The sequence below is a fragment of the Tasmannia lanceolata genome, unplaced genomic scaffold (assembly GCF_043159265.1).
Source record: "Tasmannia lanceolata isolate RefF3 unplaced genomic scaffold, GAP_Taslan_0.1 ptg000013l, whole genome shotgun sequence".
Lineage (NCBI taxonomy): Eukaryota > Viridiplantae > Streptophyta > Magnoliopsida > Canellales > Winteraceae > Tasmannia > Tasmannia lanceolata.
In genome coordinates, this window is record NW_027518690.1 from 31,073,177 (window position 1) to 31,145,265 (window position 72,089).

The 72,089-nt window shown below is 39.1% G+C and overlaps 2 protein-coding genes across 5 annotated transcripts; one reads left to right on the plus strand and one right to left on the minus strand.

Moving 5' to 3' along the window:
• The first annotated feature begins 9,127 nt into the window (after positions 1 to 9,127).
• Positions 9,128 to 34,066, plus strand: LOC143890008 (putative membrane protein At3g27390). Of its 4 annotated transcripts, none has more exons than XM_077394485.1 (11): positions 9,130 to 9,146; positions 13,374 to 13,524; positions 14,311 to 14,419; positions 14,522 to 14,714; positions 14,799 to 14,935; positions 30,028 to 30,316; positions 31,102 to 31,208; positions 31,288 to 31,435; positions 32,949 to 33,147; positions 33,267 to 33,510; positions 33,581 to 34,066. In XM_077394485.1, exons 2-11 carry the CDS (start codon positions 13,431 to 13,433, stop codon positions 33,822 to 33,824), a joined length of 1,764 nt encoding a protein of 587 aa, XP_077250600.1. In that variant the 5' UTR covers positions 9,130 to 9,146; positions 13,374 to 13,430; the 3' UTR covers positions 33,825 to 34,066. The 4 variants fall into 4 exon arrangements, with proteins under 4 accessions (XP_077250601.1, XP_077250602.1, XP_077250600.1 ...); XM_077394484.1 differs by lacking the exon at positions 9,130 to 9,146 and adding an exon at positions 13,051 to 13,121; XM_077394486.1 differs by lacking the exon at positions 13,374 to 13,524 and having other exon boundaries at positions 9,128 to 9,146.
• A 16,510-nt stretch (positions 34,067 to 50,576) lies between these two features.
• LOC143891163 (uncharacterized) lies at positions 50,577 to 51,206 on the minus strand. Its single transcript, XM_077395799.1, has one exon. The coding sequence runs from the start codon at positions 51,204 to 51,206 to the stop codon at positions 50,577 to 50,579; it is 630 nt and encodes a 209-aa protein (XP_077251914.1).
• Between the last annotated feature and the right edge of the window lie 20,883 nt (positions 51,207 to 72,089).

Below are 72,089 nucleotides of genomic sequence, written 5' to 3' on the forward strand. Positions count from 1 at the left end.
ATTACGGACCATAAGAATATTATTTTGTGCATCTTCATGCACTCAAAAAGAAGAACTTTGTCAAAAAAGTTTTTACCCATGAGAGAAACCTAAGGATCTAGGCTCATAACCAACGGAGAGTCAGTAACGACTTCGTCGGCCTTGGGAGCACAAAAGGAACACCCAGAAATTGTAGCCTTTTTAAAGGTATCGTAGAGTGTGTTCTCTTTCCAAAAAGCCCCAAGTGAGGAAGCTTTATTCCGACCTTTTAAGGCCAGGAATCACAGAGCTTGGCCTCATCTCCAGATTCTCTATATAAACTCCACCCAACTCAACTTATAAGTAAGCCGAGGAAGAGAGTTTAAAATTCGCCAAGGGACGAAGCACGATTTCATCCTCCTATGGTTGAAGCTCGAAAGCTCAAAATTGTCTCGGCATTCTCCAGAACACATCCAACCTTCTTACTCTTAAGTAAGTTGAGGAACCAGTATATTCAAGAATTCACTAATTTAAGAAGCTTGGACATGCTAAGGGTAGACTCCATGCTTCTGAACTTCATGTTGCCGAACTTCTGTAAGCTCGGTCAAGCATCTAAAAGCCGCCTCATTAAAGGTCAATACCGAAAGATCTTGAAAGATCTCCAAAGCCAAGAGCTACTTACTCAACATGTGGCATAATTATATTTGCCACAAACACGACGTACGGCGCCCATTATGAAGGGGTTCCTTCCTGTCACGTCATTACAAACCGTCATTTCAAATATTGAAAATGATGCGATGGTTCTTTATGATATGCATCGAGAAATTAGAAAATTAATGAAGCCCGTATTTGGGAAACTCGGTCTCATCATATGGAACCGACCGAATATGAAAGGTCGGAACGTTTACCATGAAAAATAGTCCGTACAACCATCGGTACCAAACTAACTCCCTACAGAACAGAAGAATCCCCAAACTACTTATTCGACCCAAAGATGGCTCGAGAAAGTGGGGGGCAATATGTTGGGGGTAAAATCGGCACTTACCGTGGATGAATGACACATGGCACTTTCAACTAATTAGGAACCAACCTACAGGATAAGGGAATGAGATATTATCCTCTCCTTAAATAGCAACATCCATAATTGGAAAACCGTTCCTCAAAGAGGCAATATGCTCTGAGGCAGTGATCTTCCAAACATAGGAGTCCCATTCAACTTACTTGTACATGGAAATAAGATATCTATTAAAAATAGATATAAACTTATCTTCCGGGGAGGTCGACCAATAAGGAAAGACTCCTGAAACAGTAAGATTCTAATCATCATGGAATCTATTCTCTATAAAAAGGGACCCTCACCTTCATAATGGAACTACGTTAAACTTGATCCCCAAAAAGAAGGGGTACGTAGGCAGCTTGGGAAGACCAAGTTTTGACCCAATCCTTCTCCATCAAACATCGTTGGTAACACTTCTGAACTTCATCTCCTTCCCTTCAATTTACCTGTGATTCCGATTTCTAGCTAAATATTGTAATATCATAACTCTGGTACTCTTAATACCTTTCTGCGAGTACAGGTTGCTTACAGGAACAACTCTATCACCGCTAGATCGTATAGAGCGGATTTCGGCATCATCAGGACCTGCCTTAATTAGCACAAGAATAATTCTTCCTAGCTTTTAACTTGGTGAGAAGTGATGGCAAACCAAGGTAGTGCTTTAGCTACTTGAAGGAGTTTTGGCACTCCTCGTTCCATTGAAACTCCTTCACATTCCTTAGGGCCTTGAAGAACAGTAGTCACTTCTCAACCAATTTCGACATGAACCAACATAGTGCAGGAATCCGCCCTGTGAATTTTTGCACTCCCTTGATTGGCTAAGGCGATGACATATCCAAAATGTCTTTGATCTTTTTGGGATTTACCTCTATTCCTCTTTGGTTGGCCATGAATTCGAGGAATTTCACAGTGGTAACCCCAAAGGTGCAGCTAGCTAAATTTAACTTCATCTTGTACCTTTGCAAAATTCCAAAGGCTTCTTCCAGGTCAGCTACGTGTAGGTCGGCCTTCATGATTCTGACCAAAATGTCGTGGACGTAGAATTCCATGTTTCTACCTAGATGGTCCCTGAATAGTTTGTTTACTAGTCTTTGGTAAGTCGCCCCTACATTCTTTAGGCCAAATGGCATAACTCAATAGCAGTACGGACCCTTGTCCGTGATGATTGCTGTTTTAGGTACATTGGTCTCATGCATCATGATCTGATTGTAGCCCAAAAATATGTCCATGAAGCTTAAGAGCTCACACTCGAAGGTTGGATTGAGCAGAAGGCTAATTCACGGCAGAGGGTATGAGTCTTTCAGACAAGCCTTGTTGAGCTCCGTGAAGTCGATAAAGATTCGTAACTTCCCGTTAGACTTTTTCACCATTACCACATTGGCGATCTACTCCTGGTAGTGGATTTCTTCGATGAAACCAACTTAGAGAAGTTTCTCTACCTCCTCAATTGTTTGCTGCCTTTTAGGTGTAAAGTTTCTCTTTTTCTATTTGACCAATTTTCGGCTCAGATCGACATTGAGCTTGTGGGTGCTCACCATGGGATCAATCCCTGGAATGTCCTCTGTTAACCAGGCGAACACATTGTATTGGTCCGTAGGAAGTGGACAATACTTGCTTTGATCTCCCCTTGTAGCAATGAACTGATCTGGACTACCCGGTCAGTGTCTCCTTTGGATAGAGGTACTTGGGTCAAGTGTTTCATTGGCTCACCTCTTGCAACCTAAGCTTCATCTCTAAAGTCCAAGGTTTCAATAGGAAGGGACTCTTTGGACTTAGACTTTCATTTTAGCGCAGAAGCATAGCAGGTACGCGCTGCTTGGACTTTCCCCACTCCATTACTAGTCGGGAATTTCATCTTCAAGTGGCCGGTGGAGACAATGGATTTTAGTGCATTCTGTCTAGGTCGGCCCAAGATGCCATTGTACGCTGATGGTGCCTTGATGATGAGGAAGTTCACTATTATTGTTGTTTGGAGAGGTGTTTTTTTCCCCGTTTTAACCGGTAGCTCGATGGATCCTTCGACTTTCACTGCGTCCTTGAAGAATCTGCACAGAGGTAAATCCACAAGCTCCAGCCAATCAGCCCTCAATAGCATCTTATTGAAGGCCTCGTATTAGAGGATATCTATTGAGTTTCCATTATCAATGAGGATCCTCCTCACCTCAAAGTTTGCTATCCGTATCACCACGAAAACCACATCGTCGTGCGATTTTTTTATACCGTCAAGGTCTTATCAATGAGGATCCTCCTCACCTCGAAGTTGATATGGTTGATCTTCACCCTCTTGCTTGGGCCGTGAGTGGACCTGACCTTCCATGCGTAGGCTTTCCTTTCAGAGGATGCCGTGCCTTCTGCTATTAGGCTACTCAGGATGGTGTGTATGAGCCCAGTACTAGGTTGTTGATGGTTGTCTCTCTACTGCCTCCGTCGTTCCTTGTGTCTCAGACGGCATCGTTCCTCGTCAAACCTTTCAAGTAAGGATTTTTGGATCATGCATTTTATTTCCTCATTGAGGTATGTTCAATCATCGGTGTCATGCCTGTGGTCCTGATGGAATCTACAATACTTGCTTTTATCTCACTTATTGTTGTTGGTCTTCAACTTTCTGAGGCCATCTGACGTAGCTGTGGTCTCAAATCTCCACCAGGATATGACTCCTCACAGTATTGAGAGGAGTGAAGTTCTCAAATCTCTGAGGAAGACTCCTATTATGAGTAGAAGACCTTTCTTCTCGTTGGGGCTGCTTACTTGGACCTGCTCTAGACCTCATATCCTTCCGGCATTTGCTTTTGCTGTTGGGTTAGCCCTCATTTTTTTCCTCCGAGCCAACATTATCTCTTCAGCATTGATGTACTTCTCTGCTCGGGTCAGTAACTCGATGAGAGTTTGGTGCAACCTTTTTGGACAATGAGAAGCTGAACCTCGAAGCATTCATTTTGTTCATTAGCGTCACCTAAGCTACTGATTGGTCCAAGTTTTGAACTTTTAGGGTTTCAATGTTGAAGCTGTTAATGCAGTCTTTGAGGGACCCATCCTTTCTCTACTTGATCACCATTAGTTCGTCCAAGGTCTTCTGATGACATAAGCTACTATTGAAGTGGCTGAAAAACTATTGACTGAGCTAGTCCTATGACTTGATAGAGCCTTGGCAGAGGTTCGAGTACCAGACTCTTGCGGCCTTCTTTATTATGTCCAGAAAAGCTCTGCACATGACTACACTCGGCGCTCTGTGCAACAAAATCATAGCCTTGAAGATCTACAGATGATCAATGATGCCTATCATGACGTCGTATTGGTCAATTTGGAGAATTTGAAATCCTTGAGGTTAAAGAGTCGCTATGATTTTCTTTATGAACGTCAGCTTGTTCGCTAGTTGTAGTTCGTATGTCACATTTTATCCTTCAACATCATGCCAATATTCTGATTTATTTCTTCAATTCTCTTGTAGACGTTAGTTTTATTTGATCTTGGCTCTTTAGTACGGTTGGGCTAGGCAAAATGGCTGAGACTTGAGGCAAAGTCCGACCTGCTGTATGCATTCCTCTTGGAGCCACTAGTAGTACCAGTTCTGCGATGAATCTTTCTGTCCTAGAGGTTGGAAGTTTTCCTTCTCTGTTAGCCTTTTGACCATGTCGGCTAGAGTCACGACTTGCTGGGCTAACTTGTTGACTTGGTACGTTATTGTTGCAGGCTCCGGATGCTAGGATGCATGGGAGGCTGCAGGGTGGACATCAGTAGGCTGAAGAGGGTTTTGAGAATCGTGCATGGTCTGGATCACACCTGCTCATAGTGCGCGTCTTGATGGGGGTTGCAGTTACTCTTCCTCAATGCCATGCTCAGATCTTCTTTTCTTCGTCTCCCATGGACGACGTCAATCTGTTACCACTGAAATCTGGATTGGCTTTCGAAAGGCAAGCTATGTTGAGCTGGCTCCCAGAAAGATGATATGTGACCTCCGTACATAGAAGAGAATAAGAAAGAGGACTAGAATCAAACTTCCCTAGGGGAGCACTCTCTGATGCCTAAGTTAGACGCAACAACAGTAAGAGCTGAGCTCTTTGAGAAATCAGGATTATGAAAATGCGATGTTTATTCCTACCTTTTTGCTGTTGTCAAAAGGGGGAGAATTTTGGGAATTGATTACGTAGTCCAATTGTATATGCACCATATGCTTTGCAGTAATTAATTTTATTTGTGCATATAGTGAGGGGGAGCTATGCTTTATTGTGTATATCATATCATGCATATTCATCTATTTGGTTGATATCTCCATCATCCCTAATCAATTTGTTTGCCATCATCTAAAAGGGGGAGAATGTAAGCCTAAGGGTTCCCATGGGTTAATCATTCACCTTACCTTCTTGTTTTGATGCTAGTAAACTAAATTGATTAGCTTTTATGTAGAGTAGTCTTTAGCCTTTTAAGAATCTTGCTTTTCTTGGACTTTTTCCTGATTATGATGGTTTTCCGGAATATTGGATTCCGAGTTTATCTTGCTGAGGCGGGGTAGGGTTTCTACATTCTAGAAGCACGGTGAAGTTACTCTTTTATCCTCGGTACCTTTGGGTTCCTGTGTTCCACGTGTAAGCTCATCATTGAGTGGCAAATTTTACCCCGACACAAAATAAAAGGAGGAGAATCTTGGGATGTTTGAATCTATGGAAAAGAAAATTATGGAAAATAATTTTTCCTATAAGCTTTTTTGTATGCTTTTTTGGACTTTATTTCTACAATTTGGTTCCTATCGTCAATCTTTTGGAAATTTTAAGCCAATTGTTTAGTTCTGTACCGTTCTCTTCTACTTACGGGGAGGCAGTCCATTTACATAATGCCAATTACTTCGAAAATGTCTTTACTATAACCCGTAGACACACTGTTGAAGTACGTCTGACCGTCGTGGCTGTGGTCACCAACAATGAGGACGGATGTTGTGGGGCCATCTTGGTAAGTTGCTCTTCAATTGGATGTCGATGAGGAACGTGATTTCTTGGACATCAATAGTTGTAGATCTTTCCTAGTTCGGTACATTCGATGAAGGCTGGGAGATTTTGATGAAATGTCCGAGACGACAATTCATTGAAAGCCACTCTCGGAGCAATCACATTTGAAATCAATTATGGGCCAACCAAATGGTTTTTTGGAATGACATGCCATTGGTTATACTGAGAAAGAGAAGGATTAAAGGAGTATGTTCTTTCTTCACTGGTTAGGATTACGGTTTATGATTAGGGCTTGTCTTCTTTGGCTTGGTTGTTCAAGGTTACAGGATGTTTGTGATAGTCCTGATAAATTAGAGTTTTACTTTCTTGGAAAAGAAGAAAACATGTATAAGAGGGTTTTCTACTTGGGATTTGTTAGCATCCATCGCAAATAGCATTTCGCGGATCGTCTGTTGCATGTGAGAGCAGCCACCTCATGAATGAAGACAAAATCTCTGCGGAAAAGTGAGCCTGTGTGGCTGCTCTCACATGCAACCGACCAACCGCGAAATGCCTTTTGCGATGGATGCTAACAAATCCCATTCTACCTTTCTTATTTTCGGTATAAAGTTTTATCCTAGAATTTTAAAATCTACATTAAAGTAATTAACTAAACATGAGATTTTCAAAAAAAAAATCCAAAGAATATTATCACTAGATCCAAGCATGCATGCCCAACCGAACAAATCTAAAGCAGATGGAAGTCTTAGTCACTTGGATAGTATGGCAAGGGAAAAGAATGTAGACACTGAAAGAAGGGTTGGCTAGGCATTGAAAAATTCATCTAAAATCTATGTAAGATGTTCGATTGACTTCTCGGTGGCCGGCCAACCTCCTTTTTCTAATCGGACTCTCCTTAGGCTCCGCGTAAGTTGGGTGCTCGAGTCAGCTTTGGCCTTTTTGGGTCATCCTAGTAGGCCATAGAGATTATCATATTGCGCAACAAAAATACCAAAAAAGGATAGTTTTGTCTCCTGGGCATGTTTTTTCTTTTTTATTACTGAAAGACATATACATTTCCTCTTTCAAAAGCTTCTCATTACATAAGAAGTGGTAAGAATATGGAAGCTCGCTTCTTGCTTAGAATGCTACTGATATTGGGGCTGCCATGTTTGAATAGTTGCACAAACTCAGCTTGTCTTTTCTATTTTAATTGGCTTGGAGAGATTTTTGGGAACGTAATAACTTTTGATAGATGTTTAAATAATAAAAGACAAGATGAATCAGTGCAATTATCAAAATATATCAAAATATGGTAGCGCCAAAAACAGTGGCCTCTTAGAATTGTTCCAAGTAGGCCTTACAATATTGCAATGAGTGGTTAAAATAGGTATTATTTTATGGTGAGTAGGCATGAAGATGATCCAAACCATTCATTTATTGGGCCACAACGTAATAGGCCGTACAACGTAGATCATTTCCATAATATGATCCTAACCTTCCATTTAGTAGAGGGATTGCAGATAATAGAAACCTCTACAGATTGGAGAGTTAGGATCATCCTATGGAGATGATCCCAGTGTACGGCCTACTTACGTTGTTGCCCAACAAATGAACCGTTTGGGTCATACTTTGAAAAGGCCCCTGTACTTTTCAAAAATACTGGACTTCACGCGTGCACATCATATAATTTAAAAAGTGGGATTGAGCCTGTAGTTCAATGGTCAGGGCTTTGTTCTTCAACCTTAGAGATGGGAAGTTTAAAGCCAGCTTAACTACAAAAAAAAAACCTTAAAATAGCTTTATCATTTTATTAATAACACCTGGGTACATTTGTTACTTAAGAATGGCCATTGATGTTTTGTGGGGTTTGCTAGCGTCCATTGCGAAAGGCATTTCATGGATGGGCAGTTGCATGTGAGAGCAGCCACACTGGCACACTTTTCAGCAGATCTTGTCTTCTTTCATGAGGTTATGTGAGAGCAGCCACACTGGTACACTTTTCAGCAGATCTTGTCTTCTTTCATGAGGTGGCTGCTCTCACATGCAACCATCCACCCGCGAAATGCCTTCTGCCATGAAGGCTAGCAAATCCCATGTTTTGTTTGGTGGCATAATAGGGAGAGTGCTGTCAGTAAGCTTTCTGACTCGCGTGTCTGCCTAGCAGCTTGCCGTATAGGCATTTGCTAGGGACCATCGCAGAAGCCATCTCATGGAGCATTTGTTGCATCAGAGAGCAGCCACATAGGCTCACTTTTTGTCTTATTCATTTATTCATCCTATGTGGCATAATTGGTTTTCAGTTGCTTTTACGTTAATTATACCACCGGAAAAGTAGCAGATTTGCATGTGCCACTTCTAATAACGGTTATTTCCCGTTTATAACAAAAAAACAAAGAAAAAAAAAAGCAGCATAAGAGGAAATATCAAGGCCTCTGATTTTGGCACTATCATGTTTTGATAATTGCAGAAACCAACTTTGTCTTTTATTATTTAACCAGGGTAGTGCCAATATCAGTAGCCAAAATCAAATGAACTCGTTATTTGAAAGATGTTATTAATTTAACTTTAATCTTTTTCCACCAACGATACTTCCTTTTGGACTTTTCTTTATCAAATATTAGTGAACTCATTAAACAAAATATGTTATTAATTGAACTTTAATCATTTAGTCGAAGGATACTTCCTTTTGGACTTTTATATTTTTATTGGTGACTGATATTGGCACCAGAACCATGTTTGAATAGTTACACTAACTCATCTTGTATTTTACCATTTAAACAGATGTTGAAGGTGATTATAGTTCCTAAAAAGCTCTAAGAAGCCAATTAAAACAGAAAAGACAAGTTGAATTTGTGCAATTATTAAAAAAAGTAGTGCCAATATCAGTAGAATTTTATTTATATATTCACTTTTCTCCTTCTTTGGTTTTTGATTGGTTTGGCTGTTGCTTTACTCTTGTGATGGAATATATCTCTCTTTCTTCTTCTGTAGTCTATGTTAGACTGTTAGGTAGTGTTTACTAACTTCAAAATGGTGTCCAATCAATTTCTATCTCTTTTGATTATTTCAGACGGCTATTTTAACTGTCTATGATGACCCACCAAATGAAATTTCAAATATCAAACAAATTACCCACTGATTTTTCTCTCTTTCATGGATTTCTTGTGCTCAGAGGAAAGAGGAAATCATAGATTCTGGCTTTGTTTAAGGTGGGTTTTTTGTCATTGGTCTGCAATTCACTAAAATTTCTTAGCAACAGATGGGTTTTGGAAATTTTGGCATGGGTTTTAAGTGATTGGAGATCTGGTGATGAGAAATGGCGCCTCCAAAGGGGATTTTGGCTTCTTCTTGTAGCTTTTTCTACTTTTTGCCCTTGTTTCTTTGGCTACTTCTTCTGGGTATTATTAAAGGTTAGTTTTTTTTAAGGGAGCTGATATTTCCGCTCCACTTTTAGACTAATCCACTCCAACTTGGAGTGGATTGGTCTAAAGATGGAGTGGAAATATCCAAAGCATAGGGGAGTTGATATTTCCGCTCCCCTTTTAGACCAATCCACTCCAACTTGGAGTGGATTGGTCTAAAAGGGGAGCGGAAATATCAACTCCCTTTTTGAAAACATAGTTTTTTTTTTTTGTCATTTAAGACTGAAAAAATTTGAAAATTAATTAAAGTAGAAAATAGATAAGAGAAATAATGTTGTGAACCCCCACTCAATTTGCATAGATTATCAAATGTTCACTTGCATGTACGTAAGAAATAGTTGGGTGCCAAATCTATTTAGGTAGACACATAGCGAGAGTAAAAATTGAAGGTTCTTAAGAGATAATAAGGTTATTAACAGCATTACCTTCGATTCAACTATAAACATATATCCATCCCACCCCAAAAACCTAAACAACAAAAATGAAGTTCCGTAATCCCAAAAAAGATGGCCTAATTCAAAATTTGTTCTACAATACTGAGATGGTGTAAGCTTGGAGGAGTGGGTGATTTCATAAGTCTTCTTCAAGTCATTTAAGAAATTTCAGGTTACATGAACACAATCAAATTCACTGGTTCGACGAAGTTTTTGATATAGCTGAACATCGGTGATTCCTTTCGTTGTTTACATTTCACTCCCTGCTTCAGATGAATTAGTAGAAAAATGTTAGTTAATGGTTCCGTTTATTAGGATTTAAAAATTTTGAATATACTAAAGCTGCATGGTTTAAAATCAGACACTGTTTTAAATGGCACTTCATTTCTAATATCATTTCTGATCTTCTTCTTTTTTTGTTTTTTTTTCATTTTCCTTATCGGCGGATAGTATTATTTGCAATAAGTTACCTATATGCAGAGTTTCTATTTGTTGGGAGAAATATTTACATGGATTGAGTCCTGCTAAGGTGAACGACAGTGGGTTAGGTGTTTTGAATATGTTTTTGGAATATAGAGAATGTGGGGTGTTTTGTTTTTAGAAATCGGACCCCTTTTTTGCAACATTAGATGTTTATATTAATGCATCATTGGAAGAACAATCCTGTTTATTTTGTTAACATATATCTCTTTGATTTTCTTTCAGTTTCTTTATAAATTTACAATTGCTTTCACCGGTGCGAGTGTTTTCCCATTTGAATTTTAAAACTCATTCTCAATTGTGCAAATCTGCATTCAATTCTTTCTTCTTCTTTTTTAAACTAATGTATCTTCCTTATGAATAAAAAAAAATTTTAATGTATTTTTTTCTCTCGGTGTCCCACTACTGTTTAATAGTTGCACAAACTCAGTTTGTCTTGTCGGTTTTAATTGGCTTGGAGAGATTTTTGGGAACGTAATAACTTTTGATAGATGTTTAAATAAGAAAAGACAAGATGAGTTAGTGCAACTATCAAAATATGGTAGCGCCAAAATTAGTATGATCCTAACCTTCCATTTAGTAGAGGGATTGCAGATTATAGAAACCTCTACAAATTGAAGGGTTAGGAACGTCCTATGGAGATGATCTATAGTGTACGGCCTATTTGCGTTGTGGTCCAACAAATGAATGGTTTGAGGCATCCTTTGAAGTGGCCCCAGTGTACTTTTCAAAAATATTGTACTTCACACGCGCACATCAAGGCTTTGAAGTTTAAACCCAGTTTACCTACCAAAAAATACCTTATAATAGACTTATCACTTTGCTCTCTAAAATCACACTAAAGGATGTTTCTAGGTACAAATATCTTAAAGATGACTCCTAAAGTTTGTTCAAATCTTATTGTAATGGGAGAGTCTCCCCAAGTCTCACTTCTGTTTATTTTGGTTGTCTGTCTTTGTTGTCCTTGTGGCTCTCCCTTGTAATCCTTTTCTTTTGGTTCTCCCTAACCCCATCTTACCTAGCAAAAAAAAAAAAGGTTTTAAATTTTGACCGAAAGACCGAAATTTCGGATTTCAGTGGAGAGCGAAACCCACCGAAACCTGGAATTTTGATCGAAATTTTGTTTTCCCCGAAATTTTAGTAAAATCCCAAAAAATCAGGAATTTTAATATCATTTAATATCCTCCCGAAAATTCAGGTGAAATTTTGGCTGAATTTTTAGGACGAGATTAAATATCACTTATTTGGTTTTGTGTGATTTCGCCGGAAATTTCAATTTCGTTGAGGACCGAAACGCATTTCGAAACAGAAATTTAAAACCTTGTTAAGAACATGGGTACACTTGTTATTTTGGAATTGCTAGCGTCCATCGTAAAAGGCATTTCGCGGCTGGTCTATCGCACGTCAGACCAGCCACCATGTGAATGGAGACAAAAGCTGTTGTTTTCATTCAAGAGGTGGCTGCAATGAAATGTGACAGACCAGCCACGAAAATGCCTTTTGCAATGGACCCTAGCAAATCCCTATTTATTTAAGTATGACCATTAATGTTTTGTGGGGTTTGCTAGCATCCATCCCAAAAGGCATTTCGCGGATGGGCTGTTTTGCATGTGAGAGCAGCCACCGGCTCACTTTTCAGCAGATTTTGTCTTCATTCACGAGGTGGCTGCTCTCACATGCAACCGCCCATCCGCGAAATGCCTTCTGCCATGAATGCTAGCAAATCCCATGTTTTGTATGGTGGCATAATTGGGAGAGTGCTGTCAGTAAGCTTTCTGACTCGCGTGTCTGCCTAGCAGATCGCCATATAGGGATTTGTTAGGGACTATCATAGAAGCCATCTCACAGAGCATCTGTTGCATCAAAGAGCAGCTACATAGGCTCACTTTTTATCTTATTCATTTATTCATCCTATGTGATTGCTCGCTGACCCAAAAGATGCCCCGCGATATGCCTTCTTCAATGGTCCCTAGCAATTCCCATGAGGTGTAAAGGTAATCCCTCTAATTTTCTTTATTCCATTTTTTATTTCACAGATTTCGACTCACAAATAAGAAATCGGTTTTCAGTTGCTTTTACGTTAATTATACCACCGGAAAAGTAGTAGATTTGCATGTGCCACTTCTAATAACGGTTATTTCCTGTTTATAACAAAAGAACAGAGAAAAAAACAAGCAGCATAAGTGGAAATATCAAGGCCGCTGATTTTGGCACCATCATGTTTTGATAATTGCAGAAACCAACTTCGTCTTTTATTATTTAACCAGCTGTCAAAAGTTATTACAATTCCCAAAAGATCTCAGAAGGGAATCAAACGAGTTTGTGCAAGTATCAAAAACAGGGTAGTGCCAATATCAGTACACAAAATCAAATGAACTCAGTTATTTGAAGATGTTATTAATTTTACTTTAATCATTTTCCACGAACGATACTTCCTTGACTTTTCTTTATCAAATATTAGTGAACTCATTAAACAAAATATGTTATTAATTTAACTTTAATCATTTACTCAAAGGTCCTTTTGGACTTTTATATTTTTATTATATTGGTGACTGATATTGGCACCACTACCATGTTTGAATAGTTGCACTAACTCATCTTGTATTTTACTGTTTAAACAGCTATTGAAGGTTATTACAGTTCCCAAAAAGCTGTAAGAAGCCAATTAAAAAAGAAAAGACAAGATGAATTTGTGCAATTATTAAAACAAAGTAGTGCCAATATCAGTGGAGTTTTATTTATATATTCACTTTTCTCTTTCTTTGGTTTTTTATTGGTTTGGCTGTTGCTTTACTCTTCTTATGGCATATATCTCTCTTTCTTCCTCTGATGTCTGTTAGATTGCTAGGTAGGTAGTGTTTACTAACTTCAAAATGGTGTGCAATCAATTTCTATCTCTTTTGATTATTTCAGACGGTTATTTTAACTGTCTATGATGACCCACCAAATGAAATTTCAAAAATCAAACATGTACCCACTGATTTTCTCTCTTTCATGGCTTTCTTGTGCTGAGAGGAAAGAGGAAATCATAGATTCTGGCTTTGTTTAAGGTGGGTTTTTTGTCATTGGTCTGCAATTCACTAAAATTTCTTAGCAACAGATGGATTTTGGAAATTTTGACGTGGGTTTAAAGTGACTGGAGATCTGGTGAAGATAAATGGAGCCTCCAAAGGGGATTTTGGCTTCTTCTTGTAGCTTTTTCTACTTTTTGCCGTTCTTTCTTGGGCTACTTCTTCTGGGTACTATTAAAGGTTAGTTTTTTTTTTTGGTCTCATTCTGATTTGTGGGGTGGTTGTTGTCTTCCTAAATCATTGTGTAGATTTTGCTTTTATTTTGATGATTTTGGATAAAAAGATAAAAAGGTACCTTATTTTTTGTTAGAAATAATTGGAATATGATCCTTTTAGTATTTTTGTGTCATGTACAGTTAAATGACCTTTTAGTATTTTTGTGTCATGGACAATTGAAACTCAAATGGCACTAGGATATTTTAGATCTATTTATTTTTATTTACTTTAAATGTTGTTGTATTTATATTTGGCTGCATAACATTCATGTATCGTCTAATTTTCGCTTCTGTACATACATGACATTTATGAGTTGATGATCAATACATTCAATATATGTGTGCATAATATTTTCTTTGAATCTATCTGTGTCTCTTGCCAAGTAGAACTTGAAGGCCGGACTCACTTTTGTCTGAAATAACAGATACAAATGTTAAGGGAAATGATATCAGCACAACCATGATTTAATAATTGCACAAACCTAGCTGGTCTTTTCGTTTTCTAATTGGCTTGTGATAGCTTTTAGGGCACTGTAATAACCTTTGACAGCTCTTTAAATACTAAAAAGACAAGATGGGTCAGTGCAAATATCAAAAAATTGTTGTGCTGATATCACTTCCCAAATGTTATTATTACATTATATATTGGAATTTATTGGAAAGTTTGATTCTGGCTAACAATTGATACTATGGTAGATGTCAATTTATTTTCTCTCTGTTTCTTTGTTAATTTGCGTTTTTTTCCACTCAGGCATACTTTTCTGCCCATTGGTATGTCTTATCATAACGATTGGAAATTCTGCGGTCATTCTGGGTCTTTGGCCGGCACATGCAATATGGACATATTACTGTATAGCAAGGTATTTAGTAGAGCTTTATGATGTATCTGTTTTTTGTTCAGTTTATTTTTCATTTTTTTCAAATGACATGTTACTCATAATATTTGATTTCTTTTAAGACAGGGCCAAACAACTAGGGCCTGTTCTGAAGCTTGTGCTTTGTATCTGTGTCTCTGTTCTGTTGGTTTTGTGGCCTTTAGTTGGCATCACGGGGAGTATCCTAATGGGCGCGGGATATGGCCTACTAGCACCATTGAGTGCCACCTTCGACGCGGTTGGAGAAGGGAAGACCAATGAATTCATCCATTGTATTGTGGTATGCTATAAAATTGTATTTGGAGACATTGATTCTGATAATTTCATAATGTTTCCTATTTGAGAGATTTTCTTCTATACGCAGGATGGAACTTGGACCACAATCCTTAGAAGCTGTACTGTGGTCAGGGACTTTACAGATGTTTCCTTCCATTCATATTTTTCAGTTATGGATGACCTTCGTCTTCAAGAACCTCCCAATGGGAAACAACTTGAGATCAGGTTTGCTGTTTTTCTATTGCATCTGATTCTTACTAACTATCTTGTTGGCTAATTTTATATATAAGTTTTCTGCTCGTTATAGTACCCATGTGATGTGGTGAATGATTAATGTAGCTCTTTATTATAAGATAGAGTCTACAGAAAGAGTTGCATTAATCTTCTAAGTATTCAGACGATTGTGTAAACCTTGTGTAGACTCACATTAGCATTCAATGAAATAAATGTTCACATATGCCCCTCAAGCAGACAACGCCTACATGGCAAAAATGGAATATCAACTTTCCCATATATATATAATGGGGCAATTAATGTCACATTCACACCTCAGTCAAGGTTATACCTTTTCATCTAATATGTTTCCTTTTGTGCAGTCCTTTAATAAGTGCATCATGTTCCAACTTTGTGACATGAAGTCACTGACTCACTGTGGGGACTTCACAGTCTAATGGCTTTGACTTGTTGGGTTACCATATTCCATATATAAATGGTCTTCATTGAACAGGGAGAGTGTGCAGAGTTAGACGACCTTTCACTATTCAATTCCAATCATCTATTGATGATAAAGGACCGATTCCCGACCTTTCAAGTATTTAGGTCACAGCTCTTCAAATATATGAGCATAAATTTCATCAGCTTGATTTTTATGGGCTTAGCTCGTAGGTGGTTTGAACTTGAGTATTGAGACTTGAAGTCCAAAAATGATGATAGCTGACATCAGTTATCAGACACCTTTCTTTGATTATTCACACTGAAGAAAGGCTACAAGCTGTAAGTGGTTCATGTTATCTGTTTGGGGAACCTAGCAGGCTTTTTTCACCTAGGATGAGCTACTTTTGGAAACTCAGACAGTCACCTTAGAAAGGTTCCAACTAGAGGCACATGAAAGCCAATGTCATATCCTCGGTGCAAGAGGAGAGGAAACACATTACAGAATTATCATAAAAGCTTTCAATATTCTACGAGAATTGCTGTCGATGCCAAGACTCAATCTTTTAGAGTTCTTTACCCTTGAGGTGCATATCCACATGAGATTAGTTACAGTCCATCCGCTTGATTAATAGTGAGTGGAGGCAAATGGAATGAGTGGACTAAGCCAGCCAGTTTATCACAGTGAAGAGACTAGCTATGGCCCATCCTCTGCGACCTTGGGTGTGCCATATTTGCCAACTTGGCCAAAATCTCCGGCCAAATGAAAATGGCATCTGCTACCATTACTAGTTGAGGAGGAGGAATACAGGATATGGTTATCCTAAAATTTTTTGGATATCTCAATGAAATTCTAAACAATACCCTGGCACCAAACTGTGTTCTGTGGGTATTTCGTCATTTGTTATCTTCAAAATACTTACAAAGTGAGGGTTCTAGGTCTAAGGGAGCTCCATCTCCCTCCACATCAACTCAGACTCATTGTGAACTGGTTATGATATAAAGATCATAGCTGGAAGCTATTCTATAGGTTGGACTATCAAGCATTAAGATTTTGGAAAAATAAGGCATACAGCCACACACTTGGGGACCACACATCAGATTGTCTGGGCTATCCTTCTCTGAGAGGGACATCCCAGTAAAATGCTCCTTTGTCTAAGTTGAAGGCTTTTCCTATGAAATATGGTAGGCAATATGGTATTGTCATTTTCCTCAAGGCATGTTTATCAGCAACCTTATCCACGAAGAAGGTAGACAATGATCCACCTACCAAAGCGTGTTACTCACTTTTCTGCAGTTTGATGTTCAAGAAGGTCCTGCTGAACATGTTTCCCAATATATGACAGCAGCTTGTTCTTATACAGCTTTGAACATGCTGTTGAAACAATTTTATGAACCATTAATGTGAGCAGCTTTTTCATGCTATTCAAAACTCACACTAGGTTCTATTTCAAATGGGGAAGGCATAGATGCCACTCCCTATGCCAGAGATGGTTACTCAGAGCATGAATTTTTTGTGATACCTTGAGATCCAGAGCCTTGGTGGTACTGTGACGTGACATATTCAGAGGTTAAACTTGTTCCCGTGTATGTAGAAGGTTTGGAGTTTGGAGCCGATAATGAAGGGGATTCGATCAACTACTATGGGCCTGTGGCCATTACTTCCATTCCACTGAACTGACCAAAGCCTCTACCTTATGGGAAGATGCAATCTTTCTCCTTTACAAGTTGTAACCTGCAAGAATTTCAAAGCTCCTTTTTTTGAATGGTAGAAATTTTATTCAAAAAAGTGAAAGCCCATGACCTTGATGGTCAAAGAAAAGACAGTCATAGTTTGTAAAATAATGAGCAATAACAAGAAAGATACAAACACTAAAGTGGTCAAATTTGAATATCTCCTCTCTGTTGACACCCGATTGGGCAAGGGCATCCGCATCCGAATTGGGGGACTTCCATTCATGCGTATCTCAGGATCATGGCCATCTACTCTGCCAAGTATCTCAAAGCATCTCTGAACCCCCATGCAACAGAGTCTTGATCTATCAACCATCTCAAACATTGAGGGAGTCCCCCTCAATAATAATCCTCTCTATCTAGACGTCATCAAGTAATCTTACTCCCTGGCGTAACACCTGAACCTCAGCCTTGTAGGAACCCCTCTCTCATTTGGGCCCTGAGAATGCCCAATGCACTTCACTAGCATCATTGCTCAAAAGTCCCCCGATGCCAGCTGGGTCGAGGTTGCCTAAATTCGACCCGTCAAAGTTCAGATTTAACCTTTTAGGAGAGAGGGGAACCCACCTAAGTCGAGGACCTGCGAATGCACGCTGCTCTGTCTGGTCTCCTCCCACAACTTGTAAAAGAACACCGAAATGCCTCTAAACTCGTCAAGGCAAGATGCTACTGAACCGCCATAGAAAAGATTTTTCTTTGAATAGTCCTCACAGCTTTGGATACTCCTTTGAAAACTCTCATGTTTCTTTCCTTCCACACAGCCAAAGTGTGGCGGTTGAGAATATATTCCACAATATTCTTCCTCTAGAACTCCAAGGAGCATATCTCAACAACTCAAAGTGTCCAATAATCGACTAGGGAGAACCTAGCGGACCCCGAAGAAACCTGACACGAATTACCAGAGATTAAAAGTGAAGCTGCAATGTCAGATTAGGTGGTCAACTGACTCAGCATCAGATAAACAAAATTCATAATGGTTAAGAATCAATTTATGTATGTTGTGAGTGTGATTAATCGTGAGGATCCCATCAAGGCAAGCAGTCCAACAAAGGCATTGACTCTCAAAGGGGATTTAGAATAACACACATCTAGCAGGAGTCAAATAGGATGGTAGGAGCAACACAGTCCAAATCCAAACCCTTCTATCACTTCCCTGTCCCTTCAAATAGATGGAGTTGATTCTGGCGAGGAAAGAAGCCACCACATCCAGCTCCCAATCCACCAGATTCCAGCTCTCAATCTGTTACTCCCTCCCTTCCACTAAAGGACTCCGCTACACATCTCTTTGTATTAAGACAGATTGTTGACTGAATGGAAATCATCTTTTAGTGATCCGCTCCCACACCAGATGTCACTCCAAAAGTTGATCTTCTCCATGTCTCCCACTCTAAACCAAATTCATTTTTGGAAGAGGGTTGACAATTTCAAAATATCGAGAATTTATCTTTCATGGAAAACGCACGCTAGGACCTGAAAATACTTTCCTTGAAGTCCATGATGTCAAATTTGATCCAATCCCAACATACATGATAAAAGGCCATACAAAATCCGTCAAGCCTGGGTACTTTATCTTTCTTCATGGAAAAGATTGCATTCTTGAATTCTCTTCCGAGAGAGTCCTTTCTAGCCCCACTCAAGAATCCTCATCTACTTTTTCAAAGTCTACTCCTTCTGGGTTGGGTAAAACCTGTCCCTCCGTAGTGTACAAAGTACAAACACTGGAAGTATGAGACAATTTTAGTCGTAATAGCTCCATGTTCCTCGATTTTTGCTCCATTTACCACCCAAGAATGAATTCTATTGTTGTGTCTTCTAATGCAGGCAATGCTGTGAAAATACTAGGTATTTTTGTTGCCATCTTTGAACCATTTGGCTCAGGATCTCTGCTTCCATTTCAGCTCCTGAATGATGACACGGTTATAATCTTTATGGAGTTTGGACCTTTCTAAGGATTCAGATTCATTGAGCTTCCTCTCTTCACAGAAGCAGTCAAATACATTTATTTTTCTCAAGGATCTCTGCTTTTCTCAGGGTCAACTCTCTAAACACCTCCTTAGCCCAAATTTTTAGTTTTGTATTGACAAATCTTAATTTTTTGCCAAGTCTCACATCAGCAGGCCCCGGCCCAACAGCTTCCTGCCACCACTCCTTGAGTTTATTTGGTAGTTGGCGCTCCTCCAGCCATGCCAATTCAAATTGAAATGGGGAAGAGCCCCATGACCCTAGCTTAGGATCTAAGAGTAGGGGTCTGGTCCGGGTTTGGTCTTGGTCTTGGGAGGGCAATCTTAATAGTGCTAGGAAAGGCCTCCCTCCATTGGGGACAAACGAGGAAACGATTGATACGAATTTTACTTTCGTTCATTTCCCACGTGTAACGAGCTCTGGTCAATGATAAGTCAATCAATGCATTCCTTCCAATGAACTCCAAAAATCTTTTCAAAGCTTGAGAGATCCTGGATCCCCAACCCTATCCTCCATTAAGTGGGTGATGTTAAAACACCCCCAATGCACCACGGGACAGGCAATCTGCAGCAAATTTGATCCGGCTCATCCCACAAGCAAACCTTAGGGGCCAGGCAGTCGGCTCATATACCACAGAGAATGCCCAAAATGTATTATCTTCAATCCTTTTCATAGCTGTCCTCAATCCTATGTTGCATAGGCATGGATACGAATTTTGGAATCCAACCCGCATTTGACCAATGATAAAACAGGACAAGGATTCAACGAATTTTTTTATTAATTTTTTAAAATATGTATTTTTAATAACAAGGTTATACTAGGGTATAAAATGGAAATATAATGTTATGTATTATTTTCCATATAAAAGCTTTCTCTTGAGATGGCTACTACGGTAAACATTGTGTGTAATTCAAAAAATGATGAAAATGTAAATCTGAAAGTGTTCCACATGAATATTTAACGTGTTGCACATAATTCTTGGTGGTTGCATTACCACATATCCATTGCCTGGCTTCGCTGGTCGTTCGCATGCATTAACATGACAAAGAAGTCCTTTTCTTTTAAAATTAAACTGATTACTCTGGTGTATGCTCTTTGAGATGAAATGTCCTTCAATTCTTATTTTGCTCCTGCCTCTACTCTTTTCAAGAGATACCATTCAATTATTTAGCAACGAGGCAGTTTGATGCCTTTTAAGAATTGCGGCGATACCTGATGAATGAAGATCATGGGACCCATCATATATAAAATTTCTCAGTTCTGAAAATGGCCAAGATCAATTGATAAAAAGGGACCTGACGGATGATGAAATTAGAAGTGGGCCCTGTCCAAGTCCTTTCGGGCTAAAACTTTACAATCATGTCATTATTATTTAAGAGGATTTTAGATAACTTTAATTGAACTGGTCAAGGAAGGAACCAGGGATGACAAGGCGTAACTACTTTGGTCATCACCAGGCGGATCACCAAGTGCCCCCTTCTTTGGAATCTCTAGTAGTAGGGGCTATTGTACTTGTGGGTTTGGAATAGAGGGTCTAAAGGACGTATATCTAGATTTTATCGATGCTGGATACTCAGTTCTAGATGCCCTTCAAGCGTTACAACTGCAGAAGGATTGCTGTAGGAAAAGTCTCTTACTAATTGGAAAATGACAAAGCATTATCGTATCACCTCAAACTTCGCCGCGGCGCATCCATGGGTTTGGAAGGGCAGATCTTGCACGAATCACTCCAACAGGCAATCAAAGAGCTACTGATAGAAGGTATGAAGAAACCAGAAGGACTATCCCAAACCGCAATTGGCGTTGCGCTGTCTGTGAATATTACAACTTTGGACAACTCCAATGTTGCTGAAAGTGTAATTTGAGCAAAATATAGGACCCCCAGAAATGGGTGGTTCTCTGGACCTTAGTTGGGAGGAGGAACCCCGAGGCACCGGAATCTTTAGCAGATTTCCGAAAATTCATATCCCCTCAGCTGTGGCAGAGGAACATATGATTGTCCTAAAGAGATGTTTAGTGGGTCGTATGAAAGGCAAATCATGGAACCTTTATGTGGTCTGGGAATGGGCTAAAAAATGTTGGGGATCCCAGACCTTCCAAAACCCTTCAAGATCAACTCAGTGGAGGCCCTATTCTGTTTCGAATTGGAAACCCAAGCATCTCGCGTCGTGCGTCTAGGTGGAGATGCTTTTGGGGGTCATGTCTCATCCCTCCAAACCTGAAATCCAGCTCTCAATTTAGGAGCGAAGTCGATTTGGATCAGATTTTATGACGTTCCTTTACATGCCTGGACATCTCCATCAATCGAAGCCATGGGAAAAATACTTTGGCCAGGTTCTACAAGTTAAATTATCAGGGGACCATGATCACTGCTTGGCATAAGCATTCGTAAAAGTCCTCACTAAAGACTGGAAGAATCTGCCACCATTCATTACCTTGAAGATAGATGGTAAAACTTTTTTAGTGGAGGTTAAGATTGCACCTGAGGATAATGGCATTAATGAATCCTCGGATATTAATTCCACTATGGCCAACGAGAGCATTCAAGGCAACGAAGGCCAGAGGTGTTCTGATGAGAAGCAACCTGAGGAAAACCCTCTCCAAGAAAAGGAAAGGGAGGGAAAATTAATTCTCTTGTACGTCCAGGAAAAAGAATTCCGACCGTTGCACCAGGCCAAATTCAAAATTAAACAGAGGCTCGACCAGCCTGAGACGTCATTGGCTGGTATATTATGGTCTCCAGTAGAAAAGGAAGGCCGGGTACTTAATACGAATAAGCATTTTGCTTTTAATGCAAGGACACATGTTAACACCAGAATGGATTTCCAATACCGAGGAGGAGGAAGATATGACGGTAAATCGCCTGCTTTCTCGAAAGGGAGAAAGGAATTAATTAGCTTAAAAAAAACCGCCTTGGAATTCGAATAGGAGAAATCTGGAGAGAAGATTTTTTATAGGAAATGTGTCGATAATAATAAGAAGATGAAAATTTTCTGTAAAGATAAAGGAAACCCCATGCACAGCCACTGGCAATATCGAAATCATTATAACAGGCTCACAACCCTAGATTCTACTAAAGGTGGCTTCCCTCTCTATAAGAGGTTTTCGGCAGGGCGTTCTATTACCAGAAGAGAAAAGAAAAGGAGAGACATACTAGCTAGAATCCAATCGATAATGGATGAAATTGAGCAAAGTGGGGAATCGTCTCCCTCAAATGAAGGTGGTAAAACTGATTACAATGGGAAAAGAAAAGTTGGTTGCTTGGGGGTGGAGAAAAAAGGGACCTTCAAAAAGAGTGGATATGAAAAGAACATGGCAAATACTTGATCGACAATGAAAAGTGAGATTGCCATGGAATATTTAAAATGCCAATGGAACAAATTCGAAGAGGAGGCAAAAGGAAAAGAAGAAGAATTATTTCAATTGACAGGAAAAAGGTAGATTGAAGAGGTGTGTATTCCGGTGTACAAATTGCTGTTTTTTCAAAAGCGATTGGAGGATGAGCGAAAGGTGCTCCTAGAGGCCGGTGGTATGGAGAGGAACGCCAAGAAGAGGAAGGATCTGCTAACCTGAGAGATTCATTGGACATGGACCTAAGTGGGAAAGTCAAGAATTGTCTTACAAGGGTGGAGCAACATCCTGAAGAGGAAGGGGAAGAAGTCTCTGGAGATGTAGAGGTCACCACACAAGAGGATGTGGTTCAAACTCAATTGGAATCAGATGAAAGAAGGATTATTCTGGAGGAAGAGGAGCAAGCTTGTTCCGAATAATTTGAGGAGATGGCCAAGATGGGAGAAGTGCTGGGTATAGGATATAAGGAGGACATTGAGGAGACGAAGAGAATGTTCTTTGAAATTGAAAAAAGAGACGTGGAAGAGAAAAAAGGGCAAGACCCCTAGCCATGGGAGTAGAGAGCTTAAAGCTTTCAGGAAATGAAGAGGGGTCCGTTTGTAAATATGCTGTTTTGGTTTTTTGGGGAATGGGGTCTGAGTTCGGTTATGTTTAGCGTAGGCGGTGGTATCTGCTTGTTGATGGAAGGTTAATTGTGTTAGGGGCTGAAGCCCAGGTCAAAAATTTCTTTTTGAAAGATTTAGGGGTTGTTTGATTTCATGTTAGCTTTTCCAAGATAAAAGTAAACCCCAAATAAATAGTTATTAAGCATTTGCTGGGCACTTGTCCTGGATCTAAGGAATCCTAACCAATCCATTTATCCCCAAAAATAAGGGCAACTGAATATGCTCGATACAATTTTCAACGTTCTGAGAGAAAAATAAGCTCTGCTCTATCCCGTTTGAAGCGCTCGGTAAAAGCCCTTTGAAATCTCCTCATCCTGTTGGTAGTGATCGGATAGAAAGCCTCAATCCCACACTGAATCGAAGAAACGAAGAGTGTTAAGTTGCGATTTTCGAAGCAGTGGAATAAATCTTCACGCCATCTAGGGCATCGGTTCTTTAAACAATTCCTGAAATTTTCTTCCTCCGATTGCTTCTGGTTCTTGCCTTGTATGTGCCCATGATGTTGATTCAAGCAACCAAACTTCCTTAGAGAGGAGAGGAGAGGACTGGATGCAGGCTTTCAACTGAAAAGATTTTTTTTATCTCATGAATTGCTGATTTCGAGGGGGATACATTTTCACGAAGAATCCTTCAATTGGTGAGAGAATTAAAACGAAAGATACCCTTTGATGGATGAGCTTGTGAGAATAAATTCTTGAATAATACAACACTTAGCAAACAGTGGATAGAAAAAATTCTGGGTTAGAAAACAATGCCAACAAACTGAAGATAAAGCCAACTCAGTATAAGCTATTATTGACAACATCAATTCCGGACAAAAGCTTATTCATGAGAAAACCTATCCTTAAATCAAACATGAGAAAACCTATCCTCAAATCCAACAGGCCCTTAAGGAAGTGTAGGTTGTCACGCCCCAAACCGAGTTTCCGGTCTAGGCACACAACAGCACCACATATTCATCAACCACGAATATGTAAGGCATTCACACTGAAACCATGCAATAAACAAAGCTACTAAAATTAACCAATTAATTAACTATCAGAGTAATCAATGCGGAAACTAAATATCTTTGTCCAATGGACTACATCAATTTAAACCAAATTCAATAACTAGATGTTCATTCTAAGTAAAGCTACTGTCTGAATAACTGAAAATAATAAATCCTAAATTGTCGCCCTTGCTCACTCCCAAGCCCGCGAAATCAAGCATCTACTGTTCTCCACCTGTAACATAGAATGCGTGGAATGAGCTAATGCCCAGTGAAATAAACATGTCTACACTAATAACATAATACTAATTAATAAAAACAGAATAATTGGCAATATATGTAACTGGCATAGTAGCCTAGCTAGCAAAACTATATAACTGGCATAAACATGCATAACTGTATCTGTAACTGTAACTGTGCCTGATGCCTAGTGTAGTGAGACTAGTACTGTTAGACTACGTAGTCAGCGGAACCTGCTTACTAACTTGTAGGAAGCCGAATCCCAACGATCTTGTACAGGATTTCACCCTCGAAATTACCGCAAAAGGTGATACTGCGGCTTGATCCTTGACTTTACTTCGACGGTCTAGAAAAAGTCTCATACACTAGTAATCAAGCCTAACACTTCGTCTCAAAGGACGTTGACTGTTGCATCCTCACTCGGACAACACCATGTCCTGATGCAAATCTGTGACTATAAAAGTCTAAATGGCACATACGTGCGTGTGGTAGATCCAAACTAGGAGTCGATACCATACTATGAATATTGACCCTCGTGTACACTATCACAGTCAATATCAATCAAAACATGTATAAACTTTGCGTAATGAATCATATTCAACAAGTAGAATAACTGTGGTAGAACAAGTCTACTCACCTGTGGTCATAGTTTTAAATTTCGTTTCGGTGGTCATTTCGTTTCGTTTTGGCCACCGAAACGAAATTTCGGAAAATTTCGGACAATTTCGTTCGAAACTTTTCGGTAAATTTCGTCAAATTTCTGTAAATTCTAGTCATTTCCGGTCAATTTCGGTTGGATTTCGGTCAATTTCGGTCGATTTCGGCCGAAATCCGAAACGAAATGAAATTTTCGTCATTTCGTTCCAGTTTTCGGCCGAAACCGAAACGTTTCGTCCATTTAGGACGAAACGAAACAAAATTTACAACTGTGCCTGTGGTACTTGCTTGATTTGTCTCCCACGAAGTAACTCCTTCGATCACTGTGTAGTATCCCCTACAGTCCATATTAACCTTTAATTAATACTTTGGACCAATATTTATGTCCTCCGGGGCAGATCAGTGCCCTAAAAACTTATTGGAAAAATCTCCAAAAATCAACCCTTCCTGGTGTGTTCAGGCGTCCAAAGCACCCTTTCGGGCGCGTCTGAGATTTTTCTCCTCTCGGATACCTCTCAGGTATTCGCATTCGGGCACCTGACTCTTGCCCTTCGGGCGTCCGAACCTTGCGATTTGGGTTTTTCTAAAACCCGCTAGAACACAAGTTTTTTTTTTTCCGGACTTTCTACCCGAAAACCCTTCTTTCTTATTCATCTTAAACACGTTAAATACCTTAACAAGTTATTTATTAATCTCTTTAATTGATTAAGGCATCTAACATGAAAGAACGCTAAGATCTTCGAGGAAAAACTAATTCTCCTCCACCCTAATCATTGGTTCTTCAATCGAAGAACACAAGGCTTGGTTTAATCACCATAAATATACTATAATCTTTGTTCTCGAGAGATTTGAATCTCTTTATAGAGTAAAATAAAGCATAATCATATTTTAATTTTAATTTGAATCTTTAGAGAGGAGAACAAGATAGATTTCTCACTTTTCTTGTTCTCCTCTCCCAAAAGCTCCACACAATTTCTTTTAGGGTTTAAAGTTCTCAAATCTGTAGCCTTAAGAGTTTATTATAGACTCTTGCTTTTAAGAGTCCTAATTTAACAGGCTTTTGGAAAGCCTAACTCATTCTGACTAGAAAACTAGTTTATTTCTAATTTTAATTTAATATTTAATAATTTGGGACGAAAATACCCTCTCCCCCTAAACATTTCCATGTTTGGGGACGATTGGGGTATTTCATTGGTGGTCTATTTGAGTGTGCTTGAGGGACTCGGTCCTTCACTGCTCAGGGGAGTTTCTTCTCCCCTAGATAACCTCTCCCCTAGATAACCTCCCTACCCCTTAATTTACCAAGGTGAGTGAAAAAATGCTTTAGGTTCTTGATGTATTTCAAGACATATAAATTCCTTGGGTTCTTTATCGGTATGCTTGTTGCGAAGATTATATGGTGCTTTGGATGATGGTTGCTTCTGAGAAGTGCAGTGCATGGTTGATGGTATAATTGATATGTGAGGTTGTTATGATGTTGAAACTGTCCTGTGATTTGCTGGAGGAAGTTTATATGCAGTCTTTTATGCTTCTTCTTTTATATTTCTTCTTTTGGGATCCAGGAGTATGCTCCTAGATCATCATACTATGTAATCGCTCGAGGGACTACCGGTCCCCATGTATATTTCATGGTATGAATATATAAAGTCATTTTTCAAAAAAAAAAAGAGATAACTTTAATTGAATTTAGGAGGAAGACTAGGGTGGTTTTAAGTGGGATCTATCAATAGAAAGTTGAATAGCATGTCTGGGTTTAGTTGTTTCCAATTTAGAGTTGGGGTTTGAGTTTAAAATGTTGTTTAAATATCTTTTACCCAAAGTTTGCGTAATGTTTCCAATGGTTGAGATTGAAATATGATAAATGATTAGTATTCCAGAGGTTTTAGGTTATTTTGAGATTATTTTAGTTTTTGTTTTGAATGTTTGAGAACTTATAATTTGTGAAGTTTGTTCTCCTTCCTTATGGCATTGATCCGTTGAATTTTTGGGTGGATTCCCCAAGTTCCATGTTGATTTTCCCTCTAGCTCTCATTTGCCTCTCTTTGACATGATTGGCTACTTTAAAATTCAGCTGATTCAATCCCACTTCAAAAATTAAAACTCATTTATTTTTACTTACAATCGGCCAAACAAGCAAGTAATCTAAATTAGACCATGAAGCTGTTATTTTATTTTTTTTAAATTTCTGTTTCTGTTTTTTGCCTTGTAGGCTCATGAAGCTGTTTTGTTTCTGAACATTCATTCTTGCTAATAAGTTGTACCACAACACCACAAAATGAAATGGATTATTAAAATTAATAGGACCCAACCTCATTGAGTTTTACTTACAATCGGCGAAACAAGCAAGTAATCTAAATTCTGAGACCGTGAAGCTGTTTATTTTATTTTATTTAATTTGTTGTTTCTTTTTTTTTTGCTTGTAGGCTCATGAAGCTGTTTTGTTTCTGAACGTTCATTCTTGCTAATAAGTTTTACCACAACACCACCAAATGAAATGGATTTTTAAAATTAATAGCACCCGGTAAAACAAATAAAACTAGAAAGACCCGCGAAAATATAGAAATAAATATTCTCACTTGCTAATCTTTCTCAACGTAAGTTCGTCAACTTTTCAAAAATTACACTAATTGGTCATCAATTCGAAAGTAATGGAATCCAAAATTTTCATTAAATTTGCAGCTCTTGGTCAAAATGTATAACTTATCCAAGTTCCTGCCTGTGTACTGAGTAACAATCTTTTGAACATGGTAACAGTCTTTTGAGCACTGATATTTTATGTTAACTCTTATCTCGGCATTCCAAAGGGGTATATATAATACCCAAATAAATTTTAGAAGACCAGCCAATTTTAAAATTTCACTCAGTCTTTTGAACAAGGTAACAGTCTTTTGAACATTGATCACTACTGAGTAACAATCTTTTGAACACGGTAACAGTCTTTTGAACACTGATAATTTATGTTAACTCTTATCTTGGCATTCCAAAGGGGTATATATAATACCCAAATAAATTTTAGAAGACCAGCCAATTTTAAAATTTCACTCAGTTTTTTGAACATGGTAACAGTCTTTTGAACATTGATCATTTCTGTAACTCTTACCTTGGCATCCCGAAGGACTATTATATGGCCAAATAAATTTTAAAAGATCAGCCAAATTTAAAATTTCACTTGATATTTTGCTGTTTAGTAACTAGGTGAGTTTTGAACATTTTCGAAGTTAATAATTGTTTTAGAATTACTAATGCACCTATGTCCTAAGGTGTTGGCAAAAATTTAAATTACATGGCTTGCCAGATTTTGGACCGAGTCCTCAGCCTGTGGGAAAAACTGAGTGACTTATCCAATTTGTAGTGGCAATGTTTTGAACACTGATTCTTGCTGAAAACTCTTATCTTGACATGTTTTCTTTAGAACATGAAATCATTATAAAAATTGTCTTGATATCTCAAGTGAAATGGGTTTTTAAATTAAAACCCTAATAAATTTAGAAAATTTGGTGGTTACTTAAAATTTGGCTAAAAAATATGGCTAATGAGACACTTGTATTTCCTTGAGAGAATTTTGTTTTGAGCTTCATATTATAAATTCACTTTGGAGAGAAGGTTTTTCATTTTCTTTCTTCATTGTAATTGGTGGAGGGCACCACATCAACCCTCGGAGACGAGCTTAGGGATAAAGCTCGGGCTTGGTGGCAAGGCCCTGCATCAACCTCGGAGTGGAGAAGCTTGTACGGTTTGGTCTTCATCCGTAAGAAGACCAGTATTGTGGAAGCACAAGTAGGGAGTTTCCTTGTGATAGTGGATGTAGGCCAGGTTTGGCTGAACCAGCGTAAACTTTGGGGCACTTCTCTACTCAATCTCTCTTATTATTTACTTTGTGCATTAAGTTTATTTTCCTTGTTCTTAAATTCTTAACCTGTTCTCATTCTCTATTTTTTAAATGAAGGGTTCTGTTCTCATTCTTAATTAAAATATTTTTAAAGAGAACAGAAGTTTTCAAAATCCCAATTCCAACCACCCCACCCACCCACCCCCCGTCGCAATTACCACCTGGGCCAACATATATGAAGGTTAAATGGCTCAGAAGTTGTTTCACTGTCCTCATATCTTTGCCAAAATGATAATCTTATCCAATTTCCAAGTCAGAGTAGCAATCTATTGGATAGTGATGCTTGCCGTTAACTCTTATCTTGATCTGACAGATTGAAAGGATTTTAAAATTTAAAAACCAAAAAATCCTAAATAATAGAAAATTTGACCTTCTCACTTGTGGTTTTGGCTGCTTATCAACTCTTTAAGTTTTGAAATCTTACCCAAGTGAACAATCAATTTAAATTACTAACTCGTCAATTTTTTTCATTGAATCCTTTGTCATGGCCAAAATGAGGAACTTATCAATGTTCTGGGTCTTAGAGTAGGACTTTTGGACATTGATTCTTGCTGATATTCTGATCTTCACATCCCAAGAGTTGGTTTCCTTCTTTCACCTATTATTTCTTTCATACCAAAAGGTACTAATGTTTTTGTATTAACTTAGTTTCCCTGTCATTTTATTGTCTAGGACTTGCAAATGTGAAAGGGAATCACACAGTAAATATGGAATGCATCCAACTAGGCATATCTGATACTTGTGTTGTCTCTCCCTTATCGGTATTGGCTGTTATGAAACTATGTCCCCAATTCTGCATGTTATTTGGGCATTCGGATAGCTCGGGTGATTTTTACTGTTTCTAATTGTTAAGTTGTTTGACATTTTCCTTTTATAGACACCATGAGTCTTTTTTGTTGAACCTTATTATGTTGCACAGACTGATAATTCTGTCCTTTTCAGAAGAAATAAAAATATTATCGTAAAACCATCTGATTGTTCTGAGATTGAATACAATTATTTTAAGCAGGTCTCACAATATGATTATAGACATGTTGATAATTAATTCTTGTGATATTATAATAACTGAATGTCCATTGTTTTACTAATAGTGCTTCTATTTTCCAGAATCAACTTTCTTTGGTTAGTTATGTTGAAAAATAAGACTTATCTGATCAGAAATTACAACATCATCTTGCAGATTGTTGCGTCTTCCTGGTGCTCTTTTACTTGGTTTGCTTGGTATCATGATTGACATGCCAGTGATCTTGGTAGTTGCACTATACAAAAGTCCGTATATGCTTTTCAAGGGATGGCATCGACTGGTTCATGATCTTATAGGCCGAGAAGGACCTTTCTTAGAGACTGCATGTGTGCCATTTGCAGGTCTTGCTATTCTCCTCTGGCCATTAGCAGTGATAGGAGGAGTATTGGGTTCAGTAATATCAAGTTTCTTTTTAGGTGCATATGCCTCTGTTATTGTATACCAGGTATTATTCATTCCCCCAATCTGCTTTTACTGTCAATTTTCCATTTTAAGCTCTATATTTCTTTGTTGTCAATACACCTCAACTTAGAAAAACGAACCATCAACCTCAGTTATATAACAAGTCCTAAATTGTGATGCTGACTGCCAATGAGCTTTTCTTTTAATCAGGCCATGATACATAATATTAAAAATAGATTTAATGAAATTGTTGCTTTGTATGTATTGGGCTTCTCTAGATTCTTTTTCTGACATCTTATTTTCACGGAAGAATATTTTGCAAGTTCTTTGGTGACAGTGATAAATTTTCTAATATGCAATGGCTTCTAGTACTTCCCGGAGCTATAATCTTTTCTTATAATAAAATTTTGTTCATCTCAGCCCTGTCCATTGCAGAAAATCTTTAATCATTTAAGGGCTGTTTGGATACGCAGATTTTAGAATCTTGGATTTCCTCAAAATCATAGATGGGAGACGAGAGAAGAGACCGTCGTTTTCTGATTTCTCGCCCTTCTTTCTGTCATCAAGAGAGTAGGAGATCATCCCATCTTTCCAGGTTTTAGAAATCTCAGGATGGGGGAGAGATTTCTAAAAGCTGGATTTCTTACTTAAAATCCAAGATTCTAAAGAGAAGCGAAAAGGACGGTCTCTTCCTTCTTTTGTCTCCCATCTAGAATTTTGAGGAAATCCAAGATTCTAAAATCCGCGTATCCAAATGGCCCTTTAGCATCTGAATTCAGAATTTCAACCTCACTAATATCTACTGTTCTGGGCTTTTGGAAATTGCAGGAGTCCTCTATTCGCTTAGGGATGAATTATATTATCTCTTCTTTATCCATATTTGATGAATACAGCAACGATCTCCTCGACTTGCCAGAAGGGTCTTGCTTCCCTAGGTGCTTATATATCCTGAGTTAGCATTTTCTGTTTGAGGTAAATTTGGAAAAATTAACAAGCTACTTTTGGGATTGCTAGGCGTCAATACTCGAAGAAGAAACCGTCCTCGCGAACCAGTTCTTTCTCAAGGCCGCTCTCTCTCCGCAAGGAGAAGCCAGATGGGAAAAATCCTCCTTCACGTTCTGCGTCATTTGCAAAATCTATCATTGAATTTAAACTGCTTGAGGTATAATTTTCTTATGCACAACATAATAGTTCTTTGAATGGGAATTGGTGATACCCAGATTATCATATGAAATATCAAAACGGGTAAGATACTCAGTTTGATGTGGATGGGTATCATGTATAACTAAGTCACAAATATTGTTCTCAGGAATTGCTCGGCAAGGGAAGATTGCGGGATATATTAAAGTTTGTTTTATTTTTTCGGGTTTATGTCGGGAAAGAAGCGTTAAAATATATATAAATTAACAAAAAAGTATAAAATAAACATATCATAAAAATATCACGATATTATCGTTATAAATGAAAATATCACGATATTTTTTAAATTCTAGGGATTCTTTCGGGGTTTTGTCGTTTTATCAAAATGTGTTGGAATATAAGGGGTCTGAAGTATGGTTTATTCGAACCCAAACAGTAGCAACTCGAAGCAAAAACCAATTAGTTGAAGCGGAATATCTTTTCTGTAGAAAAACAAGAACCGAAGTTAAACAGAACTTATCTTTTTGTAGAAAACCTTTGTGAAATATGATTGAAGAAGGAGAAGGCTGAGTCGTGCCACTGGTCACTCTCCTTAAGAATCGTATCCGCCCCCTACCGGTGCAACCGGGATCCGCGAACCGACGCTCCAAGATAAACAGCCAAATATGGCTCCAGTCCACATGCACTCGCTGACTGGTCCACCTAGAACCACCATAGAACTGTGCTCAGATAGGAACGGAACGGAGGAGGAAGAAGAACAGAAAACAGAACAGAAATTGTTGGTTTGTAAAATTCAGAAAGTGCAAGAAATAGTTGGAATTTTTTCTGTTTTAAACCAATCTGTCTCATCCCATTTTATAGACCCGAAAGTGTCTGTTGGGAAGAGCCACCATTAAAACACACCCTTAAAAGCCAGTAACATTTTTTCTCCCAACAGTCATTTTTCTGACCGTTGAGATTTTAAACGGTTCTTTGCAATTAAAGGGGTGTGTCCATATCAAAACCAAGGGGTAAAAATCAAACCGTTTTTGCAATAAAAATAACCTTTTCATTTAAACCCAAACCCATACCACGGGCCACGACCCCTGCCCCGCGCGCGCGTGTGTTTTTTACACATGGGCTTGTGCTCTTCTAAAAGCCCAAGACCCAACAAATTGTAAAGCCCGGCCTAAGCCTTTCTCCAACTCTCCATCTTATATGGATGAGAAGAAATTTCTTCCAAAGCAATGTGAGACTATTAATTTGCCTTTGGTTTAGAGAGCACAACATATGTACACACTCCAAGGTTTTGGGTTCAAGTCCCCATTCAATCAAATGACATTTGCTTTCAAAATAAGAGGGGGAAACTTTAATTTGAATCTTCCCTCCAAATTTTAAATACAAAGGAAAAGCATTTTTGACTTTTCAACTCAACTTTTGATTTAAAATTCTAACAAAATGTCACGATAAAATCGCTATGTTTTGAAAATATTGGAGATATTTGTGACAGAGATGTATAGGGGTAGTATTTATACTGACTGAAAGTGTGCACTTAGTTACTTGACAGGTTAATTTTTGAATGTAAGCAACAAGGTGAGAATATGATTCGTGAAGGACTAATAACATCGAAAGATATAGAAGAGTACAAGTACAGCAAAGGTGGCAGCAGAATCATTAGTGTAGGTTTACCGGCATACTGCACTCTTCAGGCACTCGTCCGTTCTGCCAAGGCAAACTCCCAAGGTTTATTGTTAAGTAAGTGAAAAGAAAGAATTTTTTTGAAGAAAAGATAACTATATAGTGAAAAGAAAGCATCAGATCACTTTGTAGATGATGTATTTCATTACTGAAGGTTTACTTTTTTACCATTGCAGGTGATAATACTACTGAGATAACTACTGAGAACAGACCCAAAGATGCCATCTTCGACTGGTTCTTTAACCCCTTAATGATCATTAAGGAACAGATTAAGGTAGCGAATCTTTCAGAGGCAGAAGAGAATTATCTACGCAGATTGGTTTTGTTGAATGGTGAACCTGAGCGCTTGAAGAGTTGGAACTTTGGATCTCCACCCGACACTGAACGAAAACGAGCTGAAATTGATGCTTTATCCCGAAGGTACGCTAATTCCAAACAGTCTCACAGCCTTTTTTTTACATTTTTGTTTTGACATTTCATTTTTCTCAAGGTTGCAAGGGATCACCAAGTCTATCTCAAGGTACCCTACGTTCAAGCGTCATTTTGAAAGCCTTGTTGATCATCTATCTGAAGAGCTTGCGAAGAAGAATGGGTCTCGATCGACTTCAAGATCAAAAAGTGGTTTGGGTAGGATATTAAGCCTAAAGTCCTTTGGAAGCAGAGCAAGTACTGAGGGGCCTGATCAAGAAGCCCATCTGGTAATCCAAATCCAAAATGGTTCAGAAATTGTATGATCAAAGATTAGTCAGTTTTCTTTTCTCAACATTCTATCTTTTCTCAAGAAAAGAAATCTTTAAGGCGAAGAAAGAATACATGTGCATGAGAGAATGAAATTAGAGTCAGTTATATTGTAAAGGTTTTTACTGGAGTTTTACCATTTTAATGTTCTTAATCTTGCAAACTACAATTCCAATACATGTATATTTATAGTCAAGCATCTTCTATTATCTAATCAGTTGATTGAATCGCAAAAGAAGCCTCTTTTTTTAGAGAAACAATCAGGTCATGCAAGGCAAATGTTGCAATGCAAAAATGTATATTCTGAAGTAACTGTGTGGAAAAATGCTAAAAAGACTAGCTGATAGGCTTTCCCAACAGTCACCTTTTGGGACCCATGTACGCAACGTGGACGTGATCAGGTCAGTTGATTCAGCTGGTGAGGATCCTAGACCCTTGATTTCCGTAATCTTAAGGATGCGATCCTCATTCAACATGAAACCAAACTTGCGAATCATGTTATGGGTGGTTGTCGCCTAGTCGAACTCATTGAAGAACCCTCCAACCATTTTAATCAACTACATGAATCAGGACTCATGGCCCTGTTTGGATTTCAAGAAAAACATTTCTGATGGAAAATGTTTTCTGAGGAATTTTTTTTTTCTTTCCATGATTTAGAGAGAAATACTGTGAATAAGATTAATTTAGAGCGATATATAAATTTAACGTCACTGTAAAAATCGACTGGGTTTGTTTCATGTCATCTTTTTTCCTGCATAAAAGAGGTAAAAGACTTGCAAATATGTTTCCTTTCCAAAATTTTCCAGAAAATTCCAACAATCGAAACAGAGCCTTAAGGATACTCTTTTTAAAGTTATAAACAGTGGATCTCTTTTTGCATAAAAAAATAAAAGCAGCATGTAGCTGAATCAAGCAACCATTCATCTCAGAATCTATAAGGTAGCTTGCCATTGTGAACCTCGTACAAAAAGACTACAACCGTTCATGTCAAACCTTTTTGGATCCAGATAAGATGCAGAGAAGAAACAAGTGTAAAGATGGTTTTCAAAGAGGACAGATGAATTACCCCTATTAACGATAAAAACAGAAACAAATTGATTATTGGTGAACCCTATAATAGGCTGCTTCCCAAGGAGCAGATTATAGCAAGGAGATTATACAAAACCAATGCAAAAAAGTATACTGCCTACTGAGATTAGGCGGGTCCGCCAGGCTGTCGGGAACCATATCAACAGTTAGGCTTAATGTGTCCTCTAGTCTGGACTGAGAAGCTGAGAGCTTGGCCTTTTTGTAGCGACTTGAACTTCTCAAAATAATGTTAAGCGGCTTCTTTGTACTGTTTTCTTTAGATCTGTTCATATAGATAAACCAAGAACATAATCACAGTTAGTTTTATAGAAATCGGTTAGGCTCTGTTCGTTTGAGATTATGACAACTGATGTTGAGTCCCAAAGCTGATTATTGGGCTCAAATTACGTTATTTTTAGCCCAATAATCGGTTTGGGGGCTCACCATCAGTTATCATAATCCCAAATGAACAGGGCCTTGATGTTTAGCCTGTGATAAATGACATCTTCTTTGTGCCACCATTGGTGGAAGCAATGGAACCTGAAACATGTTAGGGTTATTAGGGTTTAAGCAGGATGCTTAAAGCATTACACCCAAGGTATCTAGTTTGGAATACCAAGTTTGTTGCCTCCAGCCCCTATATATAGAGATACACTAGGGTTAGAAGAGGTTAATGGGCTCCAGCCCAAATGGGCCCACTACACCTGGTCCATTACCTATTGGGCTTATATTAGAACATACATGGGTTATATGATATACCCAACAATCTCCTCCTATGTTCTACATATAGCACAATCCAATAGATAGATAATGTGATATCCAAACAAAATTATTGAATCATCCATATCACCATATCAATAAAGATTTGTAATCCAACTGAAAACAAAAATACTTTAAAGAATAACCAAGAGTTTTAGAAATAATCTAAACTCAAACATAAGCAGTTTTATATGTAGGTGAACTATTTAATCAACGGAAAAGAAAATAATAGTTCCACTGCACTATAAGGATTCACTCATCAAGTAAGTCATCCTCATCAAGATCCAAATTGAGGCAATCTCCTCCATTTTCGCCAATTCCTGTAAATTATCAAATATGAATTTCATTAAAAAATGAATCCAATCATTTGTGTATTTTACTAAAAGTATCTAGTTCTACCAGAAGAACTTAGTACAATTTCATAATGGCTGAAAAATAAATATCAATATCAATAAGCATCAATGTCAAGTTTCAATCAAGAACCAGACCTAAACAGTTTCTTTACAAAGAACCATTCCATGTTTCCATTTGGAATGTTACAGGCATCATATCCAAATTGAGTTAAGCTGTATCATCAAGTTTGGAATGAAACAACCTTTCCCAAGAAAGACATGTCATCAAATGTGGAATGACATAAAGATAACTGTAAACATCATTGAAACATATCAAGTGCTTATCTTGGCCAAGATAGGGAGATTCGAAAAATTCAAAATAATAGGAATGTAGGTTAAGACACATCTACACAGTCTTTAATCCCATCTCCCCCACAGTTTTGAATATTCGATCTTTGTTCAATCCCTTCGTAAGAGCATCGGCCATATTATCCTTCGATCTCACATCAACCAAAGTGATAATACCTTGTTCTAGAAGATAATTCAGCCTGACATGTCTCCTCTTACCATTAAAGAGTGAGTTTTTCACAATCGTAATTGTAGCTTGATTATCACAGAACAAACTTAAAGAGTTAATCTTTAAATGGGTCAATGGAATGTCAAGGATCAGATCTCTTATCCACTCTGCTTCATCTCCTGTAGAGGCTAAAGCATAAAGTTCCGATTCCATAGATGACAGAGCAATACAAGTCTGTCTCTTTGACTTCCATGCAACAGCGGCTCCACCCAGTGTAAAAACATAACCACTGGTAGATTTACTGTCTCCTAATTTTGAGCCCCATGATGCATCAGAATACCCTTCCAGGATAGGAGGATGGCCAGTATAACATAGAGCATATCCTTGAGTACCCTTAAGGTATCTCATCAGCCTCATAAGGGCATCCCAGTGCTCATGGCCAGGATTACTAGTGAAACGACTCAGCATGCCAACTGTAAAGGCTATGTCTGGTCTAGTGCAACTCATAGCATACATGAGACTACCAATCAGTTTAGAATAATCTAACTGATTCACAATGTCTCCTTCATTAGAGATCAGCTTCTTGGTATAATCAAATGGTGTCTCAATCGGTTTACACTCACTGTGTCCCCATGTAGAAAGTAGTTTTTCAATATAATGGGCTTGGCTAAGAGTAATCCCTTGCATTTCAAAACTTACTTTCATACCAAGAATGGTGTCAACCACACCAAGATCTTTCATGTCGAATTCTTGAGCCAAAGTGGTTTTCACGTCACTCACTGCAGAGAGATCGGAACTAAGAATCAACATATCGTCTACATACAAACAAATAATCGCAACCTTATTCGACACAGAACGATAGTAAAGGCATTTATCTGAGTAACTGGTCTGAAAACCAAAGCTCTTTACTACCTTGTCAAATTTTTGATGCCACAATTTAGGTGCTTGTTTAAGACCATACAAAGATTTGTGTAACTTACAAACTCTGTTCTCGAAACTTTCCATGACAAACCCTTCAGGTTGGTTCATGTAGATTTCCTCTGTGAGGTCTCCATTAAGGAAAGCCGTTTTTACATCCATTTGATGCACAACATACTTCTCAATAGAAGCCAAAGCAAGAAGAATTCTTATCGTTGCCAAATGACAGACCGGTGAGTAAACATCAAAGTAGTCTATCCCACTGACTTGAGTATAGCCCTTAGCTACTAAACGTGCTTTATACCGAGCTATGGATCCGTCAGGATTAAGTTTCTTCTTCAAAATCCACTTACAGCCCACAGTCTTAGCCCCTTTTGGCAAATCGACTAGCTGCCAAGTTTGATTTTGTAGCAGAGAGCTCATTTCATCATCAATGGCTTCTGCCCACAACAAAGAGTCCCTAGATCTCATCGCTTCATTATAGGTTGATGGATCATTCTCTATATGGTAGGTCACAAAGTCCTCACCAAAGTTCTTGGGTACTCTATCTCTTGTAGAAACTCTTAAAGGTTCTGATGTAGAAATCAGTGTAGGACAGGTGTCAGAAGTATTCTGTTCAAACTCTACATGTGATTCTGTAACCATCTCAGTATCGCCAGGTAGGTTCAAACCATGATCTCTGAGGAATTTATTCTCAAAGAATACTGCATCTCTAGATTCTATAACCAAATTGGTAGATAGATCCAAAAACCGATCAGCAACACTATTTTCTGCACCACCTAGATAAACACAAGTGTTGGTTCTAGGTCCTACCTTAGGTCTCCTAGGGTCTTGTATCCGCACATAAGCAATACAGCCCCAAGTCTTAAGAGTGTCATATCTACAAGGATGGTTATGCCATAACTCATAAGGAGTAGAGGGCAACTTAGAGTGTGGTACTCTATTCAGGATGTGATTTGCAGTTAAAGCTGCTTCTCCCCAATAGCTAGTAGGCATGCCAGCTGTCAATAACATAGAGTTTAACATTTCAGTTAACGTCTGGTTCTTACGTTCAGCTATGCCATTAGATTGAGGTGAGTAAGGAGCAGTAGTTTCAAGTATTATGCCCTGAGAGGCACAGAATTCCTTGAACTCTGTCAAAGTGTATTCTCCTCCTCTATCACTCCTAAATCGCTTAATTTTCAAGTTCAATTGATTTTCAACACGATTCTTGAAAATTTTAAATTTATCAAAAGCTTCATCTTTCGATTTTAGGAGATAAATATGACAATATCAAGAAAAATCGTCTATAAAAGTGATTAAATACTTCTGACCACCTCGAGTAGTGAAACTTTTAAAGTCACAGAGGTCAGAATGTATTAACTCAAGAAGTTGTGTGCTCCTAGAAACCGAACGAAAAGGTTTTCTAGTGATCTTGGTTTGTGCACACACTTCACATTTGTCAAATCTAATCGATGTATCTAACGGTATATTATAAGTTTTAGCAAGTTTGACCATTTTCCTATAGTTCACATGTCCCAATCTAGTGTGTAACAACTTAGGATCAATCAAAGTGGAACTAACCTGACTAACGGTTTCATTTGCTAAACTCAGTCTATATATACCATCGATTAAGAAAGCACAGCCAAAATAATAAGAGTTAACTGTTAAAGTTACTCTACCACCCAAAAAAGATGAACACATGCCAGCATTGTCTAAAAGACTAATAGGAATTAAATTCTTTTGAATAGCAGGAACTACTTTAACATTTTTTAAAGTTAGTATTTTACCTGAAGAAAGGACCAGGTTCGCAGTTCCAGTGTGAGTCACCTCTGCCACAGCTCCACTAGCCACTGTAACGGTCTCTCTCACGCCAACAACATCCGTAAGTAGTTTCTTCGAGTTGCAAACATGGCAGGTGGCTCCTGTATCTAACCACCAGTCTGAAGAAGTACTGGCCTTACCATTGCCTAACATGGCAATAAAACTCTTAGGCGCAGCACTGCCCACCATCATATGAGCTTCCTTTTGTGGTGTGTCAGATTTAGCCTTCTTAGGTTGTTTACACTCTGCAGCAAAATGACCCCATTTCCCACAGTTGTGGCACTTGCCCTTCTTTTTCTGAAAGATAGTCTTTTTGGCCTCCAACTTGGGATGGTCACTTTTAGGTGACTTGGATTTCCGAGGAAATTTCTTGGGATATGTTACCGCGTTAGCAGCAGACTGTTGCTGTCTAACCATCTCCAAGTTATTCCTAGCTCGATTCTCATCTTCGATTCGAATGAATCGTTTGAGATCATCCAGTCCCACTTGCACCTTTTTCCGATACATCTCGGTTTTGAAAGAATGCCATGCAGATGGTAATTTATATATAATTGCACCCACAAGAAACGAATCACAGACAGCTATTTTTTCATTATTCAACTTAGATCTCAAATTCTCTAGATCAGTAACTTGAGGAGTGATTTCCTTGTCTTCTTGAAACTTGAAATCCATGAATTTGTCCACCAGATGGGTCTTGGACAATTCCTCCTCCTTCTTGAATTGAGCATCTAAGTTGTCCCATATTGCTTTAGCAGAGTTAAATTTACTATAGGTTTCTGCAAGACGATCTGAAAGACAATTCAATAGGTAGTCTTTGCAGAAATCCTCATCCCTAAGCCATTGAGATTCATCAACGTCTTCATCCGTCTCAGCAAAGGTACTCAAAACAGTGTAAAAACAGTTCATGTATTTTAGACTGAATTGAGTCTTTCGCTTCCATGAGGTAAACTCAGATCCTCCAAATGAGTGAAGTTTGACCATCTCAAAAGGCATAGAAATCTTTTCCATTTGTAATTTTATAAGAGTAAAAATTAGAAAGAGTGCACCTGATTTGCAAAACGCAAGAACCCAATCCACGAATCAAATCCAAGTCGAGCTCAAGAGATCTAAAGTTTCAGCTTCGGTTTCAAGAACCAAATTCAATAAACCGAATACAAGAATCAACGGCTCAATGACCAACTGACGGCGAGATAGAGACCGATGGAAAATCGGTATGCTTGGGGTCGGGATTGGAAATCCCACAAGGGTTCAGTTTCAAAAAAGAGATTCGACCAACAGGAAAACCCAAAATTTCCAATCTCTTCCGATAAATATGATGAAACAGATCAGGTTGCCGAACCAAATCCCTTTCTCTGTCTGCTAAAAACTTGATTTCGGGCTAAAGACCGGAAAAACTCGATTCGCCGGCGAGCTGTGGTGTTAGGAAGCCAGATTCCGACAATTTCCTTTGGGTTGCAGGTACGAGCAAAGCAAAAGAGATGAAGCCCAAAATCTAATTTGTTGGGGAAGAAACCCACGGCCAAATCGAAATGTTGAAGGAGGGTATAAACCCACGTCCAAGAATTCCCAAGCAGGAACGCTACCCAACAGCACCCAACTCCCAAAATAACACCCACCGATTGATTGTTGTTGTGTGTAAAAAACCCACGATGCAAATCTGATTCTGTGGATGATTAAACCCACAAAAAAAATGAATTCTGTTGAGGATAACAGACGTTTGTGAATTTCGTCACGAGCGAGAGAGTAAGAGACCCAAAGTCGTGAATTCTCTTTCTTGTTTTCAACGATTGAAAGAACCCACGCCCAAATCGTTTCGAGCGATAACTTTGGAGACAATCCAAGATTTAGCCTTGAATCTGGGCTGGAGAGGAAAACCCAAGAATCAGAATCGATTTTGGAGAAGAAACCCACGCCCAAACTTGAAAAACCCACAGCCGTGTATTTCCAACGAGGGTTCTGTCTGTGTGTATACGAGAGAGAGAGAAGCCAAACGTCTTCTGTCGGTGTGGGAGAAATACGTCTTCTTCTTTTTGTGGGAGTTGATGAAACCCTAAACCAATAATGCTTTAAGATTGTTAGGGTTATTAGGGTTTAAGCAGGATGCTTAAAGCATTACACCCAAGGTATCTAGTTTGGAATACCAAGTTTGTTGCCTCAGGCCCCTATATATAGAGATACACTAGGGTTAGAAGAGGTTAATGGGCTCCAGCCCAAATGGGCCCACTACACCTGGTCCATTACCTATTGGGCTTATATTAGAACATACATGGGTTATATGATATACCCAACAAAACATAGGTGTGCAAACTGGGTTGATTTTTTGGGAATTCGGGGTGAGCTTTTATAATGAAATCGGGTTGGTTTCGGTTGATTCCAATTCATTTTTTACCAAAAGCTCAACCTGACCCGACCCAAGTTGCACCCCTACTAAATCACACCGATGGATCCAAAAAACAATAGAAGAACTGCTCCCTCACTTTGGCACAACCTAGACAGCTTTTCTCGGTTGTGCAAATAACTTACATTTCTTAATTTCATACATTGCAGGACTAAGAAGAAAGTAAAACCATTAGTTAGGAAAACTAATAACTATTCAGTTTTTTTGCTGGCTAATAATCATTCTTGACAAGACAAAAATGAAGGTAAGCATCAAAGGACAGTCATAAATTGTTTAGCTAAAAGAACTGCTGATGGACACGCTATTCCTAACCCCACCTTTTCTATGACAGCAGAGCTTTCCTAGTTTGCCAAATCTAATCTAAGTTGGCGTGTCACTGCACCCATGCTTTTGAGTACCATCCATGTGCCTCTGTGTTGCAATCAAATCCGATATTCAAGATTTAGTCACTGTTGGAAGGTTCAACATAGAGATTTGTGTTCATTAATGAAAATCTGTCTTGGGCTTTATTTTCTGGATAATTTATGTAAATTTTATTTAAGAAAGTCAAGTTCAATGCGACCGGAACGAGGCACAAACCTCACCATTCCTAGCCTGAGGCTATCTAGCTGAACTATAACTATAAGCTGTCTCATTTCCTTCCCTTAGGACACGGGGAAATGGGCATATCTACATATCTAAAAAAAAATCAACTACGTCACTCATGATGTGCCAAATCCTCTAAGAATCAGCACACTGTCGGAAGGCCCAACCAATGGCATCTGATGAATCACATTTTCCTCCCTCACAAACAGTAGTTCATTGCAGAAAATATGCAGCCCACATTGAAGTACACCTCCACTTCATTTCAATCTTTTTGAGCTTATCCGGCCACACTACATCTTTATTACCTTCCCTCTTTCAATTTTACCGTCCGTCAGGATGGAATCGTAGCTATTGAACTACCGTCAAAAACTCAAAATTAAGTTTTTAGGAGCTATGATGCAATGCAACACATCCAACCACATCTCTGTCCACTTGAGTGCATGCCTCAAACCACAACCATGGCTTTGAACATAACAGCGCCACATAACTGTAAAGAAACTCTACAAGCATGCAAGGCTAAAGTATAACAGAACCATGCTGAAAATAATTATATTAAGTCAAATCCATATCCATTCATGAAACTAATTAATCCAATAATTTTTGAGTGTCAATCTCTCACTCTCCACCCAATAACTAAATAAATTATTAACAAAACATGTCTTTCAAATACTTACTCAAAAACTAAATTAAAATATAGGTCTTCTTCCTTGTGGTAATTTCCTTTTCACTACTCCAATCTCGTGCTGGAATCACACCTCACGATCTGAAATTGTTAACCATGGGTGAGCTAAAGCTCATGTGAAGTAATAAGAGTTACGCTAACAGATAACACGACAAACAACTGAAATAAACAATGGATAAAGAAATAATCAATGGTTCTTATCAAAAGGTTGAAATAAGATACAATCAATTCAGGCTTCTATAATGACAATAAACAAGGTCAATATGATGTGTGTCTCAATATCAATGGTCAAAATCGGATTTCGGAAAATATTTCAAATTCCGAGGTCAATACAGATTTCGATACATCTTGGGTTCAGAAAGAGCTTAGTTTATTATTATTCAGAAGTTCGATTGTCAGCATTTATCAATGAATTATGCATTCCCTACTGACCATGGTCTAGAATTGGCCAAATATTAGTTCAAAATGTTCAGTCTACCAATGAATTATACATTCCCCACTGGCTTGGGGTCCAGAAATAAAGTTAAGGTTCCCAAGATTAAATTGGCAAATAAAGAGAGGAACGTACCAAGAACTGAATACCAGCTTCTCGTCTAAGGCCTCAGAAACTTGGGCGAAGGACGCCAATTAGGGCAACTAAGATGGGGGGGGGGGGGGGGGGGAATTGGTTTGCTATTAAAAACTTTTGAAAACCCTAGTTGATTCTCTCTTTTAGTCTTTTTATCAAACACTTGATGGATGAATGAGTTTAGTTATAAATAAAAAACAAACACCAAACTAAGATAAGGAAATAAGAGAGAGAGAGAGAGAGAGAGAGAGAGAGAGAGAGAGAGAGGTAGAGAAATACACACAAGAGTTTATAGCGGTTCGGTCTTAAAACTCCAAGACCTACTCCACTCTTCTCAAGTCTTCCTCCTTGAGGAAATCCACTAATGATATGTGATTACAACGAAGATGGCTTCGCATCTTCACCACTAGTCCACGAAGATGGCTCCGTGTCTCCGAGCACTTGCCAAAACAATCTCCAAGGGATTTAACAATGGTGCCCTTCCACCTTTACAATGTTTTAAGAGTTTGAATGTGTTGTGCCTCCCACTAAGGCTAATACACCTCTTCAATACAATCTTTTCTTTCTCAAATAGATGTCACAACTTTGCTTGATGAGAACTTCTCCAATCTAAGGTTCAAGTGAGCTTAGGAGATTTTCCTTTGAGTAGATGATTGCCAATGAGAGCTTGAGTGGAACTTTCTTCATTACTGATCATAGGTAAGCTTAGGTGATCTTCTTCAAAGTGATTGCAAGTTTGAAAGCTAATGAAGAAGATGAGTCTTCAAGAACTCTTTTGAAAGATTGAAAATCCTTTGATAGCAAGTAGATTTTGATTTTCAAATTTGCAAAAGTGTTTAAATGCTTCATTTAATATGGTATATATAGTCTAAGCCAAAATATGACCGCTCAGGGATAAAAAGGTCATTTTACAGCTCCAAAAATCAAATTTCGAAGTAGCCGTTTTAGCCACAACGGCTATTTTTTTACGGTGTAGACGTCTACGCATTTCTAGAAGCTAAAAACCGTTTTCTGGATCTGCGTAGATGATGTGGTAGACTTCTACGCTTCCATCTACGATTTTCTAGATTGTGTATTCTTCTCCGTTTTTCTTCCACTTTTGACATGATTCAAAATTTGTTTTTGAGAAATGATTAACATCAAATTTAGCATATTTTGAAGATGTTTAGGCTCCTTTAAAAATACTTTAACTTGGTGAGCCTAAGTGGATTTTTAATGTGAAATTTAAGGCCATTGGAAAATCATTTTAAAAATTATTTTGAAAACACTTGCAAACCACATTTGAAACTTGATCTCCATTCAATCTAAGCTTGTATGATCCCTTGAATGGGCTATCTTTTCTTCCATATTCATGCTTGACTTTGATCTTCAACTTGGCTCGACTTGCATGAATTCCACCTTGATCGAACTTCATTCCTAGCTTTGAATCTTGGTCTTGATCTTTAAATAGATAAATTTTAATTGTGGCTTATCATGCATGAGGTTTGTCTTGGTCCAACTTGATTGATTGATGTTGGCTTGATTTGCTTTTGGTCAATGTTGCCTTGAATTTTCTTCCTTGATATCTTTATTTTTCTGGGCATTCTTATCAAAGATAAAACATTAGTACCAACCTACTTTGATCAATTTGGGTTTGTTATCATCAAAATCATGATTAGGGTCATACTAGGGAACCTTTGGGCTAACAAGAGGTGCCAAGATCACTACTACACTACTATGTAAAAGAAAAGGAGGCATAATACCTTACTTTCATAAGAGGAAAATGATTTGGCTCTTCCTCTCCACTTTAACATTTATTTTTTCATCTTTTCTGCCAACCCGCAAAGCAACTTCCACACTCTCTTTATAACCACACAACGTATCAAATTCTTTTTCCACGATCGTTTCTCTCGTTGGAATATCTATCTTATGCCTAACTTGAGAGGTATGAACAATCCCAATTGAAATACAGTAGAGGGGGCTGTCAAACAAGGGTCAAATATATCACTTCCCTTTTTATTTTACAGAGGGTAAGGATATATTCGCCCCTTTTTTTTAGTCGGGGCAGCCCCCTCTAGGGTAAAAGATTAGTCATGAATACACTAGAGGAGGCTGCCCCGAGTTAAAAATAAGGAGAGAATAAATCACTTTCTCTTTATTTTACAATCCGTCCCTTTTTTTACTTGGCAAAACCCCTTCTAGTGTAAAAGCGTAGTCATGAATGCACTAAGGAGGCTATCCGGTGTTAAAAATAAGGGGCGGATATAGCACCTCCGTTTGCAAGGGAGATACGTAATGGTGCCCACCTCTTGATTATTAATTTCTAATGTAAAACCCTAGATGCTTACGCAGTCACGCTAGGAATATTCCTTAGTCAATATAATAAGAGAAAAGTAAATGTGGGCATTTATTGAAACATAGTACGAAACGCAGGCACCTTGAAGGAAGGTTATCCCCTTCCGGCAAGATCGCTATACATAGCGGAACAAAAAACTCATAAAACTTAAAAATTTTCTTTTCGATCCTGCAATTGCTCAAGATCCTAGAGTCTAGATTAGTTAATTATGTTAATCAAACATAAAGAAATACCTCTTTGAAGAAAAAATCAATGAACCATGTTGCTTGATCTACTCCTCGAACGGTTGCGATCGTTCTGAACTCCGTGAACCCTGCAAGTTGAACACGATGGATTCTTTTTGTTTGCTCAGACTATTATGGATGTAAATAACTCTTATTCACCTCTTTAAGATATGATCTAATCATTACCTTTGTTATAGAGAATAGAGAAATTGATTGGAAGCCTTTCTCTTTGAAACTATTTCAATTGGAAGAGAGATAAAGAGATATGGAAAATGATTTTCCAAGTGGGACGCAAGGGAGAACGAATTTTGGAGTATTCCTTATTCAAAATTTTGTTCAACACTCTCTCATTTATAGAAAATACAATTTTGGTTTGATAAATCCTTGTTTCTCTCTCCCAATTCCTATCCAATTGAGAAACCAACTTGAATTGAGACTTCTCGAGCCATTGAGACTCTCCCAAACATCCAAGGCTGTGTGGGACACCCTAGATACATCAGCGAACATGTATGAAGTCTCTCTTCAGCCCTTGTTCCCTTATCTCATAAGAATTGGTGTTGGAAACAAATTGCATGCTTTGTAGATCCTACAATTTTGCAATTCTTATCCAACAAGGAGTTTGAGTGCAACTCAAAGTCCTTAAGAAAATGAGACTCTTTTTCCCAGCTCTCCAACTAATTTGGGAGTGTGGTGGGCCCCACATACCTTATCCAAATGTGTAGTCCTATCCCAATTCCCAATTCCGTTCCAATTTTGCAACTTTTGCAAAACCGGTTTGGGAATAACTATCCTCATTTGGATTACACATTATTATGCTTATTATTAATCAAATTAATAATAAATAATAATGTATAATAATTAAATAATTAATTAACAAATTAATTAATTAATAACTCACATCTAATGGGAGTTATTTCGGCTCCAATTCGTCTTCGAAAAAATCTCTTACTGTCTCTTATTACTTACTTAGCAAAGACATGCATATATACATATATCAACATATATATATATATATATATAATTACTTAATTAATATCCTCATTAATCTAACGAATCATATCCGTCCGTGCAATTACATAAAATGCGGAACCCTGATCCGTTTGGATGTTACCGGGTTATTCGAGTTATGAGTGGGATCGTTGCAGGGATCCGACGGTCGATCCTGCAGAACCATATGGTGAGCCCCACTGCGATCTCGTTCTATAGTTAAACTACACCTGCATTAGGTCAATAGACTCCATCGAGATGTAACCTTGAAGATGACCGTGAAATCATCTTACCCCTAATCACATCTTGTATGTGCAAGTCCTTTCTTCTTTACTACATCTACTGAGTTGATTCATACGGGAGATGGACACCTCTTACCCCATTGGCCTACTCTTGGTATACCATTCTGGTCAAGCGGTGTTCGGCCTCCAAATGCATTTGTAAAATCCTTTGAAAACTTTTCAATATTTCATAAAACTTTCCGATAAATATTTTATCAAATCTGCCTGGCCAGGCTATTTAATAGACCTACAGCTCTGACAAAATTGTAGATATCAATCCCTAATTCTTAGGACGAAGAATCCCTTGTTGAGTCTCATTATTGGTCTCGAGGGTTTGCTCTAGAAGCTCTATCCGAATGTGATTCTAAACTAGAATCACTATGAGATAGACTAAGACCTAGAACGGGCCGACAGACCATTAAGATCCCTTAGGTCTAAGGACATGTGAAGCATCCTGTCTGGAAGAACAACTTTATGCTCTCTTGTCCACAAGTTGTTCTTAGTTTGATTCGGTTCGGTTGCACGATCCAATCGTAGCAATCATTCTTCTTGCTTAGGGTCCACTACCTAGATGACCGAGATAAGTCACCTCACGACACGTGCACGTTGGCAAGATTGGTGCTAGTTGTATACAGAAAGAGATGTCCAGTCTCTTTCCAACTAGGAACTATTAAGGCTTGCATAGGACCGAGAAGCCATATCTCCTTTCTCTCTTGGATTTGTGAATCCTTTGAGCATGGCATTTTTACTATGCTACCTAAGGACGAACATGTGTCAATAAATAAGCACATCACACACATTCATTAATATAATTACCCATACATGTCATGAAATAAATCCTTATTGATTAGAAAATGTCATTCTACTAGCTTTTCAGGGCATATACTCTAACAATCTCCCACTTGCCCTCAAAGCTAGTCATGCATGTATCTTACACCCATTGCCTCCAGATGTTTGTCAAAAACCTTTTGAGAGACTTGATCAAAGGATCTACCACGTTGTCCACTGAAGCTACTTTTACTATGGCCACATCCCCTCTGTCGATGATCTCTCGTATCATATGATATTTCTGAAGGACGTGATTTGACTTCTGATGAGACCTTGGTTCCTTTGCTTGATCGATCGCCCTGCTGTTATCACAACACAGCGGTGTTGCTTTCAACTCCATGAAACTTCTCCATTAGCTATGGTGAAGACAAAACCTGATGAGGATTTCATGTCGTCAATAATCTGACTGAAAATCCCCATCGGTATATCCAAAAATGACTAATTCGTCTCCTCCATATACTAAATAGTAATGTTTAGTTCTTCTGAGGTATTTAAATATATGCTTAACTGCCGTCCAATGCTCTAGACCTAGGTTTGATTGATATCTAACCATACTTACAGAGAAACAAATATCTGGCCTTGTACACAACATGGCATACATCAAGCTTCCCACTGCCCAAGTGTAGGGAATCCTGTTCATTTCTTTCTTCTCTTCAGATGTCTTAGGAGACATCTTCTTAGAGAGCTTGATTCCTTGCTTAAAAGGTATTAACCCTTTCTTGGAATCTACCATATGATAATTGGCCAATATCTCATCTATGTAATCTTCTTGTGAGTCCAAGTGTCATATTCCTATGGTCTTTAAACAATTTAAGACCAAGGATATAAGACGCTTCACCCAAATCCTTCATAGCAAAGGTACTAGATAGCCATACTTTTATATTAGATAATATTTCAGCATCATTCCCAATGAGTAGAGTGTCATCTACATACCAAACAAGAAATCTCACAGCACTTCCATTGACCTTTTTGTAAACACAAGCCTCATATACTTTTTGTGTATAGCCAAACTCTTTGACCGCTCGATCAAAACGAAGATTCCAGCAGCGGGATGCTTGCTTTAATCCATAAATGGATCTTTGCAACTTGTACTTTTTTGACTTCCTTCTCCGGCAGCTTCAAAACCTTCTGGCTGGATCATATAAATATCCGCTTGAATGTTTCCATTCAAGAAAGCGGTTTTGACATCCATCTAGGATATCTCGTAGTCATAGTGTGCTGAGATAGCTAATAGAATCCTAATAGACTTTAGTATGGTGATCGGTGAGAAGGTTTCCTCATAGTCAATTCCAGCCTTTGACTATATCCCTTCGCCACTAACCTTACCGTCAGGGCTTTTCTTCCTCTTGAAGATCCATTTGCATCCACTGGGCTTAATGCCCTCTGGTGGATCAACTAAAGTTCAGACTCTGTTAGTGTACATAGAGTCCATTTTGGATTTCATAGCTTCCATCCATTTTCCCGCGTCGATGTTTAAAATTGCTTCTTTGTAGTTAAAGAGATCATTATCATTTTTATCTGAAATCATATCATATTTTTCACCCAAGTAGACTAATCTATTAGGTTGTATGACCACCCTTCTACTACGTCGGAGTGTTTGTATAAGTACAGTGGGCTTTATTCTTTTGTTTAACTGCTTCTGTACTTCATTCTTGAACTCTGAGCTTTTTAAAGGTCTTAGACTTACGTCGCATAAGGTATAAATATCTGTACCTTGAATGGTCATCCGTAAAAGTCACGAAGTATATCAGACCTCCTCTTGCCAGATGAGAAATGGGTCCACATACATCACTATGTATAATTTCCAACAAATCTTAGGATCTTCCACTCTTGCCCTTGAAGAAAATTTTTGTCATTTTACCTTGAAGACATGGTTCACAAGTAGGAAAAGGTTCCACTTGGATAGAATCCAATGGACTGTCTTTTACCAATCTTGTAATCCTATCTAGGTTAATATGGCCTAATCGAAGATGCTATAGAAATGTGGGATTTGTCGTATTCAATGCCCTTTTGAGGTTTGGAATATTCTGAATAAGAATATCCTCAATGTTACTAGCATTTTCTAAAGCATTTACTGTAAATAATCCGTCAATTAATGTACCTTCTGTGATCAAGGAATTACCATGTTGAATAAAAACACTACTTTTATTAAAACTTGTAGAATAACTATAAATCAATAGTTTAGATACTGAAATCAAATTCCTTCTAATGGAAGGTACATAAAGACAATTATTTAAACGCAAATATCCTCCTGAAAATGCAAGTAGTAGATCACCCACAGCTTGGACTGCAACCGTTGCATCCGTTCCAACCTGTAGGTAGAGTTCGTCCTTAGTCAACCTTCTGCTTTTCCTAAACCCATGCAAAATGTTGCATACATGTGAGGTTGCACCAGTATCCACACATCAGGAATAAGCGAGACCAATCAAATTTGTTTCTACAACAAAGATTTGCAACATACCTTCAGAAGTTGCTCTTTTTAGTTGCTAAGTAATCCATGCAATTGCGCTTCCAATGACCAAAATTTCCACAGTGAAATGCATCATTGGATTTAGTTGACTTCTTCTTGAAAGTTTTCTTGTTCTTGACTTTGAAAATATTTTTCTTAGAACCCTGGCCTTTACCCTTTCTTTTTCCCTTGCCTTTTGGTTTGGGAGTTGAGACTACATTAGCTTCAACTAAGAAAGAGAATTTCTTATTCTTTTTCTGAAGGTCCTCAGTAGATTGAAGATGATTCAACAACTCTCTCAACGTCATTGACAATTTGTTCGTGTGGTAATTCATGAGGAAGTCATTAAATGATGGTGGTAGGGATGCTAATACCATGTCGACTTCCGACTCTCCATCTAACATGGCTCTTAAAACTTGGAGCTCATTTAGATAGCCCATCATCTTCAACATGTGATCTCTAACTGGGGTTCCTCTCACCATTTTAGTGGAAACTAGGCCATTAATCTCTATTTGTGTGGCACTACAATTTTGTTCTCCAAACATCTCCCTAAGATTGTAAATAATATCCATAGTTGAAGCCATTCTGACGTGTTGCTGTTGCAACACGTTCGACATCGACCCAAGGATATAGCAATTAGCCATTCCATTATCTTCATCCTATATTGTGGCTCTGTCCCTGACATCCTGGGAGCATCGGGACCATGCAACTCAGGTGCCTCAACAATCAAGACCCAATAAACTGTCGTTGCTTTGAGCACTAGGGTTAAGTTCCTCTTCCAGTCCACATAGTTTGGACCAGTAAGTTTGTTGTCTTCAAGTATCCTAGCTAATGGATTGAAGGATGCCATATCTAATTGTGGACCCCGATCTGAGAGAATCAGTGCTGAGGGACACGAGATCCCCTGCAATCATCTGAGATCTCCACAACATGAAGGAGAGCTCTACCAAGGAACTCTCGAGATAATGCCACCCTCACAGCATAACATGAGTGCCAATACAAAATGAATGAGATACCTCTCGATCCGGAGCCAGGGCTCGAAACCAAGACGCACCTAAAATAACTCAGAGTCACCATCCATGGATACGCCATGGAACCAAAACAAATGCTCTGTTTGCAATGGATAACCAGAGATACAAAAGGTCAGTGCCTGGTGACGAATGGAGAAGGTCCGAAGAGCACCCCCAATTCGCCCGAGTGCGAACACTTGGTCTCTTATGCCATTTATTTATTAACTTTGAAGAGTTTTGGGTGAAAATCATGTGAAATGGGAACGAATATCCCCGAGGAAAACATCTACCTAAACATGCATGACCCTGGGATAATAAGCACATACAAAATAAATAAAAGAAGTGTGTCACCTAAGCACTGCTAGGTTGTGAGTGTCATGCCTAATAGGTGCCTAAATTCTGATAGGCAAACACATACATGCTACAGCTAAAGGTATAAGGTCTGCACAGGATGATAAATCTGAAACTAGAAGTTAATCACGAAATGAATTAAGATACAGTAAACGAAATAAAGAATAAACAAAAATACGGGCAAATAAAAGAATAAGCATGTGAGTAAGCGAAGAAATCATGATCCTATGCAAAAATTAACATCAATATACAAACACAAACCCTAAAGTGCTAACAACAGATCCTAAGACTCTAATGCTTAAGCCCGAGTCTTTAGATGATCTGATGTTCATCCAAAGAATCCTACGTATCCCCGCCTCCACGAGAATCAAGGCAACGTAGTTCTTCGCACCTATTCTAAGCTATGATGCCTAAGACATCTAGACCTCTATCCTGGACTCGACCTAAAAGACCGGACTAGTTATTAAAGCTTTTTATGCGATTATTTAAATTCCAGTGGATTGTGGATTTTAGGACACCCTATATGCCCTAACTAATTGTAGGTTAGCCCTAAGCTAATGCAGGTGGTTCCTACAACCTATGTGTAACTAGGCTGTGTATCCTAAGAAAAACAACGGGATCACTAACGCATCCTAGACCTAGTCATCAGTCAGCGATGTGAATCGCTAACTGACCGGACGGAGGCGCTCCTAGCTAGGACAAACTCCTAACTCCAACACAAACACACAACAAGCACACAACAAATCAAGGACAAACACCTAACTCTAGAACAAACTCCTAACTCTAGAGGAAGAGCTTTTTGAAAACAAGATTTTAAAGTTGTTTATTCAAAAAAAGATTTAAAATGTTATTTACAAAAGTTTGGCTGGACTTGGGATAAAGATCCCAAGCTACACTACTTACCTCGTGAAAGAGATCAAGCCAACGTAGTTCGAAAGCAAACTTTCCTAACTACTCACAAAATGCTTTAAATTTTCAAATGCTGTTAATGTTTTTGGAGTTTAAAGTGAGTTAACGCCCTTTCGGATAAAGGGAATCCAATAGAAAAGTCTCTATACCCACCATATCACGGTAGAGTACTACAGAGGGAAGCAGGATCCCTAAAGCCTAAGGGGAAAGAAATCAAAACGGGGGAACTAAAATCTCAAGAAAAAGAACAATCTTGAAGAGACGAAAATAAAACTAACGAGCCCTAATCAATCTCCAAAAGAGACGATATCTAACCCGCGAGGGAAAACTCTAAACAAACGAGAGATGTAAAGCTTCTAACCCTAAGGGTAAACTTCTAAACAAAAGAGGACAGACAAACTCTCTATAAGAAGATCTACTAAACGATCAGTCACTTAGAAAGGGTCCTAACTAGTTAAACACTCTAAGAGGAGGAAATCTCTTAACCTGCGAAAACTCTAAGGCAGGAAGGGAAGAGATTGGTTCAAGAAACATTCTGTCCCAGCCAGAACTTAAGAGAAAGTTCTCAAAAATCGACGAAAAGATTAAATGCTGGTGATGATCCCAAACACTCTAATGAAGATCTAGACAACAAGAACAAGCTCTAAGACTCCGAGACACAATTTGGATATCGATGAAGAACCTGATGGGAGAGACAGAGAAAAGAAAAGGAGGAGCTCTGAATAACCTCATCATAAACATCCGAAATGAAAGCCCAAAACACATTCAGTTAGGAATACAGGTGAATGTATCAAGGAAATGACATCCTCACAGCAATGAGAAAAATTAGATTCCTCACATTCTTCATGTGCTAGTAGCATATTATTATCCATTTGACTAGATTTTTGCAACCAATTACAAGGGATATATATAGATAAGTCATGCACCTATACCCTTGACATGGGATAATGAAGAACCATCTAATTTGCCTCGCTTAGCATACATCATTTTCCAATCAATACGTGAAGACAACCAATTAATTCAACAGATAAACAACCATCTATCATATGATAGAATACCAACCTGAAATCAAATGAATCATCTGTTTATACCCTCGACATGGGGCAACGAAACAAGATCAAATAATGCATACAATCAAACCCTCGACACGGGGTCTCCTGTGAAATCAGATGGTACTCGTACCCAAGACATGGAGTAGAGTAACCATCTGATTCCCTACATCAATTAAGCATCCATAACTCCACCATCCATTTTCAACAGAAATTAAACCCCAGGTTAGATTCAAGAACCAAGTTAAAACCAAATCCACGGGTCACACACCATCCAATCAAGAAGACATTCAAAGCAAAAGTAAATTAGTTATGCAAAGTAAAAGAATGTAAGAAATATTACCTGCAATATCATCCAAAGAGGGTTCAAAGTAGAAAAATCACCTCTCGTTCTGAGCAAAAAGAGCGATTTGAAAGCAATCAACAGGAATTGGTAACTCCCTCCCACGGATCTTACCGAAAAGGATGGCTGATTCCTAATCTCTCTCCCTTTCTGTCTCTTTTGCCTTCTCTGCTCTCTCCTCTGTTACCAAAATGAGACCCCCTTCTCTGTGTTAGGGTTTGCACAATTAGGGTTTGAGAAGACTTGATCTAATACTTGATGATGTGAAATTGAGGGAATTGAGAAGAAGGCTTGGAGCGGCTGCCATGGAAGCAAGAGATGGAGGCAAAGATGATGCTGGATCTTGAATTTTTGAGAAGAAAACCATTAAACATAGGTTCTAGGGCAAACAATAGCAGATCTAGGGTTTTAGAGAAATGGAAATGGAAGTGATCGGAGTGAGGGTGGATCCAATTGGGGTTAGGGATTAGTGAGGTAGAGGGTTAGGGTCTTTGGGTAACTGTGAGAGCAAGTTGATGGTGGTGGGGATAGTGGTGGTGAGAAATCAAAAGAGAAAATGATGAAGAACAAGATGGCTGAGATAGAGGAGGGTGATGGTGTGGATGGAAGTGGTGGACACAGCAAAGTGGGCATGGAACGAGGCTTGTTGACGATGATGGTGGGTGAAGGCCGAGCTCCCCATCTTTTCTTCCCTCCCTCAATTTCTCCTTCTCACTCGCTCCTCTCTGTTTCTCGCCCCTCTCTCCCTCTATGTTTTATCCAAATCAAGGCTCTTGATGGATTCTATCTGCCGGAGAAGATGACCTCTCCAGCAATCCCTTTATCTTTCCCTCTTTCTTTAGCTCTGCTAGGGTTTCACCCAAACCAAACAAATGAAGAAAATGAGATGGGGAAGATAGGCATGGGGACAAGGAGATGAAGATGGTTGTTGATGGTGGTGATGGGGTCAGAACTCCGGCGATGTGGCCGGAGAAGGTGAAGTGGGTTTGTAGGGTATGGCAAGGGAGGTTGGATTTGCAGGGGATCTTGGGTTTTAATGGGAGAAAGAGGTTAGGGATGGGGTTTAAGGAGATGGGGGTAATGGCTGTAAGGGCGGAGGCGTGGCCGGATTCCGGTTGGAGGTTGGCCTGAGAAGATGGAGTTGGGGATGGGTTTGGGTTAAATGAAAATGGGCTTATGGAGATGGAGATGGGGTTTAGGGTAGTGATGGCTGAAAATGGGTTTGGATCGTGAAGATGGCAGTTAAGGTGGTGGGGGGATGGCACTTGGAGATGATGGTGATGGCGGCTTGGCCGGACTCTAGTAGGAATTATCAGAGAAGATGGGTTCTCGCCCTCTGTGATTTTCTCTCTTTTGGATTTTTCTCTCTTTTCTGCCAATGAGGTCCCCCAAAACCCTAACCCATCAGAAGTTTAGAAGGAAAAATGATAAATTTTTACCCCCCCCTTTTCTGCCATGGACAACCCCCTCTTTGTGTATTTATAACCATTTTTTATACTAGCAGGGGCGATCCAGGTAGAAAACGGGGCAAGAAATTTCTTTCTCTCCACAAGATTCTTAACCCTCAGATTTGATCCAAGGGCCACCAGGGATTGCTTGTGAAGGAAGCAACATAAAATTGCCACTCTTTTACATGGGAAATGACGTATTTCACCCCCCTTTCTGAACTTGCACCAGACACTGTCTTAGCTCATTCGCTAGGCAAACATACTCGGATCTTGACGAAATTTTACAGGGACCTTGGTGGGATCCTAAGCTAGTCTTGGGTATAATTCGGGGCTTCAGAACATTAGTTTATTAGGGTATTTATTTAAATCAAGGTGTAAAAGGGTTCGGTCAAAATAGGGTGTCTACAGATGCCCTTCTTTGTCAGAGTGTGCTTGTCACACGAATGGCAAAGCAAAACAGACAACACATTTTGGCTGAACCGACTTTAAAAATGTTAAATTTTGGAATTTTGGTTTTGAAAAAGGGGTACACAAAAGCAAATTGGTGAAATAGCTTTTCACCGGACTCTAACTTTGCAAACATATTTGTGAGATAGTCTCTCACTTACTCTTAACTCGGCGCTTGTATCGAAAATCGAAGATTTTGATTGATAAAATAAAACACGAATTACTCGGTTAACTATCGGGTGCTAAAACGGGTAAAGAATATTTGAGAAGACTCAAACTTTCAATACCGGATTACAAGACGGTTAAAGAATATTTGAGAAGACTTAAATTTTTGATACCGGATTACAAGACGGGTAAAGAATATTTGAGAAGACTCACACTTTCAATACCGGAGCACAAGACGGGTAGAGAATGTTTGAGAAGACTCAAACTTTCAATACCGGATTACGAAACTATCAAGACTGGTAAAGAATATTTGAGGAGACTCAAACTTTCAATACCGGATTACAAGACGGGTAGAGAATGTTTGAGAAGACTCAAACTTTCACTACCGAAGCACAAGACGGGTAGAGAATGTTTGAGAAGACTCAGACTTTCAATACCGGAGCACAAGACAGGTAGAGAATGTTTGAGAAGACTCTGACTTTCAATACCGGACTACAAGACGGGTAGAGGATGTTTGAGAAGACTCAGACTTTCAATACCGGACTACAAAACAGGTAGAGAATGTTTGAGAAGACTCTGACTTTCAATACCGGATACAAAACGGGTAAAGAATGTTTGAGAAGACTCAAACTTTCGATACCGGATTACAAAACGGGTAAAGAATGTTTGAGAAAACTCAAACTATCAATACCGGATTACAAAATTATCAAGACGGGTAAAGAATATTTGAGAAGGCCCAAATCTTTGATACCAGATTACAAAAAGGGTAAAGAATGTTTGAGAAGACTCAAACTTTCAATACCGGATGAGATGATGATATATCGAGTTTTTATCCTGGAATCAACAGCTAAATCATTCAAAACGGGTAGAGAATATTTGAGAAAACTCAAACTTTCGATACTGGATTTCAAAATGGGTAAAAAATATTTGAGAAGACTCAAATTTTTGATACCGGATTACAAAACGGGTAGAGAATGTTTAAGAAGACTCAAACTTTCAATACTGGTTTACAAAACGGGTAGAGAATGTTTGAGAAGACTCAAACTTTCATTACTGGATGGGATGATGATATCTCAAGTTTTTATTTTGGAAGCGACAGTCAGATTGCTCCTAACATAACCTCCTAGAGGTCAGAGAGGAGGAAAAAGAGTTAAAACATAGCATAGCTAGAAACGGTTAGGAAAACATGACTTTTACCAAAGGTACAACTCAAAGAAATTTGATGAAATCTTGCGGGCATTGGCCCCTTTAAACAAGTAAACCAAAAACTCTGCCTATATTTTAAAAATTGCAAAACTGAATTCCAAATTCCAATGAGGATTGGATTTTTTTAAAAGAAACTGGAAATCGAGGGTCCATAGTAATAACCATGAAGAGCCACGCAGGGAATCAAAGGTCCGTGGCATTATGCCACGAAGAGCCAAGAAAATAGAAATCGAGGGTCCATGGTAATAAACCATGAAGAGCCTAGCAATAAATCTGAAGTCCATGGTAATTAGCCACGAAGAGCCCAACTGGAAAGGAATCGAGGGTTCACGATAATAAACCTTGAAGAGCCAAGCATTAAATCCGGGGTCTGCAGCAATAAGCGACGAAGAGCCCAACAGGAACAAAGATAAGTAATGGAAATGAATGGAATGATCATGGATAGTGGGTACATGATATTCCTATAAAGGTTTAATCACAAAGAGCCACTCATAAAGCAAGGGTCCATGGTGTACCTGACTGGTAGACCATGAAGAGCGAAGAATGAACAAGGATAATGACAAGCAATGAAGATGAATAGAATGAGTATGGATAGTGGGTTCATCATACAACTTGAAAGGTAGATCACGAAGAGCCACCTGGGAAGCAAGGGTCCATGGTATACTTGAATGGTAGACCACGAAGAGCCAAGAATGTATAGGACTTACACAGAGGACTTACTGATTAGAGAATTGATTTTTCTGGGATTAAATGTCTCTTGCCGAGAAAAAGGGGAGTACGAGTTCCTTGCTGAGGATCAGACTCAAGTGACTTGCAGAGATTTGGATATTGACCCTTCTTTAACAGGTGAAAAGCATTCTGCTGAGGTTTGAAGGTTGCGGGAGTAAATTCTAAACTCCGCTGAGAAAATTGATTTTCTTTGGAAATTGACTCTTTTAGAAAGAGGGCTCACTTGAAGAGTTTAGAGATTTGGCTCAAGATGTCCTTGCATCTCTCTTACTTCAATTTGTTGTAAACATTGGCACTGATTGCCTTTGTGTGCTTGAGATATTTTATGACGTAAGTTATAAAAGATGCCCCTAGTGTATTGTACTTCCATGACAAGAGTCTCAAGGATAACAAAACTAGGGTAGGTAAGGGAAATTTGGATTTGCATAGGTTCTTTCTTTGGAATAAAGATGGGATAATGGCTAAGCTCAAACACTTCTCCTTTCATTGACCACTATTTGAGGTTCATTCTTTCCACCACCCACTGCTTGAAACTTGACATATTCAACCTGTCTGAACAGGATACCTAAACCAGGATCTTTCATTTTGGAAGGTACAGACCCCTTCCTTTCAGTGCCAGACAACTTTTGGACCTTGAAAGAAAACAAATATGAATGAGGAATAGACTCCCAAGGACTCTATCAAAGAAGGTGTAGATTATTCAAGGGACTCGACTACATTTTGATTCACCCTTAGATCAAATGTGCTATTTTGTTATGTTAAGGCTAGCCACTCTTAGAGTAATCTCGAAAACTATGTTAAGAGGCACTACTTTCCTTCATCAGGATTTTCGTCATGGTTATTACCCCCTTCGAATTGCTCAGTCTTAACAACTCCTAGTTTAAAAAGATATCAAAGTAAATCTTGTCGAGACTACCCGGATTCCGGGATCTTGCCCTATTTGAGAATGCTTCTCTGTCTCCTTGATTTCTCTCTTCAAAAGAAGTCACAACTCAAATTTGGAAATTTTGCATAGCTGAAGAACTCCTTCTGTATCTCATCAATTCTCTCTTCATGGGAATTCTTTGCCTCTGACTAGATTACCTCTTCAAGTTTTCAACGCAGCAGACCGCTACCCTTGCCTTTGCTTAAGCCAACTTCTTTGGTTATTGACTTAGCAAGCACATGACTTCATCTAGGCCGCCCTTTCGGGTTTTCAACCTAGTGGGTCTTCAGACTCTTATTTTTCTCTTTTCTTTCTGTTTTTGGTTTTATTTGCCTTGAACCTTTGCTTGTTTCACCAGAAGGACTTTCTAGGTGGGCTTGGGTTCAAAGGGGTTGAATACCTAAGGTTCTAAAGATTTGGACCGAATCTGGTCTTGCCAGACTTCCTACGTACCCCAAAAATGGAGGATCAGGTTCGCGTAGTTCGTTTGGGTTTAACAAAGAATGGTTTAGCTTTAAGCTTCAAAATTTTAAATGGGGAATGATTTAGCTTTTATCCCCAAGGTTGTCCGAACCTGAATTGATTAGGTTGCATACGTTGCCCTGAAGAGCTGGGAATCAGGTCATGACGTAGTTCAGGTCCTCTAAAAAAAAATGCCCCTGGTTTATAATCTGGTTAGAAGGAAAGGGTTTGATTTGACTTTTGGCCCAAAGGGTTTACAAATGGATTTTATGACGTTAGGATCTTGGCTATAAAGGTTCAAACGTCCAAGGATGACCTCTTGGTGTTTTGACTTGCAAGCTTTTAAATTCTAAGGTTCAAAGACTTTGAATTTTTTTTATCGAGGAGTCTAGCGGTATTTGTAGGCAAGACTTCAACCATAATGCTCATCTCTTTATCTCAGAAATCTCGAATTCATGTTCAAGATTTTACAACTCTCATTTGTCTCTAAATGTATGAAGACGATTCTCATATTCAATCTACTCATTGACTCCATCATCTGGGTCTTCGATACTCCTAAGGAGTTGTTGCAGGAATTCATTCCCTTCTCCTCTTGTCTTTCTTTTATGCTTTTCCTTCTTTTGGATATCTTCTTTCTTTTTGGACATAGGAAATATTCCTACTCTTGAAATACTCCAACCCAGAATCTGATTCAAAACATATAATCCAAGTGCTTTCCCTCTTTTTTTTTAGGGCACCCGTCTTGTAAACATGACTTCATTACTTGAAAGTCTTTTCTCAATATCCCATCAGCTCCACCGGATGTCTGATGTTCACTCTCTTGAATTTTGCTCTTCAACTAGATGTCTAAAGTTCAACGACAGGGCATTCCACCAGTTTATTCTTATAGGATCAAGCAAGACTACTTCAAACCCCTCTAAACAGGTTTATCAATTCTTCGTGCTCCTCGGGAGATAAAGTTTTGCCAATCCATCTTTCTCGAGTTTCAGATTTCGATACCACTATCAATGGCTTCGATTTCTTCTTTGAGTGGCTATGCTAGATGCACTTCCTCTCGTTTGATCTTTTCAGATCTCGAGGGGAATTTCATCTGCATTCTCATATGAGGAGGGTTTCTTTAGTTATTTAAACATTAGATCTAAGAGTGAATCATAAGAATACCAAAGATACGAAACTAAAAGCTTTATTGAATTGAAGATTGTAAGTACATCAATAACTTTTTTTTCGACGCGCCTCAATAGGCTCTCTACATTGGATTTGACAAAAGACTAAATTTTGACTTAATGAGAAGAATTAAAAGACTCAACAGACTTAGGACTGATATGAACATGACTGACAAACATGACACTTTTTTTTTTGACATCTACACAATAAGACTCAACAACTTTGAGATAAAAAAGGTTGATGTATACTCAATGAACGACAAACTTAACAACACAAGACATTTCTTCGACAGTGGTGCACTAGCACTGAAAGTTTATGGGTAGCACCCCTTCCTCCATGATGTATTTGGATACGACCTTTGAATATAGATTCCTCTCATTCTCTTTTTTGCAAGCTATTCAAAAATCAAACCGTTGATGTTCTGCCATGCTTAATGGATACGTGTGTGCAAGTTCAAAACCTCAGTACACTTTTTTATGAAAACGTCGATCCTACCAACTCTCGTTTTCAGAGTTGTCGACGTAATGCTTTGATTTTTGGTGTCTTTGCGCAATATGTCATTCGAAGAAACCCTCGTGTTGCCCCCTTAACCTTGTTAGCCGTGGTAGACCAAATTAATGAAGGGAGGAATCCTATACCCACCATGTTAACAGAGACCTTCTTGGGACTAGACCTTATTGCTTCTCAAGAGGTCAAAAACAATTTCTGTGGATGTGTTAAATTGTTATATGTTTGGCTTGGTGAAAAACTTAGGGTTCTTCAGCGACAAAACCAAAATCCGTATACCCTGAAGAATCTCCGTGTATGGCAACCAATGGTTAATCAACCTCAGTCCATTGATGAATGGCGCAATTGGTTGCAGCATGTAAAAGAGAACCAGTTTCGCTGGGTGAGCCATTCATGCTTACAAGTTTTCACTAGTACTTACCCCCATCCATTTGTTTACCTCATGGGTATCGAGAAATCTTCTTTTTACACACCCATGCGATTTCTTCATCAGGTTACGGGAATTCCATGTTCTCCCGGAGCCATAGCCCCTCCTCTTTACGAAGATCTCACTCCTGATCTCATTAGATCCATTGTGGCTGCTTGGGGAAACAAAAATATAGAGAGGAGATTTTCATTGGCAGCTAAAGTCCGGCATGGGAAACCAAAAGAGCCCGCAAGCTGGAGAGCTCAGATTGAGGGTCCTTGAAGATCTATATCATGTTTTGTTATCTTGATTTCTTCAGTTCCCATTATTGTTAGTTTGCTTATCCAGTTGTGATCAGAGATTAGTATTTTCATCCGTTGTAATCACAATTTGAATTTCATTAATGAAAGTGTGTTTTCGTTTCTCTTGTCACTATTTGATTGAATATCTTATCTCATTTATCATTCGTTTTAATCTAGTGTTTATACTTCCATTTCAGGATTCTGACATAGAGCAGTCATAGCTTCCAAGAAATCTCATATTTCAAAACCAACCTGGTCCCGTCAGACATCTGATTCCAGGCTGAGTCGATATTCTTCTTCACCTCCTTCTTTTACTTCTCCACTGTTACCCATTTCAAACATCCAGGAAATATTTTCACCCATTTCACCAATACCAGAACCGATGGCTGAATCTAGAAATACTCTAGCTGAAATGAATGAATTGATGAAGACTATGCTCCAACAGATGAATATATGAGTGAGGAGATAGTCCGGCTGAAAAATCATAGGGGTTCCACTTCTAAAGAGCACACACCTCAGCAAACCCCGATTATGCCTCCACCTCCTGTGGTGACTAGGCCAGCAGTGTTCACTGTTGAGGATGACTTTGACGATGAGCAGTACGCAGAAGAGAATTGTCATCCTCATCTGGATAGAGCTGATAAGGCCAAGGTGATAACAGATAGACTGGACAAATTGATGCAAGAGATGGAAAATATAAAATTTCAAGGCCCGAAGAAGTTGAATATGGCTGACTTCATGATATACCTAGGGGTCACACTGCCTCCGAGATTCAAAGTGCCAGACATGGATAAGTACGATGGGACAGAGTGTCTTAGAAGCCATTTAATGTCAGCTCTTCCACTTCTACAGCAGTATGGTCTATCTTCAGAGCTGGTTGCTCTCCTATTCCCTCGATCTCTAGTCGGAACCGTAAAGAAATGATTTTTGAGCCTAAAATCTGAAGAGATCCGAACCTTAGAGAATATTGCCAATAGGTTCGTCGAGCAGTTCTCCATGGAGGAGGGGATTGACGTAACTAAGAGGGATCTGAAAACATTGAAGCAATGCCATAATGAAACCTTCACTTCCTTCATCCGAAGATGGAGAAGGAAGGCAGCTCAGATGACTCACCGATTGTCAGCTGAAGACCAGATCAAGATCGTCGTCAAGAATCTGTCCCCGCAGTATTATCATCACATGGCCATCCAATACTTTCTTGATTTCAATCATCTCATTAAGACGGGAACCCAAATAGAGGATGCATTATCCAGGGGCCTAAGGTCAAGAGCTTCTTCTGATTCAAGAGAAGGGAAAAAACCTATGATAGCACTTAAAGAGGTTCACAATGCGAATACTGCCCCGCCAACAAGGAGGGTAAACTTTAGTGAAAGTCGCCCAGAGAGGAAGGAACCGAGACAATTTGACCCTTTGCCATATTCTCTTTCTGTGGCATTGAAGAAATTGTTGAGAGATAAGAAGATAGAACTATTAGAACCTAGAGAGGTTCCAAACCCTCTCCCAAGGTACTGGAGGAAGGATTATTATTCCGAATACCATCAGAGTGTCAGACATCTGACTGATAGATGTATGGCATTGAGGCAAAGAAAATTAGTATTGAAGCTCCTAACGTCACTCACAATCCTTTGCCGACACATGCAATCCTTCCGCCAAATATTTATACTATTTTTACAGAGGGAGTCACTTTGGATCATTCCCGTATCTGTGCTGTTATTTCTGAGGAACCCTATATTCTAAGATGGGAAGAAGGGGATGAAGAGATCGAAAACAAGAAGCCATATGTACTGTCTGCTCGGGATGAGGGGTTTGCAGAATCTTCTGAATGTTCATATGTCCTCAAGTATGAAGAAGAAGAGATAGAAAAGAGGGTCTCTTATGTTCTAAGGCTAGAGGACGAGGATTTGTTACTCTTGAATGACCAATGTGATGAGCTCCGTCATGTTACACGTGGAGGACGTGTCTTTAAACCGGCAGAGCTGAGAGTTGAAAATCCTGCTGAAGTAGCAAGGGCATCAGAAAACCAAAAGGAGAAACAGAGTCTGGATGAAGAAGAAGACAATTTGCTGAAGCAATTGAAGAAGACGCAAGCTAATGTTTCCATATGGGGTTTACTAATGGTATCGCCAAAGCACAGACAAGTAGTACTCCGTGAGTTGAATGTGTCCCAAGTGTCAGTTGAAATTACCCCTGATGAGTTGGTCAGCTTAGTGGCCGTGGCAAAAGCTTCCAGGGTATTGTGTTTTACTAATGAAGACCTGCCTCCAGAAGGAAGAGACCATACCCGTCCTCTCAGGATTACTATAATTTGTAATAAGAAGAGAGTGCCTGAAGTGCTAGTGGATAACGGGTCAACCTTAAACGTATGTCTCTTAAGCACCACCGTTACCTTGGAATTTGGGCTAGATAGCTTTATACCATCTGAACAAGGTATATTGGCATATGATGGCACTAGAAGAGATGTGATCGGGATATTAGCCACTGAAATCGAGATTGGAGGAGAGACTTTTGAAGTCGAATTCCAAGTGCTTGATATCAAAACCTCTTTCTTTCTTCTCCTGGGCCGCCTTTGGCTGCACAAGGTCGGAGTTATTCCTTCAACGCTAAATTAGAAACTGAAATTCATTCAGAATAACAGAGTGATTACAGTGCGAGGGGATCCAGAACCTGAAATTGGGCAGATAACCGCTGAATCAGTTGTTGAAAATGCCAAGGATGTCAGTTTGACAGGATTCTCACTAGAGGTCTCAACTATTACTATGGAGGAAGCCATCAATGAGGAGATCATGTTTTTAACAAGCACCAATGTCCATGTAGCGAGAATAATGCGACGATATGGGTATGTACCGGAAGCTTGCCTGGGGAGAAATCTGCAAGGCCTGACTGAATGGCCAGAAATGAAGATGGCGAATGGGTTATTCGGGTTACGATACAAGCCAACTCAAAAAGAAATCCAGAAAATGAAAGCTTACATGCTGAAATGGGCTGAATGCCGCCGTAGAGGCTTAGAGTTTCCTATGGGTCCGTTCAGCATGGTGATGAATGGCAGATTCTGAACAAAAGGGGCTGGTTGTCCGTTTTATGGTTTTTCTGAGCCTTGGTATGATGAGACTGGAAAAAAATGCCGGGTCTAGAGATTTTCTTCACAGATGAGCTGTCAGAGGACTTCTTTCTTGATTAGATTTCAGTGACAGAGAAGCAAGACTCAGATTGGGTTGAGAACCTTGAATCAGAACTCCTAGACTCCCTGTTTCAAGTTGAGGCACCAGTCGTCGCAATGATTGGAGGAGATACACCCTTCATGAACCTAAGAAACTTCATTACCCCAGCCGAGGGACCTCTGGATAACTGGACCTCACAGGTTATACCCCACGTAGTCTTTTAGTATAGTCCAGTCCCTTCAAAAGAGTTAGTCGTTTCAAAATGTGTGTCCGTTTCTGAGTCCGACCTAGAGTCTGTCATTTCTAACTTTTCTTTTGATGCAGGTACTGTAGAGGTCGAGTCGACTTTTGGAGTTGGTGACGAGTCTATCACTGGTGGCATCGAGTCTGAGTCTGAGCGCATCTTCATTGATGTTCCATCTGTACATATTTCCTATTGTGTCGATACTGATGTCGACTTGTCTTTTCATTCAGTTTCAGAGTCTGTAAAGCCTGTTGTGGGCTATCCTACTGATGTAATCATTGATTCTGATGAAATAAAAGACTCTTTTGTGTATATTCTTGTACTTGTCTCTTCTACTGATTCTGCTTCTAAACCTGATCAAATAACTAATAATGATAGTCAAGACTCCCCCTCTAATGAGGAAGCCGACGAAACTCCCCTTGAAATCAAACATATGATTCAACAAGAGGAGTGCGAAGAATTAATCACCTTGCTTTAAAAGAGTTTAATGACGTTTTTGCTTGGTCTTACGATGACATGCCAGGATTGAGCAAGGACATTGTCCAACACAAATTACCTCTAATCCCTGGCATCAAGTCAAAGAAGCAGAAACTCCGGAAACTTAAAACTGAATGGGAATTAAAAGTTCATAATGAGGTTAAGAAACTATTGGAAGTGAAATTCATCGAAGTAGTCGAATACCCCGAATGGCTTGTGAATATCGTACTGGTGCCCAAGAAGGACGGGAAATTTAGGATGTGTGTCGATTTCAGAGATTTGAACAAGGCAAGTCTGAAAGACTACTTTCCGCTTCCAAACATTGATCTCTTGGTTGACAATACAGCTGGACATGCACTCTTATCTTTCATGGATGGATTCTCAGGAAACAACCAAATTAAAATAGCGCCTGAGGATATGATGAAGACAGCGTTCATTACTCAATGGGGGACATATTGCTACAGAGTGATGCCGTTTGGTCTTAAGAATGCTGGTGCCACCTATTAGAGGGCTGCGACTACTCTTCTTCATGACATGATTCATAAGGTGGTCGAGGTCTATGTAGATGACATGATTGTCAAGGGAAAGACTCGATCAGAGCATACAGTTGCTTTAAGAAAGTTTTTTGAGCGAATCAGAAATTACCAGCTCTGTTTAAACCCAAGTAAATGTGTATTTGGGGTTACATCAAGAAAGTTTTTGGATTTTGGTCAGCGAGAGAGGCATCGAAGTGGATCCTCAAAAGATCAAGGCCATCTAAGAAATGCAACCACCAAAGACAGAAAAGCAGGTTCGTGGATTCCTTGGCAAAGTGCAATACTTGAGGAGATTCATATCTCATCTAACCATGACATGTGAACTCATCTTCAAGTTATTGAAGAAGAATTCTTCCAAGAAATGGAATGATGAATGTCAAGAAGCATTTGAAAAGGTCAAGCAGTGCTTGTCTTTGCATCCTGTCTTATCACCAGTCATTCCTGGTCAACCACTGCTGTTATACTTATCAATCACAGATACAACAATGGGTTGTATGCTCGCTCAGCAGGATGCAGGGTCTAAGAAAGAAAAGCCTATATATTATATTAGTAAGAAAATGCTAGAGTATGAAATCAAGTACAGTATCCTGGAAAAGACTTATCTAGCATTGGTTTGGGCTACTCAGAGGCTTAGACATTATCTATTATCGAATAAAGTACTTTTGCTCTCACGGATGGATCCGTTGAAGTATTTGTTCGAAAAACCCGCTCTTACCGAAAGAACAACTAGATGGTTGTTATTGTTGTCTGAGTTTGACATCACTTATGTCACTCAGAAATCAATTAAGGGTCGGGTCATCGCTGAGCAGCTGGCTGATGCTCCTGTCGAGGAGAGTGCTTTTCTAAAGGCTGACTTTCCTAATGAAAAAATCATGGACATTGAAGAAGAGATTCTGAGTACCAAGTGGTTAATGTACTTTGACGGAGCTGTCAATAACCATGGTCAAGGAATATGGGCAGTTTTGGTATCTCCAAAGAAGGAGTATATCCCTATATCCATTAAGTTGCAGTTTGAATGCACCAATAATATGGTAGAATATGAAGCATGCATCACAGGACTTGAGGCAGTTTTGGCTTTGCGAATTCAAGACATAGATGTGTTCGGGGATTCAATCCTGATCATTTGTCAAATAAATGGGGATTGGAAAACAAAAGAGGCGAGGTTGATCTCATATCACACATATTTAGAATCTCTGGTCAAGAAGTTCAAGAGTATCACCTTCACTCATCTGTGACAATGGAGGTTCAACCTTTAGCCGTGAGGTTACAATGGGCTCCCGCACATTGAATGCCATTGAGATATCTGCTAGATGTCCGGACAGAAAGCCGTGGTGCGCAGATATTAGAAATCTCATTTCAGGCAAAGGGCATCCGCCCGAGGCTTCCAGCAAGGAGAGAAAAACTCTTCAGAGGTTCGCTGCCAACTTCATCATTTGTGGTGAAGAATTGTACAGAAGATCATTTGATGGGATACAACTTCTATGTGTTGATGAAGATCAGGCTGTAGAGCTTATAGAGCAAACACATGACGGTGTTTGTGGCCCTCACATGAATGGTAAGATGCTGTCAAGGGAAATCCTAAGACTTGGATTCTATTGGCCCACAATAGAAGTAGACTGCTTCGCATTCGTGAAGAAATGTCATAAATGCCAAGTCTATGAGAATCTTATTCATGTGCCTCCATCAGAGTTACACTCTATGACCTCGCCATGGCCATTTTCAGAATGGGGGATTGATATCATTGGCAAAGTTTATCCAAAGTCATCAAGTGGACATGAGTACATTCTAGTAGCCATCGACTATTTCACAAAGTGGATAGAAGCTGCTTCGTATGCTTCCATAACTTCGAATACAGTTGCGAAGTTCATCCGTACAAATATCATTTGCAGATACGGAGTACCTCATGAGTTGATTTCTGACAATGGATCTCATTTCAAGAAAGAGATAATACACCTGTGCGAAGAGTTCAAAAGCAAACATCACAAGTCATCTCCTTACAGACCTCAGACAAACGGGGCTGTAGAGGCAGCAAACAAGAATATCAAGGTCATAATTAGTAAGATGACCGAGACTTATAAGGACGGGTCGAACAAACCTCCTTTTGCTTTGTGGGCTTACAGGACATCGATCAGATCCTCTACAGGTGTAACTCCGTACTCTTTAGTGTATGAAATGGAAGCAGTCCTCCCTGTTGAGCTGAGAATCCCGTCCCTACGAGTTATGATGGAAGCACATCTGCAAGAGTCTGAGTGGGCAAGAGCCAGACATCAGAAATTACAGATGATAGATGAAAAGAGGCTGAGAGCCTTATACCACATCCAAGGGTATCAGAGAAGAATCGAAAGGGCCTTCAACAAGAAAGTCCGAGTCAGAGATCTAAAGCCAGGAGATCTTGTCCTGAAATCATATCGGGCATCGGTATTTGATCTTAGAGGAAAGTTCAGGCCAAACTGGTCTGATCCTTACATTGTTGATGAAGTCTTGCCTGGAAAAGCCGTAAGACTCCTCAATGAAAACGGAGAAAAATTACCAGAACCTACAAACCTGGACCAACTAAAGAAGTATTATGCTTAGATACACCAGGAGGCCATCCTTGGTCGATCAGAGCTTAAAAGCTAACAACCTCAAAGTCAAAAATGTTTGCAAACCCTTTGAGCCTAAAAAAAGACTATTTCTTTGACAAACTCAAACCAGAGGCATCTTTTATGACACAAGTCATAAAAGATATTGAACTTGAACTACGTCATGACCTGATCCCTTTCTACAGGGGTATGTAGGCAACTTGATAAATTCGGGTTCGGTCAAATCTTTCAAATCCTTAAAAAAGAAAGAAACAAAACAAACAATCTTTGAAATCTCAAATGGATGAACTACGCGGACCTGATTCCCATTTTCTTTGAGGATACGTAGGCAGTCTGAAGGGCCAGATTCGGTCAAATGCATGAAAACTTACCAAATGTTAACTTATTTGAACCCAAGGCTACCTAAAAGTCCTTCTGGTATATTTAGCCCCGGGTTTGTAGAGAAACATAAAGAAAAAGAAAAAATAATGAAGTCTTAGACCCGCTAGACTGAAAACCTGTAAGGGCGGTCTAGGCAAAAGTTAGGGTCATTCACCCTCTAAGCTGAAAACCCAAGAGGGCGGCTTAGGCAAAAATCAGGGTGCTGAGCCTGCTGGATGAAAACCTGCAAGGGCAGGCAGTCTAGGCAAAAATTAAGGCATGCGGTCCGCCGAATTGAAAACCTGAAAAAGGCGATTTGGTCATGGTAGTGACTTCATAAAGGACAAAACCTCTGGAAGCCAACAAGATTTTCATTTCTTCGACAGCATTACTCCAAAGTCTGAGTAAGCGCCAGTAAAGATTCTTCTGATACTATCTAAGCTAGGGGGTTAAGACTAAGCAATCCAAAGGGATAGTAACCATGATGAAAATACCGGAAAGAGGACTGAAACACCTTTAAATACGATTTTCAAAAGATTCTAAGAGTGGTAGACTGTACCATTTTAAAACACTTATCAGACTAAGAAGCAAATTCAGTCACTCTTCGAGTCTAAGTCATTATGCCCGTCGAAGTTCTTGTTTGTTGGTAGTCAAAGTCCTTTCTTCGTCAAGTCAAGGTCAAGTTCCAGAGTCTTGTGTGGGGAAGCCTGTGTAGTCTAATATCCCTCACAAAGCTGGGGTAGCAAGAAGCAAGAAGACAAAGATGGAAAATGATGAAGCTGTGTCTCCTCAAAGGTGATACACAGCAGAACGAAGTTCAAAAGATGGTAGATTCTCAAGTCCATCTGGCGAACTTTCAAGCCCATCTGAAATGGCAGAGATCATCGAAAATGAAAGGAGGTTGTCAGGCAGATACAGTTTGTTGTAAACCGAAAGCTTTGTAACCTCAAATATTAAAGAAATCAAAACCTTTTTAACCATTTCCTTGTGTTTTGCTCTCTTATGAATTTGTCATGGAAGTAAAATCAAACTAGGGGCATCTTTTATGCCCTGAGCAATCAGGTCATAAAAGATATAAAGTGAACAATGATAATTGAGATGGCTACTCTCAACAATTGGAAATAAGAGGAGCTTGAACACAGTCTTTGAATTCAATTCCTCAGTCAAATTCCTTTGAGAGTCTGTATCAGCAATCCTTTGAGAGTTTATCTCACCATTCCATAGAGAGTCTTTCTCATCCTTACATTGAGAGTCTGCTTCATTATCCTCAGCGGAGTTTCCCCTCACAATCGAAGTTTGTAATCAAACCAAGCATTCAAAAGAAATAAATTTCTCCCTGAGAGCATTCGACTCAAGCGTAAAACCAAATTCTCATTGATAACGTTTGCCCCGAGCGTAGAACCAAATCTTTTCTGAGCATTCGCCCCTTAGCATAAAACCAAATTTTCCCTGAGAGTATCCGCCCCAAGCATAAAACAAAATTTCTCTTGAAGAGTTTTCGCCCCGAGCGTAGAAATAAAATTCTCCCTGAGAGCATTCGCCCCGAGCGTAAAACCAAAATTTCCGTGAGAGTATCCACCCCGAACGTAGAACAAAATTTCTCTTGAAGAGCTTTCGCCCCGAGCGTAGAACCCAATTTTTTCTTGAAAACATTCGCCCCGAACGTAGAAAGAAGAAATTCACCCGAGAGCATTCGCCCCGAGCGTAGAAAGAACCAAAGTCTCTCTGAGAGCATCTCTGAGAGCACCAAGCAAGCAACCAAAATCCTTTCCATATCAAAACCCCTGAGGTATTCGATTCTTCCAAAATTCAATCTTCACAAATTCATTTTCTTCATTCTTTTTCTCTCCAATCAATCTTGGGATAGTCAAAATGTGCTATCTGTTTAGGTTTGGCAGTCGCGCGACAAGCACGCTCTGCCAAAGAAGGGCATCTGTAGACACCCCATTTTGACCGTGCCCTAAACCTTTCAATTTTAAGCAAAATTCCATTAAATCATTGTTTTAGAGCCCAAAAGTACACCCTATGTTAGCTTAGGGTCACATCTAAGTCCTCGCAAAATTTCGTTGCAATTCGAGCAGATTTGTCAAATAGGACAAGTCGAGTAAGAATCGTAGTCTAAACTAGAAAAGGGGGGCGAATTATCTTGAGCGGTACATATCATGGTGCGAATAGGACACGATTGTGTCATGAACCTATCAATTTTCACGCAACCGCTCACCAATCAAAAGTGGTAGTGCCGTTATCAGCATCCTGCTTTGCCTATAAATATCAACTTAAGAACTCATTTGTAAAAAAAATTAGAGTTTCCTAATCTCAAAATGAGAGAGAGAGAGAGAGAGAGAGAGAGAGAAACCCTAGCCAAATCTTTCTTCTCCGGCGGTGTTTTTCTAGTCGATCGTCGGCAAACCTCTGGTCAACTTCTCCTTTGTTTGTAGTTTGCGTAGATCTTTACTCTTTTCTCCTTTTGCAGATCTTATAAACCCTAAATTTTCTCCTTCAAGCTTTGAGGTCCTAATTTGAGCTAAGAACCCTAGTTTTAACTTATAAAATCATAGATCTATAAATCTTTTACCTTGAAACCCGGACCTTCTCCTTCTTCTTCAATCATCTCCGGCAAAGTTACCGGAATTCCGGTTGGATCTTTGCACATGTTTCTAGTTCCCTCTGATCTTTGCTGAGAAAAGGATTTAAAGCTTCTTCCATATGATTTTTCAAGAAGAGCAGTAAAAGAGGTATGTTGATTT

Bases quoted from the DNA above. Each gene is read 5' to 3' on its own strand.
- LOC143890008 (XM_077394485.1), top strand. From the start codon at position 13,431: ATGGAGCCTCCAAAGGGGATTTTGGCTTCTTCTTGTAGCTTTTTCTAC. The intron at 14,936-30,027 runs GTTTGCTGTTTT...ATCATCTTGCAG, and splicing joins GGGAAACAACTTGAGATCAG to ATTGTTGCGTCTTCCTGGTG. The intron at 31,436-32,948 runs GTATAATTTTCT...GTGTGCACTTAG, and splicing joins TTGAATTTAAACTGCTTGAG to TTACTTGACAGGTTAATTTT.
- LOC143891163 (XM_077395799.1), bottom strand. From the start codon at position 51,206: ATGGCTAATTGCTATATCCTTGGGTCGATGTCGAACGTGTTGCAACAG.